Consider the following 72089-nt stretch of genomic DNA (forward strand, 5'->3'; position numbering starts at 1 on the left):
TTCCCTAACCATTATCATGATGCGAAAACTGATAATTGTTATTGCAAATATTATAATTCCCTTTACTAAACCACTCATAAAAAAATGCTTAAGAGATGCAACATATTTTGAATTTTGGGTGCTTTTTAGGGCAATTGATATTAAGATGCATAATCAAGGGCACACATTCATTATTCTTTTATATGACCATTCTTAGAGCTCTAAACTTATTATTGGTGCAATACTGACATAACCATTGTACCTACAACTCCCATTGAGGTAATTAATATGCAACAGTGACCTTATGTGGTGGTTTGAGGATTCATTTATGGTGTTTGAGCATAAGAAGAAAAGGTTAGGGTAGAGGCTACTATCTCCCCCTACCCCCCGAACATTGTTCAAGTCCTCACAACACATCCTAAGAGTTAAAACTGTTGTAATGGAATCCATATCCAAGTTTGATTCCAAATGAACCTTAGAGAGGACTTATATTGTGATTTTTGGGAGTTGTTTTTGGTAGTGAATCAAAGAAATTGTGTTTAAGGCCTAAGGTGAAAGGATTTTTCTCCCTTAACAATACCGCTTAGCCTCTAAAATTTTCCTTTTGAGACAAAACCCATTGCTTTCCTCTAGATGTGTTTAGGTCTTAAAATCTATTTCTAGTGAGTAAAACCTACTTATGGTAACCATAACCCACTTGGATTGTTAAAAACCTTAACAATTTCCCCGTAAAAGAATCATAGTGTGCATTATAGACACATTGTCATTTAGGGAATCCATTTTCTTTTATTGATAGTTCCTAAATCCCTCTCGAAGGCTAGATATATGATACAAGGGTTTTATATGGACACTAAGGGATGCATTCAACATTATAACCGTAGAATATTTATGAGTAGTTGACGTTGTTCATGGTGATTTTATGTTAGAAGCACCATTTAGGAAATAAGTCCCATTACTATCCCCTCGTCAACTTTGTCAAATATCTAGACACATTTATGGTGTATAACTAACCTATTGATGGTGCTATTAGAACCATTAGAGGAGATTATTAAGAAAGGTTGGGTGTTGATATTAAAGCATTCATTCAAGCTGTTTGAGCATATGAAGCAAGGTTTAGGGTCAAATTCTCTTGTTTTCATTTACAAACTATGGTCATGGACCTTAGACCCGCGCATTATGCCCATTGCCTCATAATTGTGCCCATATTCAACTTTGATGTTAAGAAATCCGTGGAGAAGGTTTGTGTCATGGTTTCTACATGTTGTTCATTATGGTTAAGCTTCATAAACTTGAATACAAATTTAGGTCATTATTGTCACCTAACCATGTTTATGCCTCAACACACATTTATAATGCACAAAGCCTACACATGGTAGTTATATCTCAGTTTGAGGCCAGGCACCCCCTACAATGCTTTTGTGCATGTTGTTCAAGTTATTATATAAGGAATTTGATCATAAGAACATTCAATAAGATCCCAAGACACTAGTTTTCAATATTTGATTATGAAGAAGGAATTAGGAAGCAATGTTCAAGGCCAAAAATAGTTTTTTACTTGAGAACATGCTTCTTTACCATAACTATGACCATCGCCTCAAGACTCATCCGTATTATGGGAAAAATCTTAATTGCACCTATATATGACTCCCAAAGAGAAGCCCATTTAGTGAGGGATCCTTCCATTCTGTATAGTGTTTTTTCATCACACTTGAGTTTAAAAAGGTTTAATTAGGGATTAATGCCCTGATTTACCCCCTTGACTATATGGGATTACCCATACCCGTTTCCATTGAATGAAACCTATTCATCACACCTATATCCTACTTAAAGGCATGTGAATAACCTCTAAAAATATCTCATGTGTTCATTTGATGACTCCATTAAGGCCCTCAAGCTAAAAAAAGATCAACAATGTTTGAATACACCTGTATTTCTTCCTTGATAATGTTTAAGGATATGTCACCCATCCTTGGGAATAAAGCCTCATAATAAAATTTATATCCAAAATTGATGTCAAAGGTTGCTTAAGGGAAAATTTCGCTTGTAATAACAATTTACCTTAGATACAATAATATTTGTTGAAGGATTTCCTAGATAGTGTGTGTGTGTAGAGAAGTGATACTAAGCTTAAAGAAAAACCATGCATACAAAGTCACAAAGAGAAAGTGAATATGTTACCTCTTATTGCGAGAATCTAGTCTCTGTTGGTGAAGCTAGCTTGGGGAAGATCTCGTTGAGATATTTTCTCTTCAATATTCCCTGTGTCCCACACACAATGAAGAGAACAAATTCCTATATTATTCCAAAAAAAATGTTAGCACATACACAATAGATCAACAATATAAAACATGAGAATACATGGAAGACAAATGAGCTCATAGAAAAATATAAAATCTGGGTATGATGAACACAAAATAAAGAAGCCATTCATAGTGGGACACTATAACGAACAAAGTTTGTATACTAGGAGAAATGATTTGATACCAATGTAATGAATAAAGGTTCACATACTTAGAGGAATGTTTTGATACTGCATACTACGAACCTTGTTCATAAAATTGGTATCATAACATTCCTCTAAGTATATGAATCTTGCTCGTTACAAAGACATAATATGGTTAAAATTGAATAAGGAAAGATTATAGAATCCTTGTAACAAGATCAAGGATCTATTGTATTGTCCTTTCAAGATATTGGAAAATAGGGATATAACACGTACATATTCAAATTACCCCCATACATGAAAATTTACTCAAAAGTGATTATGGAGAATCTCAAAGTCTTTGATCCTTCCATGTCAAATCAAGGGGAGGAGCAAGTTGTATCTTCCATAAATGAATTAGCACCAAATTCTCAAGAAGAGTTGTCATAGGACACAATTTTTCATATGAGGTCAAAAATTGCAAGATAGGGGTAATGATTACCTTTGGTAGATTGGGTTGAAAGGAAAACTTCAAGAAAAAGCCTCCATACTCTAGGAGGTATGATCTAGATTGGATCATTATATTATTTTTCATACATCTCAATGCTTTCATAGTGGAAAAAATTAGATGAGTCAACTTGTGGGGTCATTTTGATGTTAGTTTCTAATTTGGAGAAATGAAGTATAAAACCTTTTAGTTACATTTTGAGCTGCTAAATGATGATTTTTATGCTAAAACACTCTCACTTATGCTACACTCTTTAGCATTGTTCTACATTTAGAGACCTTCCAAATGGGGTAAGAATTGTGTCAAACAGAGTTCGTATGAAAACGTTATGCTTCCCACGTGTTGACCAACATGGTATGAGAGGATACCACATCAACCCCAACTACTCGTACGTATGGAGATAGCCAGATGTGGAATTTTAATAAGACTCTAGAAGGCCCAAATTATAACTCTATCTAAAGGTTTTGGGTCTGAAATATAACCCCTAGTTGGATATCGATTTATGTTACATATTAGGCCACTAGGAGTGCAAGGAAACTTAGAGTGTGAAGACATACAAAAGAACAAAGGGTGTTAAATCTTTGTGACAACCTTATAGGTCACATGTCTTAGCTAACTATACAAAGAGTACATCTTCCTTTGTACTTGCATATTTCCATACTAGATAAAAGAGAGCATACAAGCATGACTTTGGAGAGGGGTTTTGTCTCGTAAGGGTTTCCAAAGGAAAACATTATGTCTATTGTATTGGAATTAGTGTATTTCCATATATTATCTATCTCTCACATTTCAACTAACAAAAAAAAAAAATTCTATTAAATAATTTAAAATATAAAGGAAAATTTAACTCACATAGTATAGATTTTAGTAATTTTATCAAATTAGTTGTGATGAACTATTTTAGTGGAATGGACATGATAGCTTATAGATCATCAAGCTATATCCATAGAGGATATTTCAACTTTTAAATTGCAATCTAGTGACAATTGGATTAAATACATGCCTCTTAACCTGTTGTAGCTTCTATAACACCCCCCAAAATTTTGGCTTACACTAAATTTCAGAGCCGTCCTTGGCTTTGCACAATGTTGTCACAAACACTGAAGCTTATTTCATGAGATTTATTGAAGTGTTTTGTTCCCTTTTTCATGTTGAGTAAAATGACATATTTTGGCATGTTTGGTTACGCAATGTATACAAGCCTATTCTAATGGTTTCAAGGGTCCATATTTGTGTATATGTTTTGTTATAACGATGTAAACATTTTTCACACTTGTTGGAAAATTCATGAGCACTATAGCACAAGTTTCGTCATGGTTGTCCCAAAGACTATCTTAAGTGTCACACTCATTGGAAAAGTCATGAGCACTATTGCACAAGTGTCTTCACGGTTGTCCCAAAGTCTATCTTAAGTGTCGCACTTAATGTAAATTGTCGTAAAGTTGTTGCACAAATGGAAATACTTCGTTCCTAATTTAGTATGATCTATGTTGTCATGTCATCAAAATATTCTGTGTGTGAGCACACTCAAAATTCATCACCATTCATACCAATTTTAAAAATCCCACACTTAGCCATTTTCGGAAAAACTTCTAAGTTGTGCACTGTGCAGTATCAATCATCTTTCTATGAAGTTACTTCTTGGCACTATGCAATGCACAGTTCTTTCCTCCCAGGATTGTTGCACTACGTAGTTTCTATGGCCAAGCCCCAAACTTGACCTCTAGAATTACGCAATCATGTCCCCATCTCGACTTAAACTACACACTTGGCATCCTCAAGCACCAAGCGCATCCCATGAGCCCTTTAAGTACGCAATTTCACAATAGCTTAACCTTCCTTGACTCCCAGAACTACGTAGTTAGCTCACCTAGTGCCCATTCCCTAAGTCTCTCCCATCGGCTCTAGAGCACAGTCTTATCCCTCAAACTTGCCTAAACTACCACTACGCAGTCTCAGGGCTCATTCTTTTACTCTGGTTGTTGGAACTACTCATTGCACTGTCACTAAGTGCATCTTCCTATCCTGTCACTTGTTTTGGGCTTAGTTAGTGAATCAGAACACATCATCTTAGACTATGGGTTTTCGGACTAATGTCATCCTGTCATGAGTAAATTGTAGGAAAATTTACCTTATCATGTCATGAGAAGATTACAGAAAAGGATAATAAGGAGGGAAGCACGCATAAAGACTCTCTTATCGCTAAACTTACAAGTTGATCTATCGAGAGAAAGCGAACAGACACTAATTCGCGACCAATATCTAAGACTTGAGACCATTGAAGATTCCTCGTCACCAAGCCATGCGGAGGTAAAAAGAAAAGAATCTTCAAGAAGACATCCAACACTTAGTAGCAACAGTGGCTTGACATTGCCACATCATCAAGTAGCCCATGTTATCAGTGTCATGTCATGAGTGGTCGTAAGCCACATCTAATTCAGATTTAAACAGGAATGCAATAAAGTACATAAATAACCATAAACACAAAGATGTAGTGGAAATAATACTTCATTTCATTACTGTAAAATACTGAAATATGCTTACAAACAAAAATGGAAATAAACTAGCTAGGGCGATGGTATCTTATCTCTGAGAAGAGATGTGGCGGCTACATGCCTCTCAACTCTGTTACAATGAGGATCGACGGCCTATTTATTGTTGAGAAACAATGGAAAACCCTAAACATCCGAAAACCTAACCCTAGGAGATGAAGCGCCAAACTGTGGGCCCCGTTTGGGTAAATTGGTACATCAACTTCTCGGGTCATAACTTTGGCGTATGATCTCCATTTGACACACACAATATATTGTTAAAAAGATCTATCCGAGGACTATAACTTTGGGAAGAGAAACATTGGTCTATGACCCATGTTGCTCTCGGTTTTCCCAAAATACGTTGTTTGGGGCCTCGAAACGGCTCCGGAAGTTGAGGACCTGAAAAAATGCTAAAAATAGTAAACTGTGCTACAATTAAGGAAACTTAAAAGCTGAAAGAGATAGTTGTGGGGGTCCAAGTGGGATAGGTGGGTGGCCACCAACATCCACCTGGATCATTCCTCTCCCCCTAGGAAGCAGTGGTCCCCATTGCATTGAGTTCCTCCATCTGCTTAACTTGGTCCCTAGTGAGTTGTTCTGCAATCTCTAAATGTGTCCAGTAATGGTGGGAAGCATGGTAGAGGGCAGTCCACCTTGAACACTCGATGCAAGCGATGTAATGGAGGAATGTTGTGCTCCAAAGCATTATTTCCCACAACCTTCGTACTGCTGTAAGGACCATGTCGGGGTGGTCTAAGCTTCTCAAGGGCTCTTGTAAGGTGTTCTTTCTGCAGATGCAACCAGACTTTGTTTCCAAGTTGAAACTTGTGTGGTACCCCTGTGGGTGAGGAGAAGTTGTTCATGTGTTCTGTCATGATTGTATCCATCTGTTATTGCTACTGCATGGAGGAACCCTTCGCGAGGGTCATGGATGTGGCTATGATCTTCCCCTTACTTTAGGAGTGAACTAGACAGAAAATGAGTTTCATAGTCTGGTAGACAATCTTGCTGCATTTCTTAGCAGAGATCAAAGAGGTGGCGGTAGGTGGGGCTACCTCCGGTATCTTGTATAATGAATTACCCAAACTAATCATAACAGCGTGAGGCCTTGACTCATACACAACATGTCGCCTCCACAAGTATGGTTGACCAAATAGTACATCACAAACATCCAGAGGTGCAACGTCACACAATACCTCGTCTATGAAGGGTTTGATGTTGTAGGGAAGGCAGCACTGCTGGTGAACTCAGAGATCTTGTCCTTGGTGAAGCCACCCGATACTGTACGTCTGCGTGTGTGGTGTAGTCGGTAGGCCCAACTACTTCACGACCTCTACTAAAATGAGGTTCTTTTCACTACCACTGTCGACAATGAATTGCAACGGTGAACCCTTCACCCACATATGTGAGTGGAAAAGATGATCCCCCTCCTATGGATCTTTGGGCTGATTCTTCTGGACCTTGGCGGTGGCAACAGTGGCGTTGGGCTCTGCATCAATGATTTGCTTCCCTTTTCCATTCCCCTTGTCAAGTTTTGCCTCAGGGTCGGAACATGAATCTGATTCTGAAGCCTTCAACTTGGCCACCAGTAACTGCTTGGTCTGACACTCACTTATGTTGTGAGTAGGGCTCTTATGGAACTCGCACCACTTTCCTGTGTCCTTCTTTGACATTATGGTGTTGTTCTTTTCTTGCAGCTTCGACAGGGTTTCTTGGGTTGCCTTGTCTTGGCTTTGTCCTTGGTTTTATGATTTGGGGAAGCCTTTCCCTTGCCTTGGATTTGCAGATCCAAAGTCTCGCTTCTTCTGTTTAAACTTTTGATCGATTTTGACAGCGTATCGGTACGTCGTGCCAAGCAGGGGGATGTTCAAGAACTCCATCTCTTCCTGGATGTACCTGTGTAGGCAGCCGCAGTATTTGAGTACCAAATGCAGCTTAGAATTCTTGATACCCAACTGTGTGTGAAGGGTATGAACAATGTTTGTGAACTCTAGCACATCTTGGTCCCTTCCGTGTCGCAACATGGTCCAATTTATGTATTTGTCCCCATAGCTTTTGATAGTGTAGTATTGTTCCTTGATGGCATCCCAAAAGGAATTCTAAGTGGGTGCAACTAAAAATAGTGAGCCCATACTTCATCCTTCTGCTCGTAGTAGGTTTCCCACCAGTCCTCGACGTGGGGGGCTGCTTTGAGAAGATAAAAAATAATCTTTTCCCGCCTAGAAAAATCATGAACAAAAAAGTACCCATCTAGCAGATTTAACCATTTATTTACGGAATCTGCGCTTATTTTACCCTCAGAGATGGGGATTTCAAAATTAACTTGTACCTTAAACGGTGTGGTGTTTCCAGAGTAGCTGTTGGAAGCCGATATGTTGCCTCTGGGTAGCCACTGAAGGATCTGGGCAAAGTTGTCCATCATCGCGTTCCTTTTCCGCTCAAGGGCTTCTTCGAGCGAGATTTTGATAAGATATCTTGCTCCCTTATCTTTCTTTTCATCCACCATGGGAGGTCGTTGAGATTTGTGAGGCTGGTCTTGCAAAGGTTCGACCAGTTCAAGCCCTAACTCCTTATATCACGACCTCGTTGGGGACATACAAAGAAAAACAGAGAAAAAGAAGACCGCTCTAATACCACTGATCCAGATTAAATAGGAACGCAATAAAGTACATAAATAACCATAAACACAGAGATGCAGTGGAAATTATACTTCATTTCATTACTGTAAAATACTGAAATATGCTTACAAATAGAAATGGAAATAAACTAGCTAGGGCGATGGTAGCTTATCTCTGAGAAGATATGTGGCGACTACATGCCTTTGAACTCTATTACAATGAGACTCAAAGGCCTATTTATTATTGAGAAACAATGGAAAACCATAAGCATCCAAAAACCTAACCCTAGGAGATGAAGCTCCAAACTGTGGGCCCCGTTTGGGTAAATTGGTACATCAACTTGCCAGGGTTGTAACTTTGGCGTATGATCTCCGTTTGACGCGCACAATAGCTCGTTAGAAAGATCTATCCGAGAAATATAACTTTTGGAAGAGCAACATCAGTCTGTGACCCATGTTGCTCCCGGTTTTCCCAAAAAAAATCATTTAGGGCCTCGAAATGGCTTTGAAAGTTGAGGACCTGAAAAACTGCTAAAAATGGTAAATTGTGCTACAATTAATGAAACTTAAAAGCTGAAAGAGACAATTGTAGGGGTCCAAGTGGGATAGGTGGGTGGCCACCAACATCCACCTGGATCCACATCACTATTGTGGATCATGTGTATTGTATTCAAAATGTATTTTAAAGTGGAAGTCCAAAGGACTCACATGGAATCCAAAGAGTCATGTATGTTGAAAAGTCATAGGAATTAAAAAAATCATGAGGTTAGTCAAAGAGTAACCCTTGGTTATATATACTCCCTTATTGTATGAGCAAAGGAATTTTCACCTTGGCTCCTCCGGCAAGGGATTAGAGAGATAAGATAGTTCTTTGAGGAGAAATAAGTGACTCCAATGGTCCACTACTGGAGCTAGTGATGTACATTGTAAACATGTGTCTTGGAAATTTTACTTAATAGAATAAGCCCTCAATGCCAACACATTCTTCATGCATGGATTAATTATTGTAAGATTATTCTGTGGATGTTTTTATTTCATGTTTTCTTTCACATGTGCTAAGATAGTTGAACTATTTTGATTATTTTAGTACTTATATGATTTAGAATGTGTTGTAATGTTTTTTATTATCATCGCATGCTTGTGGACTATTCTACAAGATATTAGACAAATCTTTCTTCATTTGTTGGTTGTAACAACTGTCGCATCCTCTGTGTACTATTCCATTGGATGTTAGACGGATCCTTTTGGTTCATGTGTGTCCCTTCTTGTGTGGTAATAATACCTCTCACTTAGAGGATAAATTTTCTCCCCACTCAATAGTAGAAGAACCTTGACACATTTACAATTGAACACTCGCGAGGAACACCTTATTTCTTTTCAAAGACACCATTGCATCCCTATCTCTTGCTGACAGTTAAAGCCAAGGAAAATCTTTAAGGATTTGACAACTAGGCCTTTATACCTAATGGGACTCATAAACCAAATTGTGTGAGGTCTAATTAGGACTTCACATCAGGGAGATCCCTTGAATGTTGGCAATTCCAACATCATCAACATTTCTGGTGCTAGAAGGGGGGCAACCATATTTTTATGGCTAATAACCCCACCAACACCAAAATTACTTCCTCTGGTCAAGGAAGTAATATTCCCAGCAACTCCCCTGTGCGCATTCCTGAAGCTGGAAATTCTTCTCAGCCCATGACAACACATCCTTACAAACTCACATACAAATAACTTCGGGCCATCTTCCCCATCATCTGAAAGTTTCCGAGAGATATTGGACTGATACATGGAATATAAACTCTTCCATATTTTCTGAAGAAGAACCAAACCACCCCTACTAAGATAGTGGTTTCAACAATTGAAGTTTTGGTTCTCACCACCCTTGATGAGTTAGAAGACCAGAACAACCTCCAACGGTGGCAACGGTGATCACTATTTCTCTCAAATGATACTTTCTTTGGGTTGGGAGGACAAGAAGAAAAATAAGAAGACCAATCAAACTATGAATAAGAAGGGGAATACAACCGAGAGGACATGGAAAACCAAGATTTGGATTGGATGTCTCAAGACCCACCTGCACTACAGGGTGTGTTACACAAGATGCAAACACTTGAGGTACGCCATGATGATGTTGCATGTAGACTGTTTCTGTGTACCTTAGATGGTAGAGAAATTGCGCAATATCATATTCTTCCTTTGAAATCCATCTAGAATTGGAGGGGGTTTAAGAAAATTTTCCTTGTGAAATTTGATAATGACAAGAGCACCGCCATGTTATTGAAAGAGATGGGAAGTCTCAATATCGAGAAAAAGGAAAAAGTGAAATATTTTAATCAAAGGTTTAACCACATTCTAAATAATTTCTTAGAAAACATTAAACCTCATGAATCCATCATAATTGATTATTACACTTCTTCCTTGTTGATCGGCATTGCGAAGTTTGTAAAGAGAACTGCGAAACAAACATTGACCGAAAATTATGAAAAGGTAATCTCGGTTGAAAAGGACTTGTGTGCGATTTGAGTCATTTCAGATGACAAGCTAGATAAAGACTCCAACGACACGGGTAAAAGGTCTCAGGCCTCCGATATAAGGCCAAAGAGAAATAAACTATTGATCTTGAAATCTTGACCCGTACCATCAAGAATTTATAAAATGAGTTGGAAAATTTGAAACAAAGGTCAACAGGAACACACATGAGTAACAACACCCCTAAGTTAAACTTATTTAGGACTGCAACTTTGAGGTAGTAGCAGCAACCAACCCGCTAAGTCTGCGTAGAGCTCCAATGTTGTATTGAATATTGAAAACATGGGCATAGATAAATATTGTTCGTATCATCAAGAATATAATTCCAAGAAAACATGTGAAAAATGGAATCAGGCCATGAGAATTCTTTCCATGCATCTTATTGATGCGGTAATAGCTGAGGAGCAGGCTGATCCTGTAGAAGAAAATCCAAAAGTTGTTGCAATCAAAGAGATTATGAGTGTGGGGCACACAATAGACATGTTCAATTGTGTACTCACATCCCGAAAGAGTACTTATGAAAAGTAGCCTTTGAGCAAGCTACAAGTTTACTTTTCTATGGAATGGTCACATTTATGGCTTCCATATAAGGGCAGAAAAAATCAGATCCAGGTGAATTTAGAAAGATACATGAAACATATTGTCACTCCCTTGAATGGAAAAAATGAACTTGTGGATTTCGATGAACTTATCTTTGGAAATTGCTTCCTGGAAACCCAACTGGGGTGTTATCTTTGCACAACCATCCCCAGTCCCACCAGATACACAGTTGGAGCTCCTTCCTAGTCCAACTAGTGAAAATGACATTTGTAGAGATAGAAATAGTAATAATAGTACTAGAGTAGTTCGTAGTCCTTGTACATATGATATGTGGATTTTGTACTTTGATGGTTCCAAAAAAAAGGAGGGCTCTGGAGTTGGTTGCATTTTAATAGACTCGCTATAGAGAAAACATTTTATCACTAGCTGCTGGGAACTTCAGTGCACGAACAACACTGTAGAATATGAAGTACTCATCTTAGGCTTGGAAAGGGCCATTTACATCAATTTTTCCATCCTAAAAGCAGTAGGTGACTCATAGATTGTGGTGTGACAGGTATGTAATACCATATATTGTGTGTCACCTAATCTCATAAGCTATTAACAAGAGGTATGACATCTAATTTCACATTTCCAAGATTTTAATATCATTTATATTCCAAGGATGTGTAACACAACTGCGATTGCATTAACAAATGTCACTCATAGATTGTCACTGTTGAGGGACTATTTTTCTATTGAAATTATTTAGAAGCCATCCGTCCCCGATAATATCACTAATCTATGCATTTTTTATGTTGACCAACATATACTTTTATTCATGGCAAATGATGATGTGTTCAAATACATAACGATCAATGAGGACGAGCACGAGAAGGCATTGTAGGATGCAGCCAGTGCAAGTAAAGGAAATCTCATCCCAAAGGGTGTGGTATCATTGGAAAAGTCATATGACTTGCATAATCATTTCCAGGGACCTATTAATGCTAAAATTCATATCTCTGCATTGTCGCACGAGTAGATTAACTTGGGAACATAAGAATATTTGAAGTATGTCAATCTTGCTACTTCTTGTACACCACAAGAGTGGAAAGCCTTTATCCACCTATTCAAGCAGTACCGAGATGTGTTTGCGTGGATGTATGATGAGCTTAAAGCTTATGACACGAGAATCATCCAGCATGTGACACCAATAAAAGAAGGGGCCAAGTCATTTCAACAACAATTGAGAAAAGTACATCCAATGCTTGAGGCTCTTATTCAGAAAAATGTAAGGCAATTTTTGTATGCCCGAATCATATACGGAGTGTGGCACTCAACATGGGTGTCAAATTTGGTCCCAGTAAGAAAGAAGTCTGGGGAAATATGTTTGTGTGTTGATTTCTGAAATCTCAATCGTGTCTCAGACAAAGAGAACTACCTTGTGCCATCCATGGAACAAATACTGCAAACAATATCGAGGTCAGAAATGTTTTCTTTGCTAGACCATTACTCAGGATACAACCAAGTTTTGGTTTCAGAGCCTAACAAACTTAAGACCACCTTTCGTACGAAGTGGGGAACGTTCGCATTCAGGTTAATGACATTTTGGTTAATCAATGTTGGTGCAACATTTCAATGTGCGATGGACATCGCTTTCCATGGGTTGATTGGACGAAGTGTAGTGGTCTATCTTGATGACATAACAATATTTTCCAAACAAGGGTCAGACCACAAACGCCACTTAAAGAAAAGTTTTGAGTGATGTCACAAGCAGGGGATATCTTTACATCCCAAGAAAATTATCTTCACGGTGTCCGAGGCAAATCTCTTGGGCCACATTATTGCCAAAAGTGGGATTAAGGTAGACTCAGACAAGTCAAAGCAATCCCGTTGATTCCCTTCCCAGTGAACAAAAGGTCCATGCAATCCTTCTTGGGGAAAATCAATGTCCTTCACAAGTTTATCTCTGACTACACTTAGATTTCTAAGTCGATACAAGATATGGTGAAGAAGGATGCAATCTATAAATAGGATAAAATGGAAAATGATGTGTTTTGTCGTAGTAAATAGGCTATCGCAAAAGAACCTACATTGTACAACCCATACTTCAATACATATTTTTTTCTCTACACCTTTACTTCTGACACTTCTCTCACTACTGTACTCACCCAAAAGGATGATATGAACAATGAGCGACCTATTTCTTTCATGAGCGTGCATCTGCAAGGACACGAACTGAACTACCGCACCATGGATAAACAAGCTTATGCGCTATACAAGGCAGTAAAGCACTTTCATCCCTATCAATTAAAAAATCACTACATTATATTTGTTCCACACGCAACAGTCAGATCACTGCTTGTTGAACAAGAAGTGGGTGAAAGTAGAGCGAACTCAATGACTGTTTTGTAAGAATATGATCTATAGATCAAGCCATCTCACAAAATCAAGGGCCATGGTCTTTTTCGACTAGTGCCAGAAGCAGTGAACACAAAGTAAAAATAAGAATATCTTTTAGGATGGGAGCAAGAAATTGAGATGTACAACTTCAAGTGAGCCTCCCTCACTACTAGCTAAAACTCTTGGTATGATGTTTTGCACCAATACCTTGAGCACAATGCCTTGCCCTCCCACTTTTCCACACAGAAGAAGAAGGCACTCAGAATTAAAGTATTATCCTACCATTTGGTGCATCGAATGCTTTTCAAAAAGCACCATAATGGAGTAGTGCTCAGGTGTTTGGAAGCACATGATTCAGAAAAGGTATTTTGTGATCTCCATGATAGACCAACCATGGGTCACTTTTCAAGAAAAAGAATGGTGTATAAGGTCATTCGGGCTAGCTTTTACTAGCCTACATTATTCAGAGATGTTGATGCTTATGCCCACAAGTTTCTGGTGAGTCAAAGGTGTGCCAATAGAAGTAAAAAGTCATCCACCCCATTGCAGCCCATTACAGTAGAAGAATCTTTTCAACAATGGGGCTTGGATATTATTGGATAAATCTTTCCACATTCATTAAAGTAGCACCGCTACATCCTTACTTCCACATATTATTTCACGCGGTGGAGAAAAGAAGCTCTGCTCAAATAGGTGAATGATCGAGAAGTCATAAATTTCCTTCATCGGAACATCATTTCGAGGTTCAACATTCCTACTTCACTTGTTTTCGATAATGCAACATACTTCTCATCGCTACGACTTTACAATTTTTCATTGGAAAATGGTATTATTTTGTAACATTCCACTAATTATTATCTGCAAGGGAAAGGTCTTGTTGAATCCACAAATAAGAACCTAATCTACATTATCAAAAGACCATATTCTCTTAGCAGCAAAACTAGCACTCCACTTTGGTAAATGCCTTATGGGCTGACTGAGTCACATGGAGCCTTCCCTGAACACCTCTCCTTACTTCCTGGTATCCAGAAAATAAATCATCCTCTTTCTCAACATATACTTACCTTCCCTGTAGCTTTCACAAGAATCCCAAGGAAATCTGTGTTTGTTAGTGCAGTGTGGGATGGACACCCTTTGCAAGCTAGAGGAAGAATGGTTAAAAGTGAAAGAAAAATTTTCACTTCATCGAAATCATATCAAGAGGTGGTTTGACAAGAAGTCTACAGGGAAAAACAACTTTAGTGTGGGTGACTTAGTCATGAAGTGGGATAAATCCCATGAGGACAAAGGAAAACACACTAAGTTTGAGTCCCTGTGGAATGGACCATTCACAGTACATGAAAGGCTTGGCTAGCACATTTATCGTCTTCAATCACTTGAAGGGAAGATTGACTCTCTCCTTGTCAATGGCTAAGACTTAAAACATTACTTCCAATGAAGATCTAGGGTTTTGCCGTACATTTTGTACTTAGTTTTTTCTTTCTTGTTTGATTGAGTTTTGTTTTGTTTTCATCTTGTGAATAAGTTTTGTGCATGTACATGTTGTGAATTCTAAGCATGTGTGTGCCCAAACTCTAAAGAGTCTTGTGACACATCAACATTTGTCTAACCTTTTGTCCATCTTCCTTATGTTTGTGATAACTTTTTGCCAATGAAGTTCAGACGGAAAATATTGTTCGCCCGGTAAGGATATTTTTGGTCCAACCATGAACCCATGTCTATTTCAGAAACCTCATGCCTACACTTGGTGTTTATGTTTCAGTGTTTACATGCTTATCCAATCAGTAGAAGAGGAGAAGGGGGGAAATATAAATGAGTAGACCTAAATCAAAGGTCTCTATATGTTTCTATAAAGGAACAACCTCTTCTGCTCTCAATAAGTCGGGATGCCTCTTTGGCCCAAAAGGAAATAAGTGTCGATGCACAATCCTCTTTAAAATAAATAAGAAAAGGTGAAAGAAGATAAAGGATTCTTGTGTAAAGAGGTGAAGAAAGCAACTCCACCAGGGTATTGTCCAGGCTCACTGGAAATGGATCAATGTTTGTGTTCCTGTGTGACTCCACTGGGGTACTGTGTAGGCCTGTTGGCAGCAAAGAAACACCAGAGATGAAAAATCATACTCTGAAAATCTTAATCTCGTCAGCTACACTACCCTTCCCAACTCGAAACATTATGATATCATTGATTCTTATGTTGTGTTCAACCTATAAGGCATAAATTGTACCATGTCTATTCATGGGGTAAGTGGGAATACCAAAGTAGTATGCACGATGAATCAATACTCCCTTAAGAACTGAGGCCCTACATAGAAGAAGTTAACCGAGATAGAGAAGATGGAATTCAACCAGTGTGTCACCAAGACTTGTAGCTGCTACAACACCCTCCAAAATTTTTGCTTACAAGAAATTTCAGAGACTTCCTCAACCTTGTACATTGTTGTCGCAAACACTGAAGCTTATTTCATGAGATTTCTCGAAGTGTTTTGTTCCCTTTTGCATGTTGAGTAAATTGTCATCTTTTGGAATGTTTGGTTATCGAGCAATTTATACATGCCCATTCTTATGGTTTCAAGGGTATATATTTATTTATATGATTTTTTCTAACTATGTAAACATCTGCCACACTCATTCACAAAGGTTTGAGCACTATCACACCAGTGTCATCACGGTTGTCCCAAAGTCTATCTTAAGTGTTGCACGTGTCGTAACTTGCCGTAAAGTTGTCACACAGAGGGAAATTATTTGTTCATATGTTCAGATGATCTATGTTTTTGTGTCATCAAAATCTTTTAAGTGTGTGATCACAGTCAAAGTTCATCACTGTTCACACCAATCTCACTGATTGCATACTTAGCCATTTTCAGAAGAACTTCCCGACCAAGAAACCTAGCTTCACTAGCCTCTCTTAAGTTGTGCACTATGCAATCTCAGTCCTCTTGCTATGACCTTGCTTCTTGGAATTTCACAATGTGCAGTTCCTTCCTCCCAGCATTGTTGTACTACGTAGTTTTTGTGCCCAAGCCTCGACCTTGACCTCAAGAATTGCGCAATCATGTCCCAAACCCGGCTTAAAATCACACTTCACATCCTCAATACTCAAGCTCATTCCCTAATCCATTGAATTTTGCATCTATATAGTAGCTCATCCTTCCTTCACTCCCATAACTACGTAATTAGCTCTTCGAGTCCCCATTCCCTCATCCTATCCTAAGGGCTCTGGAAACTATGTAGTCTTGTCCCTCAAACCTACCTAAACTGTGGACTATGTAGTCTTAGGGCTCATTATTTTCCCATGTCCGTTGGAACTGCACTCTACACATTCATTTAGTCTCTCTTAATAGCCTATCACTTGTTCTGGGCTTAGTCAGTGGATCAGAATGCATCATCTTAGACTAGGCAGTTTTTGGATTGATGTGGTCCTGTCATGAATGAATTGTAGGAAAAGGTACCTTACCATTTCATGACAATATGATGGAGAAGAAGAAGGAGGAGGTAAGAATTATTAAATACTCTCTTGTAGCTGAACTTACAAGTTGATCGATCAAGAGAAAGCAAAGGTACACTAGTTTGTGACCATTATCCAATACCTGAGATCATTGAAGATTCCTCATCACCAGGCCATCTGGAGGCAAAAAGAAAATCATCTTTAAGTATACATCCATCACTTAGCAGCAAACAGTGGCTTGAAATTTCCACGTCATCAAGCAGTCCATGTCAGCAGTGTCATGTCATGTTATGTAATGAGTGGTCATATGCCACATCACTATTGTGGATTATGTGTATTGTATTCAAAATGTATTATAAAGTGAAAGTTCGAAGGACACACATGGAATGTAAATAGTCATGTATGTTGAAAAATCATAGTAAGTCAAACAAACATGAGCGTAATCGAAGAGTTACCCTTGGTTATAAATACTCCCTCATTATATGAGAAAAGGACTTTTCACCTTTGCTCCTCCCGCAAGGCATTAGAGAGATAAGCTAGTTCTTTGAGGAGCAAGGAGTGGCTCATGATCCACTATTGGAGATAGTGATATACATTGTAAACATGTGTCTTGGAAATTTTACTTAATAATAGAAGCCCTCAAGGCCATCACATTCTTCATGCATGGATTATGAAATTTTGTAAGCCTATTCTGTAGATGTATGTATTTCATGTTTGCTTTCACATGTGTTAAGATAGTTGAACTATTTCAGTTATTTAGTACTTATCTTATTATGAATTTGTTGTAATGGTTTTTATTGTTGTGCCATCCTTGTGAACTCTTTGATAGGATATTAGACCGATACTTCTTCATTTAATGGTTGTAACAAACTTTGCAGCTTCTCTGAATATTTTGCTGGATGTTAGAGAGATTACTCTGGGTCATGTGTGTCTCTTCTTCAGTGTTACTACTACCTCTGACTTAGAGGATCAGTTTCTCCCCTATCTGTAGTCAAAGAACCTTGACACATTTACAATTGAACACTCGCCAAGCACACCTTGTTTCTTTTCGAAGACACATTGCATACCTCTCTCTTGCTAAAAATTAGATCCAAAGCCAATCTTTAAGGATTAGGAAACCGGGCCTTTATACCAGATGGGACTTCTACACCAAATGATGTGAGGTCTAATTGGGAATTCACATCGAGGAGATCCCCTGAATTTTGCTGAATTCAACACTGTCAACATAACACAATAAATTAAGAGCTATGTTAGAGAACAATCCTATTTTAATCCAAATAAGAAAGATATAAATCCTAGAAGATACAAATAATGCAACACTACACCCTTGATCAATGAGATCTATTTTTTTTTGTAATATCTATTCCACAACATGAGGGAAGGACCAAACACCTTTAAATTAACAAACTAATGCTCATTATACTATTGTGAGTACTTTCACTAATGGTGTCTATAGATGTGGCTTAACAATAGGAATCTAGTACATGTTTCTAGCAATTCATTAAGGTGCAAGTTTCTTCATTGTAATGGAGTTCCCATAGAAGTTCATTGTTGTATTTGTGGCTTGGGCTTCATTATGAGGATGGTAGGAGGGGAAATGATACCTAAACTGTTGTGGATATTCCAGTGTACAGTTTGTCACAACATATTTGATAATATTGTATTTAAAATATGAAATTTTACATTTATTAGATTTCTAATTATCTAGATTTTACTATAAATATTGCATGCATGAAAATGAAAATTATGTAGAAAATAGAGAACAAAAAAATAAAATCTCACACACACATTACCCACAATATTTTTTGTGGGAAACCCTTTTGGGAGAGAAACCCAGTTGGAATGTGAGGCCACTTTGCACTCTTTCTCTGTCTGGAAATATGGTTGCATGTACAAAGATGTATGGCATGTTGCCTATGGGCTTCTACAGTGCAGAAATCCTCTATGTGTTCCCTACCTCCTATCACTCTTTACTATTTTTTCTTTTCTATGGAGCAAATGCACTCGAAAGAATGGAATGTCTTTTCCTCCTAGTGACCCGATTATAAAAAAACCTGATAACCCACTAGTGGTTAGGTTTGACTACCTCAACCCTTAGCCAAAATTACAATTTTGACTCTTCTAGAGTCTTCTACATCATAATCACATGGAGAAACCCTTCTCCATGAATAATCGAGGCTAACATGGCATCCTCTCAAACTATGGTGGTGTAAATAAGAACATTAATTTCTAAGTGGCATAACTTTCAAATATGGACATTGATTGACGTGATTCTTATGTCATTGGAAAAATATTTTTGTGTATAATAGTATGAAGAAACATTATTTGATGCCTCAAAATGCTCTTGGAAGGTTTCAAACCCTATTTTTCCAAAATGGGTCCCGCCAGTAAAAATTGTCTAGTAAGCTCATTCCTCCATTTTTTCCACTCTGAATGCATCGAGATGGATGAAAAACAATATAATGATCCAATATAGATCACACATCCCCATTTTCGGAGGCTTTTGGTCCCCAAAATCATTTACTAAATAAGGTGAGGAAATTTTTCATCCACCTTCTCTCTGGTGTACCATTACGTTTTTCCTAGAAGTTGTCATTTTAACCCAATCTACCAAATGTCATGTTTCCCCTATATTTTTTTTCTAGACCTCTTATGCAAAAATGTATATTATTTCGACTCTACTTGATCGTATTGTACCAAATCCTCCATAGAATTTTGGACCTATTCCTCTTCCTAATATAGCATGGAAGGCTCATAGAGTTTAAATTCTTTACATTTACAACTGAGTAAATGCACATATACGATGGTAAATTGAGTCAATAGGAATTATCACTCCCCTTTTCCAGTATCCCAAAGAGATGATACCTCAAAGCCTTGGTTTTCATACTAGGCCCCTCCTACCTCTCCTTATTCAACTATAGCCATACTCTGTCTCCCAACTTGAATGATTTCTCTATTCTATTTTGATCATGCCTAGTCTTATATTCTCCTATGACTTTTGTAGTGTCTCTTGTACCTGCACATGGATCCACCTGATATTCTCTATAAAAAAATTGTCCCCCAAGGTATCTCCTGTAAGATCTTCCCTCTCTCCTCCTTGCTACCCATATGAAATATCCAATGGCGAAAGTGACAAATATCCAAAAAATATCTCAAATGGGGACTTTCCTGTAGAAATGTGGAGTACTCGGTTGTAAGAATTTTGTATATATACCAAATTTTCATCCTAGGTGTGTGGATGATTTTGGTTGTATCCCCTAATAAGCTAAACCAAAGTCATGTTGACTACTTCTGTCTGTCCATCTATCTTTGGATGGAATGTTGTAGATCTCTTCAACTTTATGTCCATCTTCTTCCACAATATAGTCCATAATGCACTGAGAAATCTTGGATCCCTATATGAAACGATGCTCCTTGGTATCTCAATCTGCACCCATACTTGTCCAAAGAAAAAGTTCATTACTTCTTTCCACTGATAGTATTTTTATAGGGCATCAGAATAAACATCTTACAAAACCTGTCAACTACCACGAACAGGTAGTCGTGTCCCTTCCTGGTTGTTGGTAAACCTCCCAAAAATTCCATTGAAATGCTTTCCCAAGCATGAGTGGGTATTGTTAAGGGAAGATATAGACCCTATTTCTTGTTTTTAGGCTTACTAGTACAATAAATCATGCATCATCTTTTGAACCTAGCTACCTACTCTTGGATCTTGGGCTAATACACATACCTCTGTAAGTTGGACACGCTCTTCCCTATACCAAAGTGCCTTGCAACCTTGGAGGTGTAAGACTCTCTAATTAGTTGCAATCACCCAGCTTTACAGACACATAGCTTATCTATCATATAGGGTAACCCATCCTAGAGATGGTAGTCAACGGTGTTGTTGCCATCGTGCACGTGACCATGACTCTACAATTGCTGATACATCTCCTTCAAGTCCTCATCCTATAAATATGCCTCTATGTACGAATCGTGGGTGAATGGATACATATGCATCAAAGTATCCAAAGTTGTGATGTTTGATGAGGGTAGCCTGAAAATAATTTCAGCCAACCTATTTGTGTCACCCTTCTTGTACTTCATCACCAAATGAAACTGTTGTAAAAACCCCATCCAACTGCAATGTCTGGACTATTGCGACTTACTCTAGGCCCTCAAGTACTATAATGGTTGGTTATATTTGTGGATTATTGTCTCCATTCCCATCAGATAGTGCTTCCACTTCTTCACAACTTGTACCAAGCCATAGAGCTCCTTATGATAGGTCGGGTGGTTAAGAACTACCTATTGAAATACTTTATAATGGTAGCATATAGGTCTTCATCCCTACATCAAGACAACTCTTATAGAATACCCACTCACATTTGTATCCATTTCAAAGGGCCGCGGAAATTTTTGTAATGCCAAAACTCGTGCTTGAATAATTTTCTCCTTTAGCTTCTCGAAATCCCTCTGATGACCCTTTCCCCACTAGAAACTCTTACCACTTGTTGTTATGGTTTGAAGCGATGCTACTACCATTGAAAATGAGGTTATGAATTTCCTCAGGTAATATGCTACCTTAATGAAACTCCTTATCTCAAAAAAATTGGTAAGCATCGATCATTTCATGATGTCCTCTAGCTTGGCAGGATGTACCTTCAACTCTCCTCCACCTACCACAAACCCCATATATACCAAATACTTCGATGCAAACTCACGCTTCTTGAGATTTTCTAGTAGTTGGTGCTTCTTTAATGTTTCCATCACCTACGTCAAATGTGAGTTGTGCTCCTCCCATATAGCATTGTATACTAGTCTGTTGTCAAAATAGGAAATAACAAATTTATCTATGAAAGGGCACAATACACCATTCATGAAACTCATAAACACAGATCGTGCATTACTTTGGCCAATCGACATGACTAACCACTCATAAAAATATTGCGTAGTTTTGAAGGAATTCTTATCCATACTTTAAGTCCAACTTGGTGAAGTATTTTTCTTGTTGCAACTAATCTAGCAAATCATCTATCTTGGGTGGGCCATATCTATTCTAAAGAGTGGTTTTTTTCAACGCCATGTAATCTATACACATCTGCCAAGTCTCATCCTTCTTTGGCACAATGATGACGGGTGACCCAAATGGTGATGTACTTGGTCGAATTACACCTTGTTCCAGTAGTTGTTGCAACTATTTCTTCACCTCACTTCTATAACAAAGTTCCTGTATAGCCCAATGTTTGGAAATGGGGAGTCTGGTAAAAGCTGGATCTCGTGCTCCACATCCCTCTTATGTGGTAGTCCTTTAGGGTCTCAAAACACATCCGTGTATGCCTAGAGAAACACTTCAAAATGTTGTTTCTATTTCTTAATACACCCCTCCAACAATTCATTACCTCTTACTAACTCATCTACAAATTGATTTTATCTTTAAAATAATAAAACATACTTCTTGCTGGAACTAATAAATTTCTTGGCATGGTTTGCACTTACCAATAAATTTTTTGACTTGCCTTTATGTGCATTGATAATGAATGATTTTCCATCCTTTGACGATCTGATACTAGTTAACTATCCACATGAATATTGCATTTTTCATGTACATATAGGGACTCCCACGCCTCACTCCACATACATCAAGGGGAACCACATCTAGTTCTACTTCATCAAAAAAATCAACATTGATGGAAATCTAATTTTTCATTGTTTTCTTACCTTCAACTCGGCATCCTTATTTACCCATTCTATTGGATATGAGTTTGGATGATCATGAAATTCCAATCCCAATTTCTTGACCAACTATGTTGAAATGATATTCCCCTATGATCTTGAGTCAAACAAAGCATCAATACTTGTTTTATTGCCCTATATCTTTATATGGAAGAGTTTGGTCATTTCTTTCTCTTCCTTTTTCTAAAGGCTACTCAAATTCACCTCCTTCTACATAGATGTACAAACGATCTTCTCATCCACATGCGAGTTTCTTTCATCTTGGTTATTGGAATCGGTGGCCATGAGATTCTTCTTCTTCTTATCTTTCTTTTTTTCTTTGGGTTCAACTCTCGATGGAACTTCCAACACTTCTTCTATGTATGGCCATCAATGTTGCAGTTATTGCTAGGATATTTGCACTAGTGTGTTGTGGTTTTCATGTTTTTATCTTTTCCTCCTTTTTGGTTCCTCTTCTCCTCCTTAGAAGAATCCTATTTCTCCTTCCACTTTGATCAAAATTATTTCACTCTCTTCAAGCCTATGTTCTCCAAGTATTATGCCTATACACAAGCCTTGTTCATTGATTTAGGCTCGAGCAACAACACTTTCTCACGCAGATGGTTGTGCAGACACCCCAAATACTTGAGGAGTACATATGGGTTCTTTAGAGAGATACCCAACAATATGGCCATGTCATTGAACTCTAGAGTGTACTGTTTCATAGATTGGCCTGGCTTCTTCCTTAGGTAAAGCCACCAGATCCATTGGTCCTTTATGTACCCAATAGGGTAAAATTGTTACTTAACGAGGGTTTTGAAGTCCTTCCACTTATTCATTGCAGGTTCTCCCTCCAACCTCAGGGTCTCTATGTGGCTCTCCTACCAAGACAGTGCATGGTCTTCTAATTTGAACCACGCAAATGAAATCTTTTGTCCTTCCTCAATTTGATAGATAATGAAATAAGCTTCCAGATGCTGCAACCAATGATTAAACTTCAGAGCATTGATATCAACATGGTATGGCCTGATATCAAATTTTTCTTCCATTTTAAACATACATTGTGATTGGTTCACAACACTTGAATTATGTTTTTTTTTTTTTCAAGTTCTTTCTTCAACTAGTTCTCTATTTCTTCTTTATCTCTTGATCCCCCTTTTGATTTGTCCTATACATTTGAACACCCATGTTTTCCAAATATCCCAAGCTTATTTCTCAGGGTTGACATGAGGAGATTTACATTGTGATTTATATCTATGACTTGTTGTTCTAGCCACAAAAATCTGACCTCTATAGGATCATGAGGATCATTCACAAAGTCACTGGCCATGATTAGGATTTTACAATTTTCAATCTCGTCGATCTAGATCCCCTACAAATATCCGTAAAATACCCTAATAAACTTTCTATGATACCAATATGATTCATAAAATGTCGTGGATATTCCATTGGAGGTTTCATCACAATAGATCTAATACTATTGTATTTAAAATCTGAAATTTTACACTTTTACAGTTTTATTAGATTTCTAGATCTATAGATTTACTACAATTAATGCATGGATGCAAATGAAAATTATATAGAAAACAGAGAACGAAACAATAAAAGATGACAGACACATTAGACACAAGATTTTCTTTGGAAAACCCTTTCGGGAGAAAAACCCAATTGGAAGGTGACGTCACTCTTCTCTCTTCTCTATGTGGAAATATGGTTGTGAGTACAAAGAAGCATGACTTGTGTCATGTGGGCTACTACAGTGCACAAATACTCTTTGTGTGCTCTACCTCCTATCCCTCCTAACTATTTTTTCTCACCTATGGAACAAATGCACTCGAAAAGATGGAGTGTCCTTTCCTCCTTGTGGCTCAGTTATGACACAGCCTGATAACCCACTAGTGGTTAGATTTGACTACCTCAATTCTTAACTAGAGTTACAATATTGACTCTTCTAGAGTCTTCTACATCATAAAAACATAGCTAGCCTCTTTTCCATGAATAATTGGGGGTAATGTGGCATCCTCTCGAACTATGGTGGTGAAAATAGGAAGGTCAAGTTCTTAGTGGCATAAATTTCGCATATAGACTCTGATTGACGTGATTTTTGTGCCATTGGAAAGATCTATGTGCATAGAATAAAATTAAAAGGTGTGATGCTAAAGTGCAAAAGTTTTACCCTAAAAACTATCGTTTAATGCCTCAAAACACTCCAGGAAGGTTTTAGACCATGCTATGCCAAATTGGGCTCCGTCGGTAAAAATGGTCCCGTGAGTTGATTCCTCCACTTTTTCCACTATTAATGCATCGAAATGTATGAAAAACAATGTAATTATCCAATTCGGATCAAGGACTTGAAAGAGATTCTCCAATGGATGACCACATGCATGGTAGTGGGAAGAGTAAAGCTGATAAGGACTAAATGATTCTAGTGTTTCTCTCAATAAAAAGGCAAGTATTAACTTTTGGAGGAATGATGGATATACTTTCCTTCAATATTTTGCAAATTAGTGGGGTATTATTAAATTGCTAAACTTCTTGATCCATTATTGTGATAAAATGCATAAACGAGTGTCTTATGCTGGAACCTTACTTCCAAGTATTCTAACATCTTAGTAAAACTTTATTTCTGCAACTATCCTTACTCTTAAATCAAGTGTTTTTAAAGATTTATAGTGCCTTATAGCTCCATTTATTTACTGATAGTAACTTGTTACAAAAAGTAACATAGATGATAGTGACACCACACTTCATTTTATTTTATTTTTATGTTAATAACATTTCACATTGACATATTTTTCTCACTTCCATAATACTTCTTAGTTAATCCCAAATATAACAACATTGAAACTTTATAAGTCCCGAAATAGTCATCACTATCACTATAACCTCTAATACTTATGATTTGGTACAACTTAAATTCATTTATATCTACATTAAAAATTCATTATACCTTTATCAAAATTTTGAAATATTTATCTACCTAATGATCTTATCTTTTTCCTTATACAACTTGAGTGGGCCTAATGGTTAAGAGCATGTGTTTCCTCCTAAGAGGTCACAGGTTCAAAACTAGATGGGGGTAGAGTATGTATGCCTTCGTAGACTTAGCAATCAAATTGCTCCACAGAGGTGGTTCCCTTAACCCACAAACAAGGGGATCTCATACACCAATTTGGTGTCTGGCTTGGCTGTAACCTTAAAAATAGATATTATTTTTTATTATTACTATTATTTTAACTTCTTAACTACTTCATATTGGATCTACTTTTACAAATCTATCTAGCTTATGTTTTTCCTTATAATATTCTTTTAAACTTCTACTTGTAATATTGTCTTAATCTTCTACTTGCTATTGTGTCTAATTACGCCAAACAAAATTAACTAAATCACTCAACAACTCTAGTTCTATGGTCACAAGGGAGAGATTTTTGTTATTTTTTCTTTTAACACAAATCGGTTTATCAAATATTGAAACATTTACATCATCTTCCATTAAAAACGATTTCTAAACGAAGAAAAGAAAGAAGGGCTTCACGACTGTGTCAGGGAGCCATCGTAATTAGTTCTACTTAGTCCAGAACGTGAAGGGATTTGTCCACAACGTCCCCAGTGTTACGACTTCCCGGTTCTTATACGTGATCTCCCTTCTTATACTTATCCTTCACATTACTTATCCTTCACATTTGAGATTACTATTTGTAAAGATGATATTTGGTGTTTTGTATATTTTATTTTGGGATCCATTTTACTTAGAAATCTAGGAGAAATTTGCAAAAAAAAAAAAAAAAATAAGGGAGAAAATTAATAATAATATAATTTGATTATTCAATAGGGGAGAAATGGTTTATCATTGTTAATAATAATATAATTTGATTGTTCAAATCTATAAACATGGATAATGTATCTTTTGGAAAAAAAACAAGTACTCTTGACCATTGAGCTCATAATACTAATATTTAAAGTTAGAGTAATTTTAGTAATGATTTTTATAGATATTACTTTGATTTGAATTATTTTTTCAGTTTTTGATATGAATTTATAGAAATAGGGAAAAGTTGAATTATATCATCTTATGAAGAAAATATTTCAATATACCCTTAATAAAAAGCCAAAAGCCCATTTAAATATTATTAATAAATTATTTTTACGTCGTAAGGTGTTTCCCTCTGAAATACATCCCCCTTTTTGCCTACCTGTCATCCTTGGACACCGTATGATTAGATGTTAGACGATTACAAAGACTTGAACCGTCGATCAAAACAGTTACAAATTTGTTGGAAGAGTTTTTTCTTTTCTTTATTGGCTGGTCTTATACATACAACATATGTGAAGAGAGCTCATGAAGGGACATCGTCAGTGCCGCCCATTCCAGATGCTACCGCCACAGCTCTGCATTGCTTTTCTGGAGCAAAGGTACCGTCTCCTTCTAATTGTAATGGAAGGATTCGAAGTGTTTCGCCCTCCCCATCGGCGGCTAAATTAGCCAAAAGAATGGTCTGTTTCTTTTATCTGTGAATCTACTTGGTTTCTTTGAGTTGGGATTCAGAGTTTTTTGGGGAGTTGGTAATTTTTTTTTTGCTTGACCGTGTTTGGATTTATTGCAAAAACCCATTGGAACGAAACCCTGTCCTACAAAATTTCTAAAGGTATATCGATAGTATCAGCCAACTATTGTGGCTTATTCTATTGTGTCTATTTCCAAAGGAGATTTATTATAAGCCACTGGGTTTTTCAAAATTCTATAGATACCCAAAAAATGGATTCTGTTTGATTGATAATTTGTTGGGATTTAAATTATGCAGGTGTCGGCAGCATTTTCAGAGCAAGAGGTCGAAGTTGCGGAGGTGTTGTTTGGATTTGCAAGCCACCCAAAAAATGGATTCTGTTTGATTGATAATTTGTTGGGATTTAAATTATGCAAGTGTCGGTAGCATTTTCAGAGCAAGAGGTCGAAGTTGCGGAGGTGTTGTTTGGATTTGCAAGCCAAATTACTAGTGCAGAAGAAAATTTAAATGATTTGAAGGTGGCCTCGTCATCTTCTCCTTCTTTGCCTCCAAATGTTTCATCTCCTATGCGTGTATCATCTCCCATTTCTGCTTCTCCGTCCCGATTGGCTCAACCGACTGAGGGTATATTTGCCTTTCTTTTGATTGGCTGCAGTCTCGTGCTTGATCTTATTTTTTCCTCATTGATTTTTTTAATTGAAATGTACTGAAATCTCTTTGCAGGTCCCAAGAAGAAAAGGCCTCGCCCCACTAAGATTGATGAAATTGGATCCCCTACTGCTCCTGCAACTGCACTCGCTTATTGTCAATCCACGGGGATGGAGATTGGTTCTTATAACAATGCAGATGGCATTGGTGGGTTTACTAATGAAATTACAAATGTGTTGCCTCCTAAAAATTCTGCAACTCGGAATCATACTACATCTTCATCCTTTGGTCAGAGATATGGAGAGCTGACCAGGGAAACAGTTACAGTAAGCAAAAAGATTAGTGTTAAGTTTGAGGATTCAGATGTTGTTGCCCCCCTACCAGAGGCAAAAACGGCGGATATTCCTATAAAGGTGGAAGGTGTTTCTGAATCTGAAAGAAATCAGATAGAAACAAAGAAGATTCATAGGCAGAGTGATGTATTGCCATCTGAAAATTCAATAGGGAAATTTGAATCTCCAGTGATGTAAGTCTTTCAAAACACAGATGCACATGCATGCAATTTCCTATAGTTAGGATTTTTTTTCCTCCAGTTCCTTAAGCTGCTTTGTTGGATTTCTGTCTGGACAGCTCTCCTTCAATCGTGGATGCTAAGACTACTTCTTTAGAGAAAATGGAGATAGACCTGATGGTATGTTTTTTTGTCAATTCAATCAACTTTTAATTTCTTATTTTCCTGATACATAGGGAGGTGGTCTAAATAACTATATGATGGGTTTTTTTTCAGGTACCTCCAGAGAAAGAAGCTAACATTTCAAAGATTGACAGTATTGTTGTTGTGGCAGACAGAGCCACTACTAAATTGCCAGCAGAAGGAACTGTAAGAGTGCTTCACTTTCTGCATCCCACGTTGTGTAGTAGTTTTTTGAAATATGGGATAAATTGCCTATATCAAGGATGAAGTATATTAGTGTATAACAATTTATTGCAGACACTTAGGTAAGAATGCATGTCATTGCTGAAGTATTTCGTGTAAATTCTGCTTTGTGATTGTAACATATGGGAGTCAGCAGTGCATTTGAAGGCAAATCTATATCAGTAGATAAAGTAAGAGATCAGGAGAAAAGGGAAGATAGTTCAGAGTACAAAGAAGGGGAGAAGAGCTCTCGTAAGTGAGACCTCATAGAGGGAAGTGTTGTTGAAAGACATATAAAGGTGGAAAACATTAAGGAAGAAAGTCAGGTAGACAGTATGCGAGGAAACGATAATGATTCAAGCAAATTATTGCCACAGAAGCAGGAGGTAATCACCAAGACTGATTCAAGAATGCAGAAACAAGAGAAACCTGGTTAGTGAACTTGCTCTTTTAGTGACAAGAGATTAATCTGAAAATTCAATTTATGGATTTTGTTTTCTTGCTTGTTTTCCATCTAAAAAACCTCTTCCATTAGTCATGGTCACATTTTCATACTAATATACATCATCATATTTCTAACTGTCGGTCTCCATCAGATGTTCCATCTCTCGCCATTTCAGTGTCATATGTTGTTAGTTGCTCCACCAATGGAGTTGTTGGACCTTCACTCATATCTATGGTTGTAGCAGGGTGGCCTGGAGCCTTATCTGCTCTTGGGTATGAACATCTCTCTACCCTGTTATGTTGATCATGTTGTTTTGTTGTTGCTTGTAATAAGCAATCATTTTCTGAGCTGAAACAAGGATTTGTTCAGCAGGTATTTTGGACCAGTGGCGGCTACTTGGCCTGGAACATCTATGCCTGGAATGATGCCTGTTGAAGGAAACTTGATGAAAGGCATACAGGTAGCTAATTTGTTTCCACTGATCCTTTAGTTGTGGACTATTTTACATTGCATGGTGAGTCCTTGTAATTTGTTGATTATTGATGTACACTGGTCAATTCTTGGTAATGAAGAAGGCGGCATGCAGGCTTTTATATTTTATATTTTATTGCGAAGTTATTTGTGGCTTCCTTAGGGTTGATTTTCCCATGCTTTAAACCTGTCAGATCATTGGACTGTCATAGCTCCTGGCGTGCACGTTATCGTTGTATCTATGAATGGGTTTTTCTGCTTCTTGGCTTCGATCATGACCATTTGGGGTGGCCTTCTGCACTGATTTCCATCTGCCTTCAACATCATGAGCTAGAGAGTCTATGATGTGTTTTGTCTTATAAGTTGGCATGTGTTCTGTTTGATCATTCTTTTGTGTCTTCGATCATGGTTTCAGTATTCCTGGATATAGTCTTCCAATTGAGGTGTTATATTTGTTAAAAGATGTTCAGATTTTCTCATTTTATCATGTGATGAATCAGTGGGGATAATGAAATGAATGAGTTGGGATATCGGTTTATGTTGTCCTTCATGAAACGTTGTTCAAGTTAGCATCTTTGATACTTACCAATATATTCTCTAATGAAGGATTCGTGGTAGAAGGACCTCGAAAAAACCTCATTCCTCAGATTTTGGAAAACATGATTAGATTTCATAAATGACAAATCAAACACCTGTAACCATCAGTGTTGTTAGATTTATCACCAGCAAAATCTAACACTGAAAATTCAAATTCACCAAAGAGTATTTTAGAGGAAAATCATTGTGATAATTTAGTAATATGGAGAACAACTACAGATCCATGCTACCAGCATTTTTCCAGGGAAAATAACCTTGCAAATTGAAACCCAACGACACCCTCTATGAAGAAACCAAAAATACTAGAAACCCTTGTCTTCTCGTCAAATTTACCAAAAGATTCATATAACCGTAAGTAATTTCAATTCTCTTCCATAAGAATCCTCAGCAAACATATCAGTCTTCAACAGTCCAAAGGTGAGAAATCTCTTCAGAGATGACTTATTTCTTTGACTCACTATTTCCAATAATCCATCTTTCACAATCTTAGAAATGAACTGTGTGTGCAAATAGCCACGCTTACAAAGATAGAATTAGACAGAAATGAGGGTGATGAATATGCAATATACAACCAATCAATAGGATGCTCAGTGCTATCATTGTTACAGCCACACATAAGTCAGTGTCATGCAATCAGTGTTACTCTTACAGCATCAACAAATCGTCAAGGATTTGTCACACAAGGTTTATGTCCTGTGTCAAGGTCTTTAGCTATTAGTGCTATTGGTGAAGCTTCAGACCTAGGATCACAACTTGAAGAGAGGAAACTGCTAGAGCCTCCTAATCTAAAGATAAATATCATAGATAGCCAAAGAAAAGCTCAGTGTTCTCAAGTAATGGTGCTTCTAAGTTTGCTACTGAGGCATGACAGCACAAAATTGTACATTGCTTCCCTTCTATTTTCTGAGGGGAAATATACACTCTGAGTAGCCACTTGTGATATTAAAATAGTGAGCTCTGAGGTCAATATAATGCTCAGACTTATTGAGAAACAAGAGCTGGAGATATTCAATAGACAAAGATGGAGATGGGAGTTTCAATGGACAATCTACTTCAAACAATTTCAGTTCACGAAATCAGGAATCGATTTCAATTATTATGCCTCTATATAATTCAGGAATCGATTTCAATTATTATGCCTCTATATAATTCATTCTTTGATGAAGGATTCGTGGTAGAAGGACCTTGAAAAAATCGTCGTTCCTCAGATTTTGGCAAAGATGATTAGATTTCAGAAATGACAAATCAAACACCTGTAACCATAAGTGTTGTTAGATTTATCACCAGCAAAATTTAACACTGAAAATTCAAATTCACCAAAGAGTATTTCAGAGGAAAATCATCGTGATAATTGAGTAATATGGAGAACAACTATAGATCCGTGCTACTAGCATTTTTCCAGGGAAAATAATCTTGCAAATTGAAACCCAACGACACCCTTTATGAAGAAACAAAAAATACCAGAAACCCTTGTCTTCTCGTCAAATCTACCAAAAGATTCATATAACCGTAAGTAATTTCAGTACTCTTCCAGAAGAACCCTCAGAAAACATATCAGTCTTCAACAGTCCAAAGGTGAGAAATCTCTTCAGAGATCACTTATTGCTTTGGCTCACTTTTTCCAATAATCCATCTTTTACAATCTTAGGAATGAACTGTGTATATAACTAAAATCATATGTTATAATGTAAAATAGATGTCATTTTATGACAAACCAGTTGATCTGATAGTTCCAATAGCGATGACAAAGTTGCGATCAATTTCCATAATATCATATCGAAAGTTATACTAAATGCTTCATAACAATGAATTGCTGATCTAATGGATCAAATAGTGAAAATTGAAATAAATCTGATGGTTGTTATTTCATATTGGAATAGAAGATGTGAGCACATTAACCCAAAGCTCTTGATCTCATAATCCAATGGTGAAAGGTGAAGAAATATCCAAATTCCATAAGACATCAGAAATTAAGTAAAGTTTAAAAGCAAGTTACACTTTCACTAGATCTTACAGCTCTCATGATCCATGATTGAAGGTCTATATTCATACCATATCGTAACATACATAGAACTTAAAGTCAACTTACACTTTTGATATATTGAAGGGTCAGAGTGAGTTGAGATTGATGGTGAATATTCATATTAGGTTGTAACTTGCAGAGTTTTTAACCATAAGTTACATTCCAGTGAATCTAACAATGAATATCAATAATGGTGATTGAATTTTTAAATGGGTGGAGTTAATAGAATTATAACAAGTGGGTTCCACCCAATATTCCCACTATCTGTTATTAGGTCATTTTAATGGTGGTAATTAATAGAATTTGTACTTACATTTACATTAATGCTTTAAAGTACATCATTTTAATTATGGTAATTAGTAGAATTTAATGTTAATGGTTTAAAGTACATGTTATCACTGGGAATTTTACCAGGCTGTGTAAAGGAAAATCCCAAGGTAGCATTGAATTAGTTTTTAGATTGGAAGTGGACCTTTCCAGCTTAGAGAGAGTTATCTCTCATAACTCAGTCAACCTGTGTCACCTCAATAACTCGTTATTTAATCAGTATAATGGCTAGATATTATGTACGATAATATTTAAAATGTTGTAAGACAAAGTGAAATATCCATTGGGCATGGAGTTATGATAATCAGCAAGAAATCTGATGGATCAATTTAAAATGTTGTAGGACAGAGTGAAATATCCATTAGGCATGGAGTCATGATAATTAGCCCGAAATCTGATGGATCCTCCATTACCTAAGTATGGATATTAGGGATGTTAAGGGTTAAAATGTTGTAGGACAGAGTGAAATATCCATTGAGCATGGAGTCATGATAATTAGCAAGAAATCTGATAGATCCTTCATTACCTGGCTATAGATATTAGAAGCAGGATAGATGAAACTTTCTTAGATTATCGGTGTAGTTGAAAGTTGAATGGGGATGATAGTCCACTACATTAGAGAATCCAATGAGGATGAATTATAAAGTAACTTTAGAAGGAAATGAAAGTATTTTATTGTAAGAAAATAAAGCATCAATGAGAAATTCTAAAATATTTTCTTTCCAAAAATAAAAGTATTTGATAGTAAGAAAATAAGACATCAATGATAAATTTCAAAATATTTACTTTCAATAAAAGATTGAAGATTACATATAAAATAAAATCACCTAGAAAGAAAAAAATTCAACATAAAGAAACAGATAGGAAAGTAGCATCTCAAGAATCTTTGGACCATAAAATCAAGAATTTTTGGTCCAATCAGATTCAATTAATCTCAAATTTACACAGTAATTTTTTCTCTCTGAAACCAAACCCTTTGTCCTTTTTTTCATCTGTTTTATAGAGATATTACATATGTTTTTTCATCTGTTTTATAGAGATATTACGTATGTTTCAGATCCAAAATCTATGGAAAAATATTAACTACGAAATATTCAACACAAAATTGTACACTGCTTCCTTTCTATTTTCTGAGGGGCAATGTACACTCTGAGTAGCCACTTGTGATATTAAAACAGTGATCTCTGAGGTCAATATAATGCTCAGACTTATTGAGAAACAAGAGCTGGAGATATTCAATAGAAAAAGATGGAGATGGGAGTTTCAATGGACAATCTGCTTCAAACAATTTCAGCTCAAGGAATCAGGAATCGATTTCAATTATTATGCCTCTATATAATTCATTCTCTGATGAAGGATTCGTGGTAGAAGGACCTTGAAAAAAAACCTCATTCTTCAGATTTTGGCAAAGATGATTAGATTTCAGAAATGACAAATCAAACACCTGTAACCATCAGTGTTGTTAGATTTATCACCAGCAAAATCTAACACTGAAAATTCAAATTCACCAAAGAGTATTTTAGAGGAAAATCATTGTGATAATTGAGTAATATGGAGAACAACTACAGATCCATGCTACCAGCATTTTTCCAGGGAAAATAACCTTGCAAATTGAAATCCAATGACACACTCTATGAAGAAACCAAAAATACCAGAAACCCTTTTCTTCTCATCAGATCTACCAAAATATTCATATAACCGTAAGTAATTTCAATACTCTTCCACAAGAATCCTCAACAAACATATCAGTCTTCAACAGTCCAAAGGTGAGAAATCTCTTCAGAGATGACTTATTGCTTTGGCTCACTGTTTCCAATAATCCATCTTTCACAATCTTAGAAATGAACTGTGTATGCAAATAGCCACGCTTACAAAGATAGAATTAGATAGAAATGAGGGTGATGAATATGCAATATACAACCAATCAATAGGATGCTCATTGCTATCATTGTTACAGTCACACATAAGTCAATGTCATGCAATCAATGTTACTCTTACAACATCAACAAATCGTCAAGGATCTGTCACACAAGGTTTCTGTCCTGTGTCAAGGTCTTTAGCTATTAGTGCTATTGGTGAAGCTTCAGACCTAGGATCACAACTTGAAGAGAAGAAACTGGTAGAGCCTCCTAATCTGAAGATAAATATCATAGATACCCAAAGAAAAGCTCGGTCTTCTCAAGTAATGGTGCTTCTAAGTTTGCTACTGAGGCATGACAACACAAAATTGTACATTGCTTCCTTTCTATTTTCTGAGGGGAAATGTACACTCTGAGTAGCCACTTGTGATATTAAAACAGTGAGCTCTGAGGTCAATATAATGCTCAGACTTATTGAGAAACAAGAGCTGGAGATATTCAATAGACAAAGATGGATATGGGAGTTTCAATGGACAATCTGCTTCAAACAATTTCAGCTCACGGAATCAAGAATCGATTTCAATTATTATGCCTCTATATAATTCATTCTTTGATGAAGGAATCATGGTAGAAGGAGCTTGAAAAAAACCTCGTTCCTTAGATTTTGGCAAAGATGATTAGATTTCAGAAATGACAAATCAAACACCTGTAACCATCAGTGTTGTTAGATTTATCACCAGCAAAATCTAACACTAAAAATTCAAATTCACCAAAGAGTATTTCAGAGGAAAACCATCGTGATAATTGAGTAATATGAAGAACAACTACAGATCCATGCTACCAGCATTTTTCCAGGGAAAATAATCTTGCAAATTGAAACCCAACGACACCCTTTATGAAGAAACCAAAAATACCAAAAACCCTTGTCTTCTCGTCAAATCTACCAAAAGATTCATATAACCGTAAGTAGTTTCAATACTCTTACACAAGAACCCTCAACAAACATATCAGTCTTCCACAGTCCAAAGGTGAGAAATCCCTTCAGAGATGACTTATTGCTTTGGCTCACTGTTTCCAATAATCCATCTTTTACAATCTTAGAAATGAACTGTGTATGCAAATAGCCACACTTACAAATATAGAATTAGATAGAAATGACGGTGATGAATATGCAAAGATGTGGTTGAGTCAGAGATTGCAGACTTAGAGGTTTTCTTTATTTCTGGATGAAGTTTGCAGAGATTTCTCCCAGTTAATGGAAGAATTTGGTTTGTTGCTGCTAACCCACCACTCCAACTCGAGACTTGTTGTAAGTTCAAGAAATCGTAAAGTCCTGTCAGAAATTGGAGTTGCGGAGACATCTATAATAAGAATGGGGGATTTGGTAGAAGAGGAAAACTGGGAGCTATTTTTTATTCATCCTTTTCGAATTCCATGATTTAGTTGGGGCTTACTCACGAGGTTCTTCTTCGGTTGTCCACACTCAGGGAAGGTGTTCAACCTTCAGCCAACTCTTTGTTCTTGATTGGCATATCTGATTACAAGTTATTTTCTCACTGATATACAACCAATCAATAGGATGCTCATTGCTATCATTGTTACAGTCACGCATAAGTCAATGTCATGCAATCAGTGTTACTCTTACAACATCAACAAATCGTCAAGGATCTGTCACACAAGGTTTCTGTCCTGTGTCAAGGGCTTTATCTATTAGTGCTACTGGTGAAGCTTCAGACCTAGGATCACAACTTGAAGAGAAGAAACTAGTAGAGCCTCCTAATCTGAAGATAAATATCACAGATACCCAAAGAAAAGCTTGGTCTTCTCAAGTAATGGTGCTTCTAAGTTTTCTACTAAGGCATGACAACACAAAATTGTACATTGCTTCCTTTCTATTTTCTGAGGGGCAATGTACACTCTGAGTAGCCACTTGTGATATTAAAATAGTGAGCTTTGAGGTCAATATAATGCTCAAACTTATTGAGAAACAAGAGCTGGAGATATTCAATAGACAAATATGGACATGGGAGTTTCAATGGACAATCTTCTTCAAACAATTTCAGCTCACGGAATCAGGAATCGATTTCAATTATTATGCCTCTATATAATTCATTCTCTGATGAGGGATTTGTGGTAGAAGGACCTTGAAAAAAACCTCATTCCTCAAATTTTGGCAAAGATTATTAGATTTCAGAAATGACAAATCAAACACCTGTAACCATCAGTGTTGTTAGATTTATCACCAGAAAAATCTAACACTGAAAATTCAAATTCACCAAAGGGTATTTCAGAGGAAAATCATCGTGATAATTGAGTAATATGGAGAACAACTACAAATCTGTGCTACCAGCATTTTTCCAGGGAAAATAATCTTGCAAATTGAAACCCAATGACACCCTTTATGAAGAAACCAAAAATACCAGAAACCCTTGTCTTCTCGTCAGATCTACCAAAAGATTCATATAACCGTAAGTAATTTCAATACTCTTCCACAAGAACCCTCAACAAACATATCAGTCTTCCACAGTCTAAAGGTGATAAATCTCTTTAGAGATGACTTATTGCTTTGGCTCACTGTTTCTAATAATCCATCTTTTACAATCTTAGAAATGAACTGTGTATGCAAATAGCCATGCTTACAAAGATAGAATTAGATAGAAATGACGGTGATGAATATGCAAAGATGTGGTTGAGTCAGAGATTGCAGACTCAGAGGTTTGCTTTATTTCTGGATGAAGTTTGGAGAGATGGTTCCCAGTTGATGGAAGAATTTGGTTTGTTGTTGCTAACCCAATACTCCAACTCGAGACTTGTTGTAAGTTCAAGAAATCACAAAGTCCTGCTAGAAATTAGAGTTGCAGAGACATCTATAATAAGAATGGGGGATTTGGTAGAAGAGGAAAACTGGCAGCTATTTTTTATTCATCCTTTTCAAATTCCATGATTCAGTTGGGGCTTACTCACGAGGTTCTTCTTCGGTTGTCCACACTCAGGGAAAGTGTTCAACCTTCAGCTAGTTCTTTGTTCTTGATTGGCATATCTGATTACAAGTTATTTTCTCACTGATATACAACCAATCAATAGGATGCTCATTTCTATCATTGTTACAGTCACGCATAAGTCAATGTCATGCAATTAGTGTTACTCTTACAGCATCAACAAATCGTCAAGGATCTATCACACAAGGTTTCTGTCCTGTGTCAAGGTCTTTAGCTATTAGTGCTATTGGTGAAGCTTCAGACCTAGGATCACAACTTGAAGAGAAGAAACTAGTAGAGCCTCCTAATCTGAAGATAAATATCACAGATACCCAAAGAAAAGCTCGGTCTTCTCAAGTAATGGTGCTTCTAAGTTTGCTACTGAGGCATGACAACACAAAATTGTACATTGCTGCCTTTCTATTTTCTGAGGCGAAACGTACACTCTGGGTAGCCACTTATGATATTAAAACAGTGAGCTCTAAGGTCAATATAATGGTCAGACCTATTGAGAAACAAGAGTTGGAGATATTCAATAGACAAAGATGGAGATGGGAGTTTCAATGGACAATCTGCTTCAAACAATTTCAGCTCACGGAATCAGGAATCGATTTCAATTATTATGCCTCTATATAATTCATTCTCTGATGAAGGATTCATGGTAGAAGGACCTTGAAAAAAACCTCGTTCCTCAGATTTTGGCAAAGATGATTAGATTTCAGAAATGACAAATCAAACACCTGTAACCATCAGTGTTGTTAGATTTATCACCAGCAAAATCTAACACTGAAAATTCAAATTCACCAAAGAGTATTTCAGAGGAAAATCATCGTGATAATTGAGTAATATGGAGAACAACTACAGATCCGTGCTACCAGCGTTTTTCCAAGGAAAATAATCTTGCAAATTGAAACCCAACGACACCCTTTATGAAGAAACCAAAAATACCAGAAAACCTTGTCTTCTCGTCAGATCTACCAAAAGATTCATATAACCGTAATTAATTTCAATACTCTTCCACAAGAACCCTCAGCAAACATATCAGTCTTCCACGGTCCAAAGGTGAGAAATCTCTTTAGAGATGACTTATTGCTTTGGCTCACTGTTTCCAATAATCCATCTTTTACAATCTTAGAAATGAGCTATGTATGCAAATAGCCACGCTTACAAAGATAGAATTAGATAGAAATGACGGTGATGAATATGCAAAGATGTGGCTGACTCAGAGATTTCAGACTCTGAGGTTTGCTTTATTTCTGGATGAAGTTTGGAGAGATGGTTCCCAGTTGATGGAAGAATTTGGTTTGTTGCTGCTAACCCACCATTCCAACTCGAGACTTGTTGTAAGTTCAATAAATCACAAAGTCCTGTCAGAAATTGGAGTTGTGGAGACATCTATAATAAGAATGGGGGATTTGGTAGAAGAGGAAAATTGGCAGCTATTTTTTATTCATCCTTTTCAAATTCCATGATTCAGTTGGGGCTTACTCACGAAGTTCTTCTTCGATTGTCCACACTCAGGGAAAGTGTTCAACCTTCAGCCAGTTCTTTGTTCTTGATTGGCATATCTGATTACAAGTTATTTTCTCACTGATATACAACCAATCAATAGGATGCTCATTGCTGTCATTGTTACAGTCACGCATAAGTCAATGTCATGCAATCAGTGTTACTCTTATAGCATCAACAAATCATCAAGGATGTGTCACACAAGGTTTTTGTCTTGTGTCAAGGACTTTAGCTATTAGTGTTATTGGTGAAACTTCAGACCTAGGATCACAACTTGAAGAGAAGAAATTGGTAGAGCCTCCTAATCTGAAGATAAATATCATAGATACCCAAAGAAAAGCTTGGTCTTCTCAAGTAATGGTGCTTCTAAGTTTGCTACTGAGGCATGACAACACAAAATTGTACATTGATTCCTTTCTATTTTCTGAGGGGCAATGTACAATCTGAGTAGCCACTTGTGATATTAAAACAGTGAGCTCTGAGGTCAATATAATGCTCAGACTTATTGAGAAACAAGAGCTGGAGATATTCAATAGACAAAGATAGAGATGGGAGTTTCAATGGAAAATCTGCTTCAAACAATTTCAGCTCATGGAATCAGGAATCGATTTCAATTATTATGCCTCTATATAATTCATTCTTTGATGAAGGATTCGTGGTAGAAGGACCTTGAAAAAAACCTCGTTCCTCAGATTTTGGCAAAGATGATTAGATTTCAGAAATGACAAATCAAACACCTGTAACCATCAGTGTTGTTAGATTTATCACCAGCAAAATCTAACACTGAAAATTCAAATTCACCAAAGAGTATTTCAGAGGAAAATCATCGTGATAATTGAGTAATATGGAGAACAACTACAGATCCGTGCTACCAGCATTTTTCCAGGGAAAATAATCTTGCAAATTGAAACCCAACGACACCCTTTATGAAGAAACCAAAAATACCAGAAACCCTTGTCTTCTCGTCAGATCTACCAAAAGATTCATATAACCGTAAGTAATTTCAATACTCTTCCACAAGAACCCTCAGCAAACATATCAGAGCATGTGTCATTGATGAGGGCCGAAGATTTCAAAAAGGGGTTCTGGACAGCGGCTAGCACATGTGTCCTAGGAAATCTGCAGATGTAATTAACTTGAGAAGTTTGATCCGCAGACATAATTCATATGAGAAGTTTGATCCACCTACAAAAGAAGAGAGACAGTGAAACACAACATGACATAGCCTTATAAATTGTAAACCCAACAAGCCATCGAAACCCTAGTCAAAAATAAAACAAAAACTTTTCAAAACAATCGTCAATTTTCCAGAAATCCTTCAACCGCATGGAAGAATCATGCATTTGATATGCATTTTCACCCTCACGCACACTGTGTTTTTGTATTTTCATTATCAAACCATAATATAATTATGGGTTTGGGTTTAGAAATTGTTAAAAATAAAGAGTTCAGGTTACCAAGATGAAAAATAAGAGTCAAAGTTTGATCCACCTACAAAAGAGGAGAGACAATGAAACACAACATGACATAGCCTTATAAATTGTAAACCCAACAAGCCATCGAAATCCTAGTCAAAAATAAAACAAAAACTTTTCAAAACAATCGTCAATTTTCCAGAAATCCTTCAACCACATGGAAGAATCATGCATTTGATATGCATTTTCACCCTCACGCACACTGTGTTTTTGTATTTTCATTATCAAACCATAATATAATTATGGGTTTGGGTTTAGAAATTGTTAAAAATAAAGAGTTCAGGTTACCAAGATGAAAAATAAGAGTCAACCTTAACAAATATCCCTGGACTCCTGAGCTGAATAAACTCCAATGACAATACCTATCTTGTGTCTTAATTAGCAAGGCCCAGAATTATGTGCAATATAAATTCTCTTACCTGAATAAGGAGGAGAAAAATAGAATTCCACATAAGAGACTAATTATTTTAATTAACTAAATAATAATAGAAAGTAAATTAAATCACCTTTATTTTACTAGATTATTTACAATGATTTTAAAACATACTTTCAGTGTTACAACTATTTTTTTTATGAATATATGTGATTTAAAAATAAACAAATTCAAATTAAAACTCATTTATTATGATTTTAAAGCATACTTTCAGTGTTAAGCAACAATTAAAATTTTATGAATAAATTTGACTCCAGAAATAAATAAATTCAGATTATGAGTAGAATTTTTTTTGGGATAAGTTATGAGATGCAGAAGATTCGTTGTATAATCCCAACCACGGGTATGATACAAGAGAGACTAATTATTTTTATTAATTAAATAATAAAAAAAATTAAAATTATGATTTAGTTCTAATAATCATCTTCATCTTATTGGAGAGAGACTAATTATTTTTATTAATTGAATAGTAAAACAAATTAAAATTATGATTTAGTTCTAATAATCATCTTTATCTTATTAGATTGTTTACTATGATTTTAAAGCATACTTTCAGTCTTACACAACCATTAATTAATTTTTATGAATAAAAGTGACTTTAGAAATAAATAAATTCAAATTGAAACTAAATTACTATGATTTTAAAGTAAATTCAAATTAACTCACATGTACAATTTATAGTGTTCTTCCTACCTCTCCTCTCCTTTGGCTATAGCTTTCCCATTGAGCAACTTGGTAGCTTCATAGTCATGAACAACAATTTATATGCAATATTAATTCAATAATTAATAAAAAATAGTGTGAGGCACCCTAAATCAATTTCATTTCTACTACATCTCTACATTTCATTTAGATTTGCCCATTCTCATGTCCTGATTGTTCCTCAATTTATGCCTTACCGCGTTTCCTTTGCAACATTTGGTACAAATGCCAGTTATAACTCTATTGTTTTCTATAACGTTCGACTATCGTAAACATTTTCCTATTTTGATAGAAAAAATCCACACCCTTGACGGCAAAACTTTGTTACACCACTTTTAAAGAATTATTAAATAGATTTTTTATTTTAATAGCATTTAATTGTGTGACGTAGTTGGTGTGGGAGACCTGACAATTGTTTTGGATGGGCCATCATTGTCAAATTCAGATACGGTACATGATTGATTCGGTCCTGTGGACATGATTAAATAAATTTCACTTCTAATTTTTAATTCGTTGTCACTTCTTTTCTTACGAACTTAATAAAATAAAGAGCCCCATCCCTTTGATGTGTTTTCTTCGAATGCTTAGGTTTTCTGTGTTGTGGTGATTAATTTTCGAGCTTTAATAAACGATATTTTATAACATCCAAATATCATAAAAGCAATCTTTAAGCAGGTTGTTGTAAAACTATACAATTATACTCAGTAATTATTGAAATAGGTTAAGCCGGTTTAATGATTAGGAATGTTTAATGTTTTAAGTAGAAAAGTGAATTTATATATATATATATATATATCAATTTTTGAGAGTCGAGGTTTATGTTTTTATTTTTGTTAAAATAAAAATAAAATATTTTTTAAATAGAAAATTAATGTGTGTATAATAAAAAAGAAAAAAATAAATATATAATATATATTTAATTAGTCGTTTATATAACTTAATATTTTTATATAAAATAATTAGAAGTAAAAAAATATGTGACTAAATTTTTTTAATTTTTTATACCAACTTCATATATATCTATATATTGAAAAAAATGTTAAGAAAATATTTTTTAAGTTGTATAGAATGGTTATGAATAAAATATTTTAATATAAATTAGTATTCATTTATATTTAAAAATATATTAATAACAAAAAACTAGTTTAATGTGTATTGATAAAATAGGTCAGTGCACATGTTATATAATCTCTATAATATTAAAAAAATACAATTTAAATAACAAGAAATTACACATTGTTGTTTGCACTCTAAAATAATTTTACACTTAAAAAAATTTAATCCCTCTAGTCTCATATAAAATCCTTCATTAAAATAAATCTATATCGATTAGGCACATAAATATTAAATTTAACCTTGATAATTCACACATTTGGCATTAATGCCAAACTTGGTAATCTACACACTAGTAAACGAAACGGAACACCTCTATAAAATATTAAAGCTATAATTGTCACTTAAACGTTTTAGAAATACAATTTATTTTGCTAATTTATATTCAATTGTTTAATTGTTTTTTATCCATAATCGTAAGATATTTGAAAATCCAAATAGATGTGAACTTTCAAAAAGCTTGTAATCGTTGGAAATATTTATTGTGCACTGAAGATTATGACATGCCTTTTTATAATTAAGGCTCCTTTCTTAATCATTTAAGAATCTAAATAAATTTCTTTTGTATAGTAAAATGATTTGATAGATAATAAATAAAGTCAATTAGATTTTTAAAATATTAATTGAAAATATATTATAGATAGGGTAAATAAGTGTAATGAAAAAAATAATTTATAGATATTTATAATTAAGGTCTGAATTTCAAAATAGACTTATTTATCAAATTTGACTGTCTTCACACATTTTTAGCCAAGTAACCAACCAACCGGAGTAAACATGCGATGAGAGAGGCCACTATAAGGGATTCAACCTCCTTGGTGACCTTAAGGAAATGGAATCGACAGAAACACATTGAACATACCTTACACTTCAACAACAACAACCCCAACAGACATCTCATCCACTGAGACATCTTGCCCCTGGGTCCCGCTGACCTTTTATGCATCTTAACCTATGGGCACTCTCATGCTATGGACATGCCAACATCCAGGGACCTTTGGACGCTTCCACAGGCTTGCATGCCAACGTCCAGGGACTTTGCCCAGCATACATGTGCCAACGTTTGCGGAATTCATGGCACTTTTCTAGTCCAGAATTCTGGCCACTGCCCAGAACTTGTTACAACTTCCAGAATCCATCAAAGACATGATGAAAAAGCTAATAAACCAAAAAAAACTTCAACACTAAGCCTGACCATCCCCAACCGAGACTGACATTCTGTGAAATTCTTGGCATCAATGCAACCTACAGGTTTAGGATACAAGACAGAGCATGAATGAATGGAAACACTTATGAAACATGACAAGAAGGATCACCACCTTCTCCATTGAACTATTATAACATCAATTAGGTATTGCATCCATCATTTTAACATTCACAAGTAAATACATGAAATAACCATGACATGAACCAATCAATTAACCATGCTTATAACCAACATAAAACCATGTAAATATCAAATATATGACAACCATTAAATCCACATATAAACAAGCGCAAAAGTAAGAGAACTTAACTTTCATTAATCATACGCAAATCTGACCAGGTTCGGGACTTCCACGTACCACGCGACCGTAGACATTTTTGAGCCAAATATTTCTTTTAGTCAGTCACACCCATGCCATATTCCAAGCATGAATGTGGGATCTCATATAAAAACCAATCCAAAAACAACCAAGGGAATCCAAAGGTTAAATTGCCTCCACCCTCATCAAACCGTGATCACACTGAAACCAGTGCTTCGATCACAACTGAACCGAACTTGGAATGTCCATCACTATCCTTGAGGAATTTTCCGTCTCCTTGTGTCTCAGGCTTTACCAAAATCAAATCCCGGAACACTAGGCCCTAAATCGAGACCAGTCTCTCAGGATTTACTGCAATCCAAACCCAGATCACTAGGCCATAAACCAAGGCTTCTCCCTCAGGCTTTACCATGTAACTCGCCAAAACTGGTCAAGGGATTCCTAGGCCTTGAGGAATGAACCTTGAGACCACCTCTGCCCTGGATTCTGAAATCCATTTAGAAAACCAAATCTCAAAACCAAAATAAACATCCAAACACCATGGCATCTAGAAAAAGGCAAGGCTAAGTTGAAAACCACTGTCATAACCCGGAAAAATCATGCCACCGACAGCAAGAGAACCATACACTAACATGAAAAGCCATTCATGTCCAAACCAGCTAGGAAATCACACATACAATATGTTACCTACAAGTATTCATGTTGAAGCTGTCTCATCCTTCTCTTCTTCCTTGATCCTGGTTTTCCTTCCTTTCCGTTTGCTTGATTTTCCTTCCTTGATCCAAAGTGAGAGTGTGCCAAGAAAACTCTAAGTGACCAAGAGTGAGAGAGAGAGAGAGAGAGAGAGAATAATGAGAGAGCTCCAAACTTGAACTGACAAAAGGTTACTAACTAATCCTCATACGACTTTTTATGAATGAGGCCTTTAATTTTTTCATTTTCCATTATTTTCCTTCAATTTCCTCCTCACACGCAACTTGTGACCTTTCACCTCACTTTTCCCCTATTTTCCTTTATTTTCATTAATAAACGTGCCAAAAATGCATTTTTTCCTTTTAATGTCTTTGCCTTAGCATTTTCCAATTTTCCTTAGCTAAAAGCACATCTAGTGACGCCCACTAGGATATTTTTCCCAACATTCAGCTTGGAATAAGTGTCCCTTAACCGTGCTCTTATTTTTCCTTTGTTAACTTTTACTACATGGGATTTTCCCTAGGGATGTTACAGAACCCTCCCCCTTGGGGAACACCATCCTCGATGTTAAACCACACCAAGACCTCATCAAAATTGCTAAAAAGAAAACATACTGCCCATGGAGATTTATAACTTAGCTCGTTGCAATATTTACAATGAAAGACCTGCTCAAAAACAAAACATCATGACAACATGACAAGATAACAACCATACCGCTTATTGGATATTTATAACTTACTCATGGCATCATTTACATCCATATAAATATACATACGTATACCAAAACATCAGCAAAATATATGCCAAACACAAACTAACATCAAACCAAAACTGCTTTCCCTCAACTAACAAACAATTAAGGATACAGGACCCGCATCTGATCCGCCATCTCCCATGTAGTGCCTTTAGGCCCAAAGTGCTTCCCTTGCACTTTAACTTGCTCTATCATTTTGTTCCTAAGCATGAGATGTTTCCGATACAATATGCACTGAGGCTTTGGCTAGAACTCTCCTTCTTTCTCCACCTGCAATACAGACCACTCAATAACATGATCAACATCCTTTCTATACTTCTTAAGCAATGAAATATGGAAAACATCATGGAATTTCACTGTCGGAGGCAGTACAAATCGATATTCCACTCGTCAAATCCTCTCAAGTATCTTGAAAGGCCAACAATACCATGATGCCAACTTGGCACATGATCCAATCCTCAAAGATATTTTCTTGGACTTGATGTGCGAATACACATATTCCCCAATCTGAAATTCCTTGAATACCATGTGTTGATCCGCATAACGCTTTTGTCTATCATGTGTTGCATTTAGATTCTTCTTAATAACCTGCATTTCCTACTCCATGTCTGCCAATATATCTGTTCCAATAAGTACCATGTTCACTGGATCAATCCAGCTGATGGGAGTGTTACAACATTTTCCATACAATGCCTCATAAGGACTCATCTTCAATGATTCTTGATAACTATTGTTGTTTGCAAACTCAACCAATGGAAGATACTCCTCCCATTTCCTATACTGATTCATCACGTACATCCTCAACATTTCCTCCAAGACCTTGTTGACCCTCTCTGTCTGTCCATCTGTCTACGGATGATAAGTTGTACTAAAGGCCAACTCTATACCCAAAACTGCAAATAGCTCCTTCCAAAACTCGAAAGTGACCTTTGCATCCATATCTAACACAATATTCTTTAGAACACCGTGTAATCTTACTATCTCTCTAATAAAAACATGCGCTACCTCACTGGTTGAATATGTAGTCTTCACTGGAATGAAGTGAGCCACCTTGCTCAAAATGTTGACCACTACCATAATAGAATCATGCTACCTCACTGTCCTCGACAGACCTGTGCTGAAATCCATGGAAATGACCTCCCATTTCCATTTTGGAATCACTATAGGATGTAGTAAACCACCTAGATGCTTATATTCTTCCTTTACCTGCTCACAATCTAAACATCTAGCCACAAACTCTGCCACTTCCTTCTTGAGATTTGGGCAATAGTAGAACTTCTTCACCACCATCAACTTCTTATGATATCCTGGATGACTCGAGTATGGCTTGGCATGAAACTCCATCAAGAAAAGCTTCTTAAGCTCACTACAATTTGGCACATAGATTCTATCCCTGAATCTCATCAAACCATCTTCCATGAGATGATAGTCTGCATCCTCATCACCTGTACCTGTACTTTCACATGTACCTGTGACCTGTTGTAACCTATGCATGATCTCCATGTACTTGTCATCCCGCTACCCTGCCTGCGAGATCCTATCATGTAACTTTGTCACATAATATCTCATAGCTACTATATGATTTACCTGTACCTTCCTGCTAAGAGCATCTGCAACCTGGTTATCCTTTCCTTTGATGTATCTGTTCTCCAAGTCAAAGTCACTAAGGGTGGCCAACCATCTGGCTTTCCTAGAATTTAGATTCAGTTGGTCAAATAAATACCTCAACCCACTATGATCGCTCATCAATACAAACCTCCAACCAAGAATATAGTGCCTCCACATCTTCAATGCATGTATGATTTTTGCTAGCTCAAGATCATGCATCAGATAGTTCTACTCATGCTCATTCAATTTCTGGGACTCGTACCACACTACCTGTCCTTCTTGCATGAGAAATCCAACAAGTCCTCTCTTGTAAGAATTTGTACACACTACAAACTATTTTTCTGGATCCTCAATCTTTAGTACTGGTGCATGTGTCAACAACTGCTTGAGCTACTCAAAACTAGCCTCACACTCCTCTATTCATTCAAACTTCTTACCTTTCCTCTGCAATGATGTGATAAGATAAGAAATCTGTGAGGGGTTCTCTATGAACCTCTTATAGTAGCCTACCAAATTTTGAAAATAGAAACAGGAAATGTTAAAAATAACATCTAGAAATTCCAATTTAATTTGTCCTTGAATTAAATTGTAATTCTTTTCTCATAGGAACTTGTAATAGTTAACTAATTTAAATTGACTTAGTTAACTTAGGAATTCAAGTTAGAAGTCTATCTGGAGTCATGTAAGTTTGATCCCTAAGTTTTAGGGGTCCAGATTGAGTTTATTTGAGTTGTAATTAGATAACTCAATTTGACTGAGTTATAGATAGTTAAACTAGTTCTAACTGTTGGTGGAACTAGTTGATGCAGCAACGCTGCATCCTTTCTCAAACACGTGGACCTATGGGTTATGGGTCCATGATATGAACGAAATAGTTCACTATGCAGCAACACATTATCGCTTTTATGGACCACCATCCATACTCCTCTATGAAGTGCATGCAATTCCACACGGATTCAAGCTTGTACACAACATAAGAGTGTTGATCTATCTAAAAGCATACAATTTCACGGATTTTGAAGAACTAATACACTCGTATACACAACAACAGAAAATTAATAATAACAAAACACATGATTTATATTACTTTCGAATTCGAATTACAATATGCTTATATGAGCCAGGTTGCTCTCTAAGCTCTTGATGTTACATAGTGTCTGGACTCTTTTTCACTATATCGAAGGCTATAATTTATATATAAGACAATACATCGAATGGATCATTTTAGATCCATTCGTTTCTCGTAGGATCTCGTAATAGTTTGCTAAAATCATGCACTTCCCTATTTTTATAATAGGTTGACCATATCTACTTTAGTGAAATGGCTTACAATCTCTTAAAATAGTAATTTCATTAATCAAAATTTAACAAACTCAACAAAACATGAGTAAATATCGTCCTTATGCCATGCTTCCTCTTTTCGCAGCATTGGATTCCAATTTTAATGAAGGGTGCTCGGATGCTTCTGCATCACTAATAGAGGTCTAGTAGTGAGTTGGTGCACTGGTGCATCCTCAGTGCTACTCCAGCTAACTGAAGATTCCCTCATGAAAAACTCATGCATGTCAGTTCAGAGAAAGACCCAGTTGAGACTAGAGTGCAGTGACAATGTACGATCAGTTGTATGCTTTTCTGAGTTGTACAAATCATGCATGTAATCAAAGAAGGACCTTAGTTTGGATTACGCAGTTATGGAAGAAGGATTTCCTCATTAAATAGAGGCTAATTACTTTAGGAATTGCACAAGGAAATAGGGGCTTAGAGAGCAGCAAAAGCGGCTAAGGTTTGGCTTGATCTAGCTTGTGAGGAGAGAGTTGATTATTGTTGTGCAGGAATTGTTCTAGTGAGAAAAAGATTTCTACTTTCACTCAGATTTCTAATTAATGCAATATAGATAGTATGGGTTTTGAGAACTAAATTTCCCCAGATAAATGTTGTGTTACGTGCCATTGGTTATCTTCCTCTTGCTGATTATTTTTTTCATCGATCTATTGGTTTCCTCTCATTGAGAGTAGAGTAGATTCTTGTCTTGTGTTTTAGGAAATTACATGAGCTATGAATCTACAGGAAAATATACACCAAACCCATGAAAGATCTCACCTCATCCACATTATTAGGAGCTACCCATTGCATAATGGCTCTTATCTTTTATGGATCTACTGTAATGCCGTCTTTAGAGACAACATACCATAAGTAGTGTACCTCAATATGAAAGAAACAACACTTGTTGAGCTTAGCATACAACTGATGCTCCCTCAACAACCTCAACACTACTGCTAAATGCTCGACATGCTCTTCCTCATTTTTAGAATATACCAATATGTCATCAATGAACATAATAACAAACTTATCTAAATATGAATGCAACGCACTATTCATCAAGCACTTAAATGTAGCTGGAACATTAGTTAAGCCAAATGGAACTACAACAAACTCATAATGCCCATACTTGGTTTGGAAAGACGTCATGTACATGTCCTCCTCTTTGATGTTTACCTGATGATATCCTGATCTTAATTCGATCTTAGAGAACACAACTTCTGCCTTCAGCTAATCAAACAAATCATCAATCCTTGACAAAAGATACCTTATCTTGATCATTACCTTGTTTAGATTCCTATAGTCAATGCACAATCTGAGAGTCCCATCTTTCTTCTTTATGAACAACACTAGTGCACCCCAAGGCGAGACACTTGGGCTAATGTATCCCTTATCAAGAATCTCCTTTAACTGTAACTTCAACGCAACCAACTCAGGTGTGCTCATCCTGTAAGGTGCCTTTGATGCTAGAGCTTCTCTTGGCACCAACTCAATAGAATCATCTACCTCTCTATGAGGTGAAAACTCTGTAATGTCCACAGGGAATACATCTTGAAACTTCTGTAGAAATGGGTACTTGCTCAACACATATGCATCCTTAACTTCCTTACCTTTATCACTAGAAATGTGCATTGAAAACATCACACAAACCTTTCTCCAACTACGTTTAGCATGCATAGTGGTAATCATCGTGACTGATGTAGGCTTCTTCTTTCCTTGAAAAGTCCTCTTTTCCCCACTATCATCCACACACTCAATGGCCTTGTCGAAGAAATCCACTTTGGCCTATGAAGGTATAGCCAATACATACCCAAAATCAAACTATATGATCCCAATGGCAATACATTCAAGTGTGCTTCTGTAGGCATACCATTTAACTCAAATGTAGAAGCTCTTACCCGATGGTGAACTTGCTTCTTTGTACCTATAGCCAACTGTACTAACGAAGATTCTGCATGCACTTCTTTTCTCAAACCAGACTTATCCACTAGGTTAGGATTAATATAACTATAATTAGATCTAGGATCAATCAAAATAGAAACATCTTGATCACAAATATCACCATCCATCTCAATGATCATTGCATGATGATCCCCCTGCCTGTTGTACACAACTACATAGATCCGAGGAATGCTATGACCAACATAACCAACTATATGAGCATCCTGAACACTATAGATCCAAGGTCTACCACCTCCTTGATATTGCAAAAAATACCTCTTAAGATGATCCTTACCACATATCCAATACTGCAATGGTTCCCTAACACTGCCTCTAGCTTGCTACTCTCCATGTCCCTTCTCAGTTGGATTGAACCTATTGTAAGGAACTAAATTTTATTTCTCACTTGCATATTGAGGTCTTCCGATCTTTGGTGGCCATTTTCCTTTAGCTTTTTCATTTCTTTTCAAGCCACGCTTAGTCTCAACTTTGTGCTTCGAATGCTCATAACAATGTTTCAACTTTGAGATGGCCTCCTCCAATGATCTAGGCTCATCGAGATCAATCCGGTCTCTGTATGCTACTAGAAGTCCACTAATGAATGTCTAAACCTTGGCCTTCTCCTCCTTGAGGTAAGGCACATATCTCAAGAACTCCAAGGACTTGCTTATAGTATACTCATCATCTGTCATGGAACCCTTCCACAACTCATAAAACTCCTTAGCTTTGTCATCAAAGTATCTTTCTGAAAAATACTTCTTCTTGAAGATCCTTTCAAACTCATGCCAAAATTCATCCTCATGTATACCTTTTGATATTCTTCACGTCTTCCCACCAAATATTTTCTTTTCCCTTGAGTGAAAGTGGTTATATTTGCTTTCATGTTTTCTGAATAATCATGCAATTTGAAGAACTTCCTCATACCGAGCAACCATACCTCTGCATCCTCTTATTTATTCATCTCCCTATCAATGGTAGATGGATTTCCCTTCTTAAAATCATGTGGAAAGTATCCTCTATCACTCCTCCTCGCATGACTATTTAGAGAACATGAAAGCTAGAGTGGGTACATTTAGTATCAAAGGTAAGGCAGGCATTTTGTGGGAAGATGTGAAGAATGTCACATGCATTCAGGAGGAGGATTTTACTTGGAGTGAGTTTGAGCAGATATTCAGGAAGAAGTATTTATGAGAGAGATAGTTTGATGACACGGGAAAGATAATTTTATGAGTTAAATATGGGATCCATCACAGATGATGAGTACACTAACAGGTTCTTAGAGTTACTGTGATACGTGCCTTATCTCATAGAGGATAAGGCCAAGATTGAAAGGTTCATTAGTGGATTACCGCTTACATTTAAAGCTAGGATTGAGTTTGATGAGTCTAGATCATTAGAGGAGGTCATCCGAAAGCTAAAGCATTCCTATGAGTAATCAAAGCGCAGATCTAAGACTAAGCCAGATTGGAGAGGTAATGCAAAGAATAAATGAAAATGGGACAAGAAGCGAGCAAGACCTTAGGATTTAGGTAATAATGAGAATGTTACACCACCTAAGAGGTTCAGTGCATCAGATAGAGGAAAGGGACATCTATCTAAGGATAAAAATAAGGAGCCCATGTGGTGTTGGACTTGTGGAGGAGATCATCGCAGGATGGATTGTCCATAGTACCAAAGCGGTAGGCCTAACATATATATTGCATAGGAGGCACAAACTATTGGGGATGTTGGTTAGACTATTCCTCGTATTTATGCAGCGTTAGATAACAAACATGCAGACCATTAGATATCTATTATTGAGGTGGACGATAAGGTTCGTGATCAAGTTATTTCTATTTTGATTGAACCTGGATCTAATTATAGCTATGTTAGTCTTGACTTGGTGGATAATTGTGGTTTGAGTAAGGAATTGCATGCAAAGTCTTGGTTAGTGCAGTTAGCTACAGGTACGCAGAAGCGAGTTCATCATTGGGTAAGAGCTTATGCATTTGATCTGAATGGTATGCCTACCGCAACAAATTTGAATGTATTACCAGTGGGATCATACAGTATGTCGTTGGGCATGGATTGGTTATATCTTCATAGAACCAAAGTGGATTGCTTTGAGAGTAAATCTAATATTATTTCATGTTTTTGAGATTAATAGTAGAGTTGAATGTTTTATCAACTAGCACACCCACATTAATTATATAATAAAAATACTAATAATTATAATTATTTATAATATTATTAAAAATTAATATTAACTATTAATTATTAATAAAAATATAAACAAAAATTTTATATAAAAAATAAATTGTATTGTATTATTAATATTATCATAATAATCTACATTAAAATTGACAACTTTAATAAATAATATATTAAATTAAATTAAATTAATTTAATTTAATTTATAATAATAATAATAATTAAATAAATAAATAATAACTTTATAATAATAATTATTATACTAATAAAATAAAATAACAATTTATTTATATATAATTTAAGAATTAATATTATCACTGATTTCCATAGCTATGATTGATCACCATTAGCAATCGCTCACAATTGTTAAGGATGATTCATTTTTCATATTGTGACAATGTTTGTCGCAATGGGACATTAGACCATCAATTACCATGATTTCAAACCCAACCAATTAACATTCTACCCTACGACTAATATTATAAACGCAATGAAAAATATTTGAACCTACGAATATGAACAATTACATTGATAAACCCAAGTGAAAAGTAAAGTGAAGCAATTAGCACAATAACACCAATGAACTATAAACAAAAGGGAAAAATATTAAAACCAAGGGATAGATATTATAAAGCCATGTACACACACCCTGGGCCAAATATAAAAAACCCTCACATATTATAAACTAAAATGCATTAAAGCATACAGACAACAAACCCGAATGTATCATAAACACACGGAAAAAGTATTGAATAAAAGGGAAAAATATTAAATGCTATCAAACAATTAAAATTCATAGACAATTGACAAACAATTTTACACATAACAACATCAATGACAAAAATATTGAATTTGTTAACATTTAAACCGAAAAAAAAAGAAGGATTTTCCCGAGATATATTATTTAGATATATATTTTGGGTCTTGTAACATCAACATAGTCTACAAGAAAAATCAACTTTAAAAACTCCACCAGAACATAGTTATTTACGTGACCCTTTGCCAAAACACACCTAGACCAGTGACAAAAGTAGCACCAATTCTAATCAACATGATAATGCTCAAGATGCTTCACACTTTCCAACCAATCCCTTCATTTTTTCCTTCCAGATTCTCTTTGGTGCAAATGATACAAGGTTTCGACATCTAATTTCATTCCATTGAAGACACGGATATGCTCATCAATAAAAAAGGATGGAGACCAAGTTTCTATCAATCCTTTTGTGAATATAGACAACAAAAACTTATGGTTTATGCAATAGATTTTATTGCTGAAATGTAATAAATGCCATCATTGTTCTCCATATCTGCATTTCAATGACAAAAAGATACAATTAAAATTAGTAGATACACACAGAAATAGACAAATATATAGATACACATATTTTATTAAAGATTATTTGTTTCTTAGTTTTTTTAATGCCATTTTTTCTATTAGACATAAATATAATAACATTCAAAATAAGGACAAAAGAAAGAAAAAATATGTAAAATTTACCCAATAAAACAACAACATCACCACCAAAAAATTAACAACCCATGCAATTTCCTCCAAATGGTCAATTTATGGACATTACCAATCAATAAATCTATTCAAATGATCGACAAGAAGAACAAATTTTTTATCAATCTGCATACATATAATTACAAGAAACAACAATAATTATACATAACTATTCATCTTTTTCTCAAAGACATGCCAAAACACTAAACTCTATTCAAGATAAAGACCGTGGAAATGATATTGACTTCAATCATTCCTCCTCTTTCTTTCTATGCGTCAAATATGTAATGTCTCACATTTTAGCATAACGTTGAAAGGAAAATGTGAAGAAATCTACAAACCATGTATTGCTTTCACTCTTGACATAGTTGTAAATGTCAAATCCTTCATGTCTCTATCTCCAATATCTATAGTGCCTCGTTGCAAAATCATCCCATGTGATTTGTGAATGGTCAATGCCCATGCCATTTTCAAAGGCATTTATCTAACATTCCCCCTAACAACAGGAACAATCGGCACAACGTTTTGACAATCTCTATCGAAGGGAACACCACAGTACTTTTCAAAAATAATTATAGTGAATTGTGGAAGTTGTGGCAGCTTCGAACTAGGTGCATAGAAAATATCTTCAACATATCCAAAAGCACCATTAACCAACCCAGCCTCAACCAACAAATTACACGTTAGCATCACGCACTATCAACGACGTAGTAGCACTTCACACTCCAACAAATCATCATTGTTGTAACCTATTTTTTTCTTCTAGTGCATTCTGCAAGACATCTTGCAATAGGATAATTTAGCGATTTAAGCATCTTTCAGTTGTGCAAATTGATGAGACTATTCGTCGCAAACAAGTGAACACAAGAATCAAATAAATTTTTTCCCTGTCGATCCAAGAAACTATCGACATGTATCATAGGTAGATCTCAGTGAGCAAGAAAAGGGTTTTCATTTCTAATGTTGGTCAAAAGATTGCAAAAAGACACCTGTCTCAAATTGTCTCCTTGCTACCTATAAATTTTGTCCAAAGTCACAACAATGTTGAAACTTTCCCGCAAAACATTCCTATTTATTATACCTACATACAAGGGTTTATCCTTAACAAGAGGTAGCTTCCCAAGGTCACCCACAAGAATGACAAAACTACCACCAAAAGGATAATCCTTGTTTTCAGGAAAGGCTTCTCGCAGATGAGAATCTATATGTATGCATAACCTTGGACCTATAAGTCTCATCTCCTCAATCAATATATATCGAATATGCCTCATTTCTTCTTAAAAGACCGCCAAATCCTCATCGGGCAGTGGTTTCATATCTTTTATAGTAATTTTCAAAGAAGAATGTATTATTTCTGCACGTATGTTAAAAGAAGCTATACTAGTTGGAGCAAGCAATAAAAATTGACTTTTAGCATCTGTTTTTGAAGCAGAAAGAGCATGAGAAATTTAGTCAATGAGATAGGACTTCCTAGTTCCAACAATACCTTGAATAATCATTTTCAAAGCACCATCATTTCCACCATTGACAAAGTGTCGAAAAACAATTTAAAAATCAGTGAGTTGCTTGTATGATAGAGAGGAAGTGAAAAATATGTATCCCTAACCACGCTTCCATTGACAACACTCACAAACTGTACATACTTTATAAAATGGATCCCCTGCTCCAAAATGTTTTTGAGACAATTGTTTCTTGCCAATTATAATGAATACCAAGCTCCCTTATACCAAGATTGTCAAGGTCTGAAGTGCTTACATTGCTAGGAATAACTATCCAGGAAAAAACTTTCCACTCTTCCAAATCTTGATCAACATCTTCTTCATGCACAAGGGGATAAACATATTCTTCATTGCCTCCATCTGGCAAAGGGACTCGATCAACATGCCACAGAAAATATCTCAAATTCCTCCAATTATCAATGATACTTTCAGTTGAAATCTTGATATCTAACGAAATGTCACAAAATGACTTGTATAAAAGTAAATAACTCCATGAAAAGGTTTCAGACTTTTCTAACCCATCATCAAGAACAACATAAAATCATGGCAAAAAATAAACAATAACATGGTTTTCTCATGGCCTCCATGGCTCCTTCCTACTATTGGCATCAAAACTACACAATTTTTTTGTTTCTTTCGAGCACAAATTTTCCAAAAAAGTAGGTCAACTTTGATATGCCTGAATGAAATTATTTCTACATGAAACTTCATCAAAATGGAGAAATAACTTTTGGTAAACTTTCTTGCTAACATTTAAAGGGAAAAATTTTCAACTATAGACAACAAGAGGGAGTTTTAATAACATATGGTAGGTTTCTTTAGCTCCAATGTCACACTCAACAAGCGTTTCAACAAGGAAAGTTCTATATGAAGATAACGTAGGAGCCTCAGACCCACTCCCACCAACAACTCTTATCAACATGTCGTGATAACCTTTTGATCTTCTCTCATCTTTTGAAACATATTTCGCTATATATTTTAAAACTCCATGTTGAGAGACAACTGGCTGATAATCCACATTTGTTCAGCACATTGTTAAAAGATCTACATTATGAACATTTAAATGATCATCATATAATAAAGAGCTACATTTTTTGTTGTGTTGGCTCTACATGGCCATGTGTCTTTGTGTTAATAAGCATTGGCACATCATTTGAACTTTAGAAATGTTGAATCCTATATGTGAATAGTGGACTTCATGCCTTCTACCTTACTTGAAACCTTCCTAAACCCTGTGTGAATTTTTCTCTTGAGGCATTAGATCTAGTTTAGGGGTGTCCAATTCGAGGAAATACAATAATGTAGGTGAGCATAATGTTGGGTGGAGAGTGGTTCACCCTTCCTCATTCTCTAACAAGTTTAAGTGAAATAGATAAGTGTATCTCTTCTTTGTTAATGAAATGATATTGTTGTTCAATTGTTTATGAATATTGTTATGACTTATGAATATCTATGAATGAAGAGCTGTAAATATCGTATAATTGGTCTTATTTATTAACCAATATTTCTATGATAAATATTTTTCTATATCTAGAGGTATTCTATGAAGTATTTTGCCTATGATGGCTATTATGGCTATGATATGTATGAGGTGTGAAGTGGAATGTACATGTCGAATTGAGCCTAAGTCTATTAATGTATCATCGTAGTGTGAATGGCCCTTCTTAAGCCAATTATGGGACAAAAGTTGTTGTCATTGTATCCCTACTCTCAATTAGGAGACCCAAAGTTTAAATCTATTTAAGAGGGATTTTGTTGCAAGATCATAAGGCTTGAAGACAAATTTGAAGAATTATTCCAAAAATACAAAAAAAATATTACAAGAAAAGGAGTGGGATCCTTTAGCCATCAATTTCCATGTTTTCCTAGTTTAGCATAGAGCTAGAATATAGGATTTGATCATGATGTAATAAGTTTTAGTTAGTTAGTTGTAGTGTAGATTCGCGAGGAGAATGCCTCATAGGACAGATAGGGTTAATAAATTTTAGCCTTTGAATTAGGATCTAGTTGTTAGGATGAACCAGTACTTATGTAATTTTCACACTATTGTAAAGGGATTTTGACTGTTAAAGAAATTTGGATTTCCAGGAGCAAATCTAGTGAATTGGGGAAAGTTAGTCTCTATGTATGTGAATGAGAAATTCTTGTCAAATCCTGAATGATAATCTCCTTCGAAATCTATATGTTATCGTGAAATTTGAAGTTTAATTGTTGTTCTGTGAGATTGTGTGTAATTGTGTTGACTGTGTTAAATTCTGTGTTTTCTTTTTAACTGAGTTTCCCGTGAATTCTTAGTGTGGAGTGAACAATCGAGACCAATGGAGGAAGACCAAAGATGCAGTGGCATGAAGATTGAACTTGGACCGTCAGATCTTTATCAAGACATATCAATGGTGTTCAAGGGTAGAAGTTAACAAACAGTTAACGAGCCAAAGCGGGTTGGAGAAACCCACAAGCAGATTTTGGGCGGAAGAAAGTTCGTAAGCGGTATTTTTTGATTGGCTCCCATTCCATACACATCGTGACACATAGAAGAGAAGAGAGAGAGAGAAACCCCTTATCGGGCGAGTTTAAAGTGCGCAAGTGTCCCGACCGATATTCGTTTGAACTGTTAGATCTGGTGGAGCAAGATCAACGGTTGACAGGTGAGGAGCAAGTTCGAGGTCGGGAAGTGAGGTGACCGTTGGATCTTGAACAGATCAATGGTGAAGAAGTGCCGACGAGTTTGTAGAAGGCGGACTTCAAATCTTATTAAACTATGGCTTGTGTTACCGTCGGGTCCGGACTAGTGGAGGTTTAGCGGAACTCTGTAGTTTTAGAGGAGTTTTCTAACTTAGTGGAAGCTCTAAGGTTATCAGTGGATGAAAAAGAGCCCATTGAAGTAGCAATTACATCCGAAAATAGAAGTAGAAGATATAATCTCACAGTTTGGGAGATTAACACTCGTTCCTAAACCCAGACCGCCATCATTAGTAGTATCAAAGCAACTTGTTGACACTAAATTGAATCTCAGAAGAAAGGGAAGGAAATCCAATATGGCTTTTAGAGTTGGAAGAGGACAAGGACGTGGTAGAAGAGGACGACCAGTTGCAAATGCTGAGGTGATGGAAGCTATGCAACAAATGCAGGCTAGATTAGAAGCATTGACAACAAGAAGAAATATAGATGATGGAGATGTTAGTGAGACTAAGGTTGAAACTGAATAAGAGGAGGAAACTATAGCAGTTACTCCTAAGATGAGATTCTTCCAATCAGCATTGAGATCCACAGCTAGGCCAAAAACTGAGGTTTCAATATATGCATGAGGATTGAATCCAAAAGAATTGACAGACTGGATTAATGGCATGGAGAAATTCTTTGATTCTGAAGAAACAAAAGATGAGAGGAAAGTAAATTTTGTTGTCACGAAGCTAAGAGCACATGCAGCACTTTGGTGGGATGGAGTGTAGGTAGAAATAAAGAGTCTTAGCAAGCAATCAATCAGGAATTGGAATAAGAGCTAAGAGGTAAGTTTCTACAAAGTAATTATCATTAAACCATGTTCAGACAGATGCAGAATCTTACACAGAGGTCTATGACAGTGAGAGAATATACAGAGGAATTCTATAAGGTAGGTATAAGAGCTAGACAAACTCAGGATACAGATGAGAAGGTGGATAGATATGTGAATGGTCTTAGAATGGACATTCAAGATGAGATAAGTATACTGTCTCCTAAAACAGTAGAAGAAGCTTATCAGGTGGTACTGAAAGCTGAAGAAAAACTCATGAGGAAGTAGTCTGCCAGAGGAAGAGGTACTTTCCGAGGAAAAGGAAGTCAAGGTGGTAAAGGAAGACCTACAACACCTAGAGATGGAGCTAGCAGCAGCTCAAACTAGCATGCAACCACAGGAGGTGATGCAGGTGGCAGAGGGAGTTTTTCTAGAGGAAGAGGAGGCAGAGGTAGAGGAAGAGAAGTAAGATGTTATAGATGTAACAAACTGGGACACAAAGCTTTTGAATGCCCAGAGAATGCAGGAACAAGTGAGAAGAATGCAATTCTTGTTCAAGTTGAGGAAGAAGCAACAACAGTGACAGAAGAAGAAAATGTACCAGAGAGAGGAGAATCTTTGGTAGTCAATAAAGTTTTTCTCAAGCCAACAAAGGAGATAGTTGAACCATCACAAAGGAAGACTTTGTTCAGAACAATGTGTAAGGTTCGAGGGAAATGCTGTCAAATGATCATTGATAGTGGCAGCACTGATAATTTGGTCTCTACAAAAGTGGTGGAGAAATTGAAGTTGAAGACAATGAGACATCCAACACCTTACAAGGTGTCATGGTTACAAAATGGACATCAGTTGTTAGTGAATGAACAGTGTGAAGTGGAGTTGCAGTTGGGAAAATATAAGGATAAAATTATATGTGATGTGATGCCTATGGATGTGTGTCACATATTGCTTGGAAGACCTTGGAAATATGATAGAGGAGCTATGCATGATGGGAAAAGAAATGCCTACAAGTTTGGTAAAGATGGTGTCAATCATACATTGCTACCTATGGAAGAAGAGGATGCATCAGGAAAGAAGACTTATCCAAAAAATTTATTACTAGGAGGAAAGGAATACTTACAACATATTGAAGAAAATGAGGTAAACTTTGCTGTAATTTGCAAGCCCAAGGTAATAATGACTTCTACTAAAGTTTCTGATTTACCCATTGAAATTCAAGAAATGTTGGACAACTATTGTGATATCATTGTTGATGATTTACCTAATGAGTTACCACCCATTAGAAGAATTAGCGATCATATAGATTTGATTCCTGGAGCAAATCTCCCAAACAAAGCAACTTACAAAATGACTCCCATAGAAAATGAAGAGGTTAGAAAGTAGGTTCAGGAACTGCTTGACAAAGGACTGATCAAAGAAAGTTTGAGTCCTTGTGCAGTACCAACAGTATTGAGTCCAAGGAAAGATGAAGGCTAGAGAATGTGTACTGATTCAAGAGCCATCAATAAAATCACAATCAGGTACAGATTTCCTTTACCAAGAATTGAAGATTTGATGGATTGTTTGAGTGGAGCAAATTATTTTACAAAACTAGATCTTAAGAGTGGGTATCATCACATAAGGATAAGAGAAGGGGATGAGTGGAAAACTGCTTTTAAGACAAATGAAGGATTGTGTGAATGGAGAGTAATGCCTTTTGGGTTGTCAAATGCACCAAGTGCATTTATGAGACTCATGAATGAAGTTCTTAAGGAATTTATTGGTAAATTTGTAATAGTATATCTGGACAATATATTAGTTTACACCCGTCTCAGGAGGAGCACATGAGACATTTGAATTATGTCTTACAAAGATTACAGCAAGAGAAATTATTGCTGAATTTGAAGAAACGTTCATTCATGAAAGAGGAATTAGTGTATTTGGGTTTTGTTATTTCCGTTGAAGGGTTGAAGATGGATCCAGAGAAGATCAAGGCAATCATGGAGTTCCCTTCACCTAAAAGTACTTTTGAGGTAAGAAGTTTTCATGTTCTTGCTAGTTTTTATAGGAAATTCATAAAGAATTTTAGTAAGATCAATGCTCCTATTGTTGAGACTATAAGGAAGGATAAGAAACCATTTATATGGACTGCTGAAGCAGAAAATAATTTTCAGTTGTTGAAGAAGAAGATCACTGAAAAACCTATTTTGGTTCTACCTGAATTTAATAAACCTTTCCAAGTGAAATGTGATTCCAGTGGAGAAGCTATTGGAGGTGTTTTAAGTCAGGAAGACAGAACTATAGCTTAATTTAGTGAAAAGTTGAATGATTCAAAGAAGAAGTATTCTTCTTATGATAAAGAGTTTTATGTAGTTGTGCAATCATTGAAGAAGTGGAGACACTATCTAATGTCAAAAGAGTTCATACTTTATTCAGATAACCATGCATTGCAGTATATTATGCAGCAGCCAAAGCTTAACCAGAAACATGACAAATGGGTAAAGTATCTTCAAGGCTTCCATTTTGTCTTGAAGCATATAAATGGCCAATCAAACAAAGTTGCAGATGCTTTAAGTAGGAGAAATACATTATTTCAAGAGAGTCAAATTCAAGTGTTGGGTTTTGATTTTCTTAAGGAATTGTATGAGCACAGATTTAGATTTTAAAGAGGCATTTGAAGCTTGTAAGAATCCTGTTTTGATGGATAGGAATAAATGGTTGGATTATTTCTTACAAGAAGGATTTTTGTTTAAGAGAAATCAGCTGTGCATACCAAATTTTTCTATGAGGGAGAACTTAATCAAAGAAAAACATAGCGGTGGACTTGCAGGACATTTTGGTATAGATAAGACTTGTGAACAGTTGAACAAGTTTTATATCTGGTTGAAAATGAGATCTGAAGTGGAAAAGTATGTGAAAGTTGTAAAGTTTGTCAATATGCAAAGGGAAGAAGCCAAAACACAGGTTTTTATGTTCCATTACCAATTCTAGATAGGCCTTGGGATATGGGATGCCAAATTTGTTGGACATTTCTAGAGGACACTATGGAAGAAGCTGGGAACTAAACTAAGTTTCAGTTCTGCCTATCATCCATAGACTGATGGACAGACTGAAGTTGTGAATAGGTGTTTGGGTAATCTTTTAAGGAGTCTTACTGCAGAAAATCCAAAGCAGTGGGATCAAGTATTGGCACAGGCTGAATATGCATATAATGACTCACCTAACAAGAGTACAGGGCAGAGTCCATTCCATATAGTTTATGGAATGCATCCAAGAGGAGTATCTGAGTTAAGAAACTTGGGAAAAGATGAAATGAGAAGTGCAGAGGGAGAAGATTTTGCTTCAGAAATATAGGCAATACATGAATAGGTGAAACAACAGCTACAAGATAGCAACATCAAGTACAAAAATAGAGCAGACATGAGAAGAAGAGAAGTGAACTTTGAAGTTGGGGATTTAGTTTTAGCACGCCTAAGGAAGGAAAGATTTCCAAAGAGGGAGTATAATAAATTGAAGTTCAAGAAAATTGGACCAAGCAGAGTATTGAGGAAATTTTCTACTAATGCATATGAAATTGAATTACCCCCTAATGTTGGAATATCTCGAATTTTCAACGTTGCTGATTTGTACAAGTATGAAGGTGAAAATGAAAATGATACAGAAGAAGGCCAAGAGACAGAGGAAATTGACTGGGTAAAACAATTACCTACAACAAAGGAATTACAACTAGAAAGGATTTTAGACAAGAAAGTGTTCAATAAAACCAGAGGACAAGAGTACTTTTAGTGCTTGGTCAAATGGAAGGATCAACCAATTGCTGAAGCTACTTGGGTAACAGAAAACATGCTACAGAAATTAGGCAATTCTATAGAAGAGCTCATGGACAGGAGCCCATGAATAATTTTGTCCTCAGGAGTCTGATGCAGTAGCATAAGGCTTGAAGACAAATTCGAAGAATTATTCCAAAAATAGAAAAAAAAAATATTACAAGCAAAGGAGTGGGATCCTTTAGCCATCAATTTCCATGTTTTTCTAGTTAAGCATAGAGCTAGAATATAGGATTTGATCATGATGTAATAAGTTTTAGTTAGTTAGCTGTAGTGGAGATTCTCGAGCAGAATGCCTCATAGGACAGCTAGGGTTAATAAATTTTAGCCTTTGAATTAGGATCTGGTTGTTAGGATGTACCAGTACTTATGTAATTTTCACACTATTGTAAAGGGATTTTGACTGTTAAAGAAATTTGGCTTTCCAAGAGCGAATCCAATGAATTGGGAAAAATTAGTCTTTTTGTATGTGAATGACAAATTCTTGTTAAATCCCGAAGGATAATATACTTCGAAATATCTGTGTTATCGTGAAATTTGAAGTTTAATTGTTGTTCTGTGAGATTGTGTGTAATTGTGTCGACTGTGTTAAATTCCGTGTTTTCTTTTTAACTGAGTTTCTCGTGAATTCTAAGTGTGGAGCAGACAGTCGAGACTAGTGGAGGAAGACCAAGGATGCAGTGGCATGAAGATTGAACTTGGACTGCCATATCTTGGTTGAGACAGATCAACGGTGTTCGGGTGTAGAAGTTAACAGATAGTTAACGAGCTGAAGTGGGTTGGAGAAACTCACAAGTGGATTTCGAGTGGAAGAAAGGCCGTCAGTAGTATTTTCCGAATGGATCCGATTCCATACACATCGTGACATGTAGTAGAGAGGAGAGAGAGAAACCGCTTATCGGGCAGGTTTAAAGTGTGCAAGTGTCCCGGCCAATATTTATTTAAACCGTTAGATCTGGTGGAGCAAGATCAATGGTTGATAGGCGGGGAGCAATTTTGAGGTCAGGAAGTGCGGTGACCATTGGATCTTGAACATATCAACAATGAAGAAGTGTCGATGAGCTTGTTGAAGGCGAACTTCAAATCTTATTAAACTATGGCTTGTGTTATCATCGGGTCCGTAATAGTGGAGGTTTAGCGGAACTCAGTGGTTTTAGAGGAGTTTTCTAACTTAGTGGAACCTCTAAGGTTATCAATGGATGATAGAGAGCCCATTGAAGCACCAATTACATCCAGAAATAGAAGTAGAAGATATATTCTCACAGTTTGGGAGCTTAACACTCCTTCCTGCACCCAAACCGCCATCAGATTTTCCCCTCTTAATATAAGTCAATATAATAGCCTCTCTATTTTGTAAATCTTACAACTTTTTAGGGTGCATTTTTATACCTAAAGGAATGAGGAGAATCTCCTTCAAGTGGGACAAGTTGTGAATTTGGGCCATTGGCCATATTTTTTTTCTTGGTGAAGATGCTTAGATGGAGGCATCACTTTGTTTCCCATTAGAGGTTGTTGAAGACTTCCAAGTATTAAGAATTTTTGAGGGAAAAGTATTGCCATACTAGAGTTAGTTGAAATCTCTGCAATAGACCTAGTAACCCTATCAGAATTTCTATAATTTTGGGGTTGGAATATTTAACTTCCACCTATAGTCACATTGCTTGATAGGAGCCATAACCAAGAGTCAATTGGAAGGGTCCCGAGCTATAAAGAGAAAACTACTATAGTATTAATATATTGGGCATTGGGTGTTAAACATTACAAATAAACCAAAGTGATAAGTTCCATGAAAGTAATGAGTCTCGCCCATTTAACAAATAACAAAAACCTTTTCTTTAAATAGATAAAGTATCATCCATCAGGTATATGCTAGTCAACTACCAAAACTTTGGGTTTAGACCCATTTTAACCTTTGATAAATATATAAAAAGTGAGTTAGAAGCTTTGAGAATTACAGTCCTTGGCCTTAGTGGTTGGTGACCTAGCCAATGGGAGTCACAACTAAGACTTGCATTGAAAGGGAATATTGGGCCTTCAACCATTGGGTATTGACCTTTCATCTGTTATATGTTGGGAGAATGTAATGGAAACTATTGACCAAAGTCCTCGATAAGAATAAGACCTGCGTTATTTTTCAATTAATGTAAGTTTGGGAGCCATCAATTAATAGGTTTGGGGATGAAAGTGTCAGGTATCGAGTATCCAAATACCAAACTTTCAAGGTTTTTACTATCAAGATATTGGGACCTAACTATTGGGATTTCCTAATGATATCAATAATTCTTGATAATATATAGCATGCTAATATGGTTCTGACATGGAGGTCTGATGTGATAGGTGTTGTATCATAATGACATGGCATGAAGTGGATCCTCGATGACATGGCATGTTGACATGGATTTGATATGACATGTCAACATGGCAAGATGACATGGATCAAACTACATAGCCACATTGAGGTGGCAGCTAAGTGGTAGTCATGTTAGAGGTGACGTGGTATTAAATATCAAAGATTTGAGTTATGGGGAGATTCAATATTGGGTGTTTAAATTTCAAGAGGTTGGTACCTCCAAATTAAGCTTACCTCCTAACACTAACAAAAATAATATATATATATCAGATATTGGATTTCCATTATTTGAATATGGTATACCAAATATTAGCATATATAATTTCACTCCATCAATATGATGGATATTGGACATTTGAAAGTTTCAAAGAGAATATGATTATGTGTCCTAGTGTCTAGCAGAGGAAACATCAATTGGTGGCAAGTCAAGATCCATTAGTTGATGATTCATTGTCAAGTTAGGTAGAAATGAAAAAAATAAGTTTAACAAGTGAAATCCTTAATTATGTGTGCCAATGAATGATATATTTTTCTACTAATTAGATCAAGTGATGTGGGTAAATGAGATAAATATGTGTGGTAGTATAGAAGTTGATGAGGCCCTAAAGGGTAGTTTTTTACAATGGGTATAATTTCTTGTCCAAAGCTCAATTTTGGCTAAAATTATTATAATTGGAAAGAAAATAATGTGCATAAGACGATGGTGATATCATATATGAGATTTAAGGATGTCTAATAAAGATGAGTCTTCATAACTCAATATTCATAAAGTTGTCGTTGAGGTCATGCACAGACACCCTGCAACCCTAATTAGGCATTAAGAGGCTTAGTGTTAAATTTTGTAGCTATGGTCAGTCTTCATAATTATTATTTCATTTAATGATGTATTTGTAAAGAATTTTCTTCATGCTCGTTAAAAGAGAAAGTTTTTATGAGGAAAAAATTTGAATTTTGAAAATGTAATTTTTGGCTCCTCCTAGTCAACTTGGATCCAATATAGACACACCCATTTAGATAAGCCAATCTACAATAAATATGTGACATTTGACTTACCTCCATGAAAAAAATTAAGATATGTTTGAGGCAAGCAAATTCGGCCTATCTGAGGCAACAAAGGAATATTTCCAAGGTTAGAGAAAGGGACAAGTTTTTAAAGAAATTTCCTGAAAGAAGGACAAGTTTCTAAGGAAGATTAATTAGGAAAGACATTAATTTCTGAGGTACAATCTCTATTGAAGATGGATGAAATTCATAAGGCAGATAAGGTCAAAGTTGTGAGACATAACAAGGTTGAGTTCTTGAGATAATATAGAGTTAGAGGACCAAACTTCTGAAGTGTAAATGGGTTTTAGGATTGAGTTGATTGGTACAAAAGTAGACCAAAGTTATTCGGTAGTTTTTGATATGAATAGGAAGTAGTGGGCCACGTTTGGTCTAGATGCATTATTAGCTTGATTGATCTTGTATTTGATTGACCTATCTCTATTGAACTTGATGATTCTTCTAAGGAAAAGATTGTTTCGTTTCCCCCCACGTGGGTTTTTCTATTTTAAATACTTGTATTATTGTGTCTCTATCTCTTTATGGTCCTTATGGTTTTTTTTCTTACTATTGAGGTTCTCTTTGTAATTGCTTTGCGATGGAGAAGACTATAAGAAAAAAAATGATCTAATTTAAAAATCATAGGAAGTAATTATCAATTTAGAGGATGCCCTAAAAATTCAACACTAAGTGAGGTACATCAAGAACAAGAAGAGTGACACAATTAGGTTGGTTTAAATGCTTTAAAGGAAAACCACATCAAAAATTAAAACTTTGTGAACTCTGATGCACATTGATCCTTTTAGCTTTAATGCATATACAGAGGCATACACATAGTATGAGGAACTCAAGCAGTTCTTTCAATAGCTACAAGGATGGAGTCATGTAGAATACAGTAACAAAAAAGATGAGTATCATCTCTAGAATGGGTTATTCTTTAGGTCGGGCAAGATTTGTGTTCCTAAATGTGAGTGTTTGTTTCTTGTCAAAGAGTTCCACACCTCCAAGGTTGCAGGGAATTTTTGTGTTGGGATGACAACCACCAACTCATAGAGCTATATGTACTAGCCCATAATGCAAGAAGATGAAAGACAATAAATTAGAGGATGTATACTTTTTTGTACCAAAAATCATAATAATACAAATAAATACCTATATCATCCCTTATCTTTACCTACTTATCTTTGGGAAGGCATTTCCATATATTTTGTGGGAGGTTTACCAACAAGTACGAAAGTAAATGAATATCAATTTGTGGTATTTGAAAATCTCAACAAGATGTGCATTTTCATGTCCTATAAAAAGAGCATCAAAGGGAAAGGAGTAGAAAAGTTTTTCTTTGAACAAGTTTGAGTGCACTTTGAGATACTATTGAGAATAATTTTAGGCAAGGACACTAGATTTTTCACTGAATTTTGGACAACATTATCAAAGAGGATGTACAAAAAATGGAAGAGCTCTATAACATTTTGTCCTCAAACATATGGGAATACATAAGTAATCAACAGGTATTTGGTGCAACTCTGAAGGGTTACAATCAAAAGAATCTGTGGACATGGATTGAAAAATGATCTATATACAACACTCTTATAACAAATCAATTGAAAATTATATTGGAGATAATCCATCTTCAGCCTTCAATGTCATATATTGACATCAATGAAAAATCAGGGTAGACCTCATGGGAGATGCACTAAGAATGGAAAAAAATGTTGAAAATGTTGTGTAGATCCATGGAAAGTAGAGTGGATGTTGAAGAGGTCACACAAAAGTATAAATCTATGAATGATCAACACAACATAAAGAATTCATTCACAGTGGGAGACATAGTATGGTTACAATTGAATGGAATGATTTTATAGTCCTTGTTATAAGATCAATCATCTATCATATCATCCTTTCAAGATATTGGAAAATAGGGATATAACTCCTATAGATTCAATTTACTCCCATACATGCACATTTACTCAATAGTGATTATGGATAATCTCATCGTTTATGAGCCTTCCATGTTGGATCAAGGGAAGGAGAAAATCCTACCTTCATAGAGGACTTAGCGCCAATTGCTCAAGAAAAGTTGGTATACAACAAAATTTTGTAGAATAGGTGCAAAATTGCAAGAAAGTGGTAGCATGACCTTTGGTAGATTGGGTTGAAAGAAAAACTTTAAGATAAAGCAAAATGATACTTTGGGGAGGAAGTACGGGAAAAGTTTCCTATCCTTATTTAGTAAAGATTTTGGGGACCAAAAGTCTCTATACATGGCGAGGTATGATTTGGATTGGATCATCATATTATTTTTCATCTATCTAAATGGTTTTAGAGTGGAATAAATTAGAGGCGTCAACTTTAGGGTCATTTTGATGTTAGTTTCTAGTTTGGATAATTAAGATCTAATACCTTTAAGAGCCATTTTAAGGTATTAAATGCTTCTCTTGGGGTAAAAATATTTGAATTATCCCAAGCCCTTTGGAATTGATCTACACATAAATACCTTTCTAATGTGGTAAGAATTGTGTCAAATAGAGCTCATAGCAAAAGTTATGCTTCTGACAAGTTGAAAATCATGGTATGAAAGGATACCTCATCAACCCCCTTTACTCATACATATGGAGATGGCCACATGCATATTTTTAAGAAGACTCTATAAGGTCCAACTTCTAACTCTACCTGAAGGTTTAGGGTGTGAAATCTTACCCCTATTTGGATGTCAGGTTATGTTACATACTAGGCCACTAGGAAGATTACGGGTTCCATTCTATGCTTTTGTATTTTGTTCCATAGTTGAATAGGCAACTACGAGTGTTATAATATCGAGAAGAAAAAAGGGTAAAAAATATTTATAGAAACTTTATAGGTCACATGTCTTAGGTAACTCCATAGAGAGTAAATCTTCCTTTGTACTTGCATATTTTGGTGCTAGAGAAAAGAGAGCAGATAAGCATCACTTTGTAGAGAGGTTTTGTCTCATAAGGGTTTCCTAAGGAAAAACTTGTGCTTATCATGGTTGGTGTGTGTTTAATTCCTTCTATTCTCTATGTATCATAGTTTAGCTAACACAAAAAATATGATTTTAAATAATCTAGAATATTAAGGAAAAATTAACCCACATAGTATATATTTTGGTAATTTTATGAAATCCGTGTGATGAACTATTCTAGTGGAATGTTCACGATAGCTTATAAATCATCAAGCTATAGCCATAGAGGATATTTCAACTTTTAAATCATCATCCATTGATGATTGGATTAAGTAAACACCTCTTAACCCAATGAAGGAAGAGCTACATTAGAGCACAATCTTGTTTTAGTCCAAATAAGAAAGTTATGATTCCTGGATAATACAAACAACACAACAACACACCCTCGATTAATGAAACCTATTTTTTCTTCTATCTCTATTGCATATCATGAGGGAAGGCCCAAATACCTTTAAATTGATCAACTAATTTTCATTCTACTATTGTGAGTACTTTCATTAATGGTGTCTATAGAGGTAGCTTAACATTAGGAATCTTGTACATGTTTCCAACAATCCATTAAGAGGAAGGTTTCTTCATCGTAATGGAGTTTCCATAGAATTTCACTAGTGTCTTGGAGGCTTAGGCTTTATTATGAGGGTAGTTGAGGGGAACATCGAGGAGCTTCACCCACCAATTACCATAGTGGTAGTGGGAAGAGTAAAGTTGATAAAGATTAAACCATTCTAGGATTCCTCTCAAGGAAAAAAAGGAAGAATTGATTTTGAGATAATGATGGATATATTTGTATTATAGTGGGACATTTTTAAAAAGCTAAAAATCTTTATCCATTAGTGTAGTAAAATGCATTAAAAAATATTTTTGCATTTTTTATTTTTCTAGCAACTTACTTCTAAAATTTCTAACATCTTAGTAAAACTTAATCTATCCTTACTCTTAAATAATGTGTTTTTAAAATTTTATGATTCTTTATAGTTCTTTTTATCTACTATTAATAACTTGTTTCAAGACCATAACATAAATAAAATCACACTTCATTTCTTATTAGTCCCTGCCATCTAGCGATGGCATGGGACTATAGTAATCGAAAATGATGTACTTAGTATTAGTTGAGCTATTTGCTAGTGACTGTTTGTCGAGTATAATCAAAGTTTTTAATTGACTAATTTGCGGTCTTATTTGGCCTCTTCCTGAGGTAAAAAGGCTCAAAGCATATACTATCTTGCCTTTGTCTGTTCATTCTGATTCATTTTTTTTGGAGCTGTTGATTAATGTTAGCATTAATCTAGCGGTATGAAGAAATGCTAGCTCCCGCTCCCAGATATTGTCGTCTATTTATTAGTCTTTGATGAAGTTGCCACCTGTTGCAATGTGCAATGTGTCTACGGTATCTGTTGTAATGTGTACTCTGCATATTGCCTACTCTGCATGTTGCTTTGGCACAAGTCCATCCAGCGTAATACAAAACCAAAACCAGAAAGAGCTAACCTGAAGGCATAAGCAATCTACCGTATCAAACCAAAATCGGAAGCAATCGGGAGCTCACCTACAACAACTACTTTCATCTCCAACCAGCAACCAGATCAACGCCACTCACTTGATCAAAGGATCGAATTTCCAGTTACAGGCCCTGCAATTTTCTGAATGGGCAATAATTCTAGAGCGGAAGCCCTGCAATTTTCTGAATCAACAATAATCCTAGAGCGGAAGCCCTGCAATTCTCTGAATTGGCAATAATCCTAGAAGTGGTCATTAATCCCAGTTGCATACCATGTGCTTAGCCAAAGAGAATAACAGGTCATACCAAGAGCGTGAGCTGAAAGAAATAACAGTTCGTACCTGGAGCTGAGCCGAAGATTCGTTTCTTGCAGGCTGGTGGGGATCAAATTGGCAGGCCTCCTGCACTATTTACTCTGCCCTTATCCAATTCGAGCAGTCAACCCCCGCAATCAAATGCTTTATACCGCAATGGAGTGGCACTACAACTTTCTTAGGGAAAACTCGGATTGAATCGCTTGCATGAGGCCCATTGAGTTTTCCTCCATCGCAATGGACTGGCACTACAACTCGCTTAGGGAAAACTCGGATTGAATCGCTTGCATGAGGCCCATGGAGTTTTCCTCCCTCGATATGGTTTAGCGCCCATAAACACGCTGCTTACAACTCACAACTCCTGCAATGGGATCAATCGGCGGAGGTGTATGATACAAGCTCGCCAAATCCCGAAACCACTGGTACCTGTCACCATTGTCCTGCGCTTCAGCCACATTTCAATCATGCATTATGACGCGTTATGTTGAACCACGTCGCTTGTTATGTTCAACCTTTGCTTTTAACGATTCAAACTTTTGCTCTGCAACTTTAATTTCTCTGTTATGCTCCTGAAGTATAATTGTGCAGTGTTGTGATCAACGGGCGAGCCTTGATGCCTTATCTGTGGGCTAGATTAGGTCGTTGTAGGCGCAGTGTTGATAATGGAATCTCCTGAACCCTCTGGATTATAGCCGAAGCCCAATGATACGACATCCCGAGCATATTCACGATTCTCTCAGGGTTATGGGAGGTATGGTGGATAATTAGTTCGTTGAAGTGTATGATACTCTTCACATTTTCAGATTCCTCACATTCTGTATATTAATTTATTATATTCCTTTAACATCTGTCGTTCATAGCAAATGTGCCTTTCATTTAATTTTATCAATGGTCTGATATGGATTATTATTTATTTTTATA

This window comes from Pinus tabuliformis, chromosome 9, assembly GCF_031772625.1.
Source record: "Pinus tabuliformis cultivar Carrire ecotype Pingquan chromosome 9, CPIR1, whole genome shotgun sequence".
Classification (NCBI taxonomy): Eukaryota; Viridiplantae; Streptophyta; class Pinopsida; order Pinales; family Pinaceae; genus Pinus; species Pinus tabuliformis.